General features: G+C 40.2%; 2 protein-coding genes across 2 annotated transcripts in view; both read right to left on the bottom strand.

Annotated features, from left to right (window-relative positions):
• LOC150079378 (lysozyme 2-like) overlaps nucleotides 1-180 on the bottom strand; it is a 15,494-nt gene extending 15,314 nt beyond the window's left edge. The window contains exon 1 of the mRNA XM_090383616.1: nucleotides 93-180. Within this exon, the coding sequence (XP_090239742.1) occupies nucleotides 93-144 (52 nt within the window). The 5' untranslated portion in view covers nucleotides 145-180. The remainder of the gene's footprint in view (nucleotides 1-92) is intronic.
• Nucleotides 181-15,574: 15,394 nt separating this feature from the next.
• On the bottom strand, nucleotides 15,575-55,423 carry LOC150079377 (lysozyme-like). The gene is made up of 4 exons (XM_090383489.1): nucleotides 55,316-55,423; nucleotides 27,242-27,312; nucleotides 16,916-17,060; nucleotides 15,575-15,811 (listed from the first exon to the last, which is right to left on the bottom strand). The coding sequence occupies exons 1-4, from the start codon at nucleotides 55,359-55,361 to the stop codon at nucleotides 15,603-15,605; spliced, it is 471 nt and encodes a 156-aa protein (XP_090239615.1). The 5' UTR covers nucleotides 55,362-55,423; the 3' UTR covers nucleotides 15,575-15,602.
• Between the last annotated feature and the right edge of the window lie 231 nt (nucleotides 55,424-55,654).

Below are 55,654 nucleotides of genomic sequence, written 5' to 3'. Positions count from 1 at the left end.
AACTACCCACATCATCTGTCTTCTGTCTCCTCCAATAAATAGATTAAATCATATAAAATCAATGAATAATAAATTTTTAGAACTTCACCTACCTGCCAGCAGGGCAAAACAAACAGCCCATACAATTGACTTGACCACTTGCATATTATTGAATGGCACTATCACAGTAAAGTATGATAAACTTAGTTATGTCAGAAACAGAAACGTTTCCCCAGTTTTAACCTTGAAACTGAGTGTACGTGTAAAAATTGAGGAAATATTAATAGAGGAGGAGAATGGCGCAACCCTAAAGGCCTTTTGTACATTTCGTAGAAGAGTGCGTGTGATCATCATCATGAACTTAATCCGGCTTACATCTTTTAAGACCTGCTCCGTTGTAGCTCTTGGAGGTGGTCTTGATCTCACCTTCGTTGTAATGGTCGGCCCACACCTCTCTAGCCTGTAGGTTTGTAGTTAAATTCTAAATTTGAGATTACATTTGGGTTCGTTCTTTCTATGTACATCTACTATATTGTCTACTATGTTGACTGATCTATTTTTTCTGATACCGTTTTATGTCATCTACTATATTGTCTACAAAATTTACTTTCTCACGAATATCTGAATTTCTTTGTCTTGCAAAGCTTAATAATGGTCTTAAAAAGCTCACTTGTGCAGCTTCTAGTTTTTGTGCATCTTTCTTATTTACCCAAGTCACACAACTATAAAAGAGGGCTGATTTTGAAGTAACGTTGTACAGTCGTAATTTTGCTTCAGTTGTCATTTTGGCGTTTAATTGTTCCGTTCAATTTGTTATATTTTTGTAGTTTAGTGTGGATGTCTTTCTCTTCATTTGATGTTAAATTTAAGAGCGCTTGTACTGTAAATATTTTAGCCCCAAACGGCTAAGGCCACTAGGAATAAATCCTAATGGCCTTAACTGCGTGTATTTTATGGTCGGTTTGAGGAATTAAAGCCTAAGTTTCCGGAAGTAAAAACTATTCAACCCTCACGTGAAGGGATTGCCTTACGCATAGGACACTTTCCCGAGATCCCGGGTTGACAGAGGGAGATGGGGAGTGTCATTGGCAAGGGAGGGGACAGACGTATATCTGGTGGGGTCAGGTTTTTTTTTTTTTTAATTTATATCAATTAGAAGTATACACTTCTTCCTGGCCCATGTAGGTAGCACAGTTGATAATAATCATCATCCTTCCGACACCGGTGAAAAAGCCCTGAATTCGAATCCAGTCTGTGAGGCCAGGAATTTTTACGGGTCTTTTTCACAACGTGACTGAGGCAATGGGCCTCAGGCACGGTTATTTTATTTATTTATTTATTTTTAATCCCAGAACCCGAATTCGTCTAGCAAATGGCAAATCGACCACGGACCACACACGCAATTTACGTACATAATATATACAGCACAATATGGTATAAGTTGCTGATGCACCTAAAACCCTAACATCAATGACAGCTTCTTGCTGGGACGGTAGGATGTGTTAGGGAGTGAGCACATCAGACACATAAGTACATTGAGGGGGCTGGTCCTCTATAACAGTAAGAGATATTTTACAACACTGATAAAAACGTTTATTAGTAATAATGATTGCAGTAGTACTCAATTATGATCACTTAATGAACATAATGAAAAACAAAGTTATTTAAAAATATATGTACAAGTTGTTGTTGTTGTAGGATTTTATGGGCATCCTACCTTGGGTTAATTTTTTTCGATTTTCTGTTTGCTGATCGAATAACCAGAGGTTCCGGGAGAAAAAAACATGCTGCCCTCGCCTGAGACCGATTAACTCAGCCACATTGTGAAAAAGACCCCTTAAAAATTCTTCCCGTCATCGACGGGACTAGAGATCAGGTCTTTTCAACCTGGTGTGGGGAAGGACTGCAATGCTACCAACTGTGCTACCCACTAGGGCATATGTACGAGTACATCGGCAATACCCTACGAAGCAGGTCCTTAATCATCACTCGTACAGAACTGGATCACAACACTTGTGCGTAGTCCTTGATCTAAGATGGGTAGTTGAATTCATATTATGCTGCTTGAACATGAGGAGGTGGACTTGATGAAGAATTGTCTGGTGGACTTTCTCCACACATATCTGTTCACAATCGACTCGAGACTGGTTAAAGGAGTCAAGTATGTTGTATGAGAATAGCTTCTGGAAGGACTTCAGGCTTAATCCAGCTAGAAAAGATAGAGCTTAATTTTAGATTAGCTTCTCACCGAAAGCATCTTACAACGTGAAGAGAATTGCAAGCAAACCCTTTGCTATTTCATGTGCCATTAACTTCTGTTTGCAATCAGGTTTTTACGTTTGCAAGATAACAAGATATTTCCGCTCATCTTTGAGTGCCATTCTCAAAGAACCTTCTTGAAGTGCCGTTATCGAAAAACCTTGAAGTGGTAATATCAAAAAATTTTCTCATTCGCAACCCATTGCAGAGAGGATAGACTACACAAATGGCTTCCACCGCGGTGCCTTCCTACGCGCAAAGGCATAACAAGAATAACCTTTCCTTTGACAAGCAACTTCCATGGTCTTGCGTCTCTTGAAAAGATGTTTGCCATCCAACGCTTTGAGATATTTAATATTTTAGAAATTTACGCTGAACTGCTATGTACCAATATATTTGTTCGAGATACTCGGTATCAAAAAAGTCAGATAAAGAAAGGGAACCCTGTTCCAGACTTTCCTTGCATTGTAAATCTGGCTAGTCAGCATTTCTTGTCTTTCTTAACTCAAAAGGGTAAATATACAACTGTTGGCAGTATGAATGCCAACAAAGCCGCGTGATCTATGGCAGTTCTAGTCTTTCCAGACCAACCGCCACAGTGGACAATTTAATAGCTTTAGTGAAAGAATAATGCCCATGTGTTACTGCATTAACCTGGCATTTAGGCGAAACCCTGGAGACCGCAATTAAAACAAACATTGCATTTACCTGTGAATTTGCGTGAACTGTTATGTGAACAATTTCCAAATTGGAAGATGCATTTGAATTTACTTTAAGTAGAACCTTATTTTGGTAAATGTCATTCTACAGTATATTGTGTAATTTATCTATAAATTATTATATACTGTATATTCTTGTCACATGACAGAATACACCCCCTTGATGAATGGTTGGGCCTGGGGTGGTTAGGGAATAAATTTTTTTAGACAATCGCAAAATAAACGAAGAACTGATACATGTGACAAAAACATAAATTTATTTACCTCCACGTTCATATTTATAAAAGTATACTACAACGTGAAAAGATTTTATATAAAATTTAATAGGTACATATTTTTTTGTAAAAAGGAAAACAATGAAGTCCGCTTATCATTCGCAGGAAAGCTTTGCTTTCCTGCAAATGATATTACTTAAAACTCGAAGCATCATCTTGTCGGCGAGAGCTGTTGCCCCATCATCATCATCAGCCATTTTCAATCCACTGCAGGATGAAGGCCTCTCCAGCAACTTTCCAGTTCCTTCTGTTTTGAGCACTGGCCATCCATTTACTACTCAAAAACTCATGAATTTCATCTATCCATCTCCGCCTTTGTCTTCCAGGTTTTCTTCTAGCTCCTCTTGGGTACCATTCTGTTATTTTCTTAGTCCATCTGTCATCATGTCTTCGAGCTATGTGTCCTGCCCAAGACCATTTTAGTTCTTTAGTTTTGATAAGAATGTCCTTAACTTGAGTTTTCTGCTTAATCCATGTGTTTCTCTTCTTATCTAACAGTCTGATTCCCAATATGATTCGTTCCATTCTTCGCTGTGTAGTTCTTAGCTTCTCTTCCATTTTTTTGGTGAGTGCCCAAGTTTCACTTCCATAAGTCATGGTGGGGAGTATACATTGATTAATTATTTTACGTTTCAGACAAACTGGGATATTGCTCTTCAGTATGTGACTATATTTCCTGAATGCTATCCATCCAAAATTTATTCTTCTCTTGACTTCGAGCCATTTATCATTATTACAGCTAATAACTTGTCCCAGATAACTTTATGACTCCACCTTTTCAATTACTGCTCCTTCAATCATTATTTCCCTTTCCGTGGCATACTTGTTCATCATTACTTTTGTTTTAGCCATATTCATCTTTAGTCCAAAATCCTTACTAACTGTGCATAACTGATTAAGATTTTCCTCTAATTCTTTGGGATCGTGGCTTATGACCACAATGTCATCTGCAAATCGTAAATGGTTTAGGTACTCTCCGTTCACATTGACTCCTTTCTGCGACCAGTCTAATCTTCTGAAAGCTTCCTCAAGGGCAGCAGTAAACAGCTTCGGAGATATTGTGTCTCCTTGTCGAACTCCTTTCTCGATTTTAAATTTGCTACTGTCTTTGTCTAGTCTAATAAAGGATGTAGCACTCTCATATATTTTCTTCAAAATCATAATATATGGAGTATCTATGCCTTGTCTTTCCAGTGCCCGAAACATGCCTTATGCTGTATGGAGTCAAATGCCTTTTCATAATCCACAAATGCCAGGCATAATGGTGTTTTATATTCATTTGTTTTCACCATTAGCTGTGATATTACATGAAGGTGATCCATAGTTGAGAATCCTGTCCTAAAGCCAGCTTGCTCTTTCGGTTGATTCTCATCAAGTATTCTTTCTAATCTGTTAGTAATGGCCCTTGTGAACAACTTGTAGATGTGGGATAACAAGCTAATTGGTCTATAATTTCCAATTTCTGATTTATCTCCTTTCTTATGCAGCAAAACTATGATTGCATTATTCCACTGCTTAGGCATCGCACCTTTTCTAATGCACTTTGTGAAGAGCCTTGCCAGTTTTTGTGTTATGTCTCTTCCTCCCAATTTTAACAACTCTACAGTAACTTCATCTTCCCCCGGGGCTTTCCGATTCTTCATTTTCTTCAATGCATGTTCTACCTCATCAGGAAGAATATCGGGTATGTCGTATGTGTTGCTACTTTGCAATCCATCTTCCCCACTGCTGGTATCATTCCCTCGCTCCTTGTATAATTCTCTATAGTAGTCTTCTGCTATTTGAATTATGCCTTCTCTGCTGTTTATAAGTACACCATCGCTATTCTTCAGTTTCAGTATCATTTGTATTTCTGTATTACTGCTCATGGCTGCTGATTTAAATCCATTGTTTTCCCTTAATGCTTGTTCTACTTTTCTTGTGTTAAATCTTCTTATGTCCTCTCTGAGTCTCTTTCTAATGGCTTTGCATAACTCAGTATACTCAATTTTCTCCCTGTCAGTGTTTTTCTTGCTCTTCATTTGTCGTCTTTGGTTCATCGTGACAAGTGTTTCGTGACTAATTTTTTCTTCTTTGGATTTCTGTTTCCCTATAGGTTTCTTGGGCCTTATCACTTTCAGAAAGTTGTAATATTCCTCGTCGATATCTTGGTCCTGAGGAGTCTGCAGAAGCTCATACTTGTTCTTAAGTTCCAGTACATACTGCTTTTTCTCCTCTTCTGTTATCTCAAAGACCTTTGTATTATTTACTCGAGTCAGTTTTTTCCTTTCCTTTCCTACATCTATATCAAGTGTACATCTTACCATTCTGTGATCACTTCCAACATTTACCTTATTCAGGACGGTAACATCAGTCACAATATATCTTCTGTTAGTGAGGATGAAGTCGATTTCATTAGTTGTTAATCCATTTGGACTCTTCCATGTCCACTTTTTGTTCACCCTTGTCTTGAAAAAAGTGTTCATTACTGACATTCCTTGAGATTCTGCAAATTCCACAAGTCTTTCACCTCTTTTATTTCTTTCACCAATTCCAAAATTTCCTATAGTTCCTCTTTCTGTGCTGTTTTGCCTTTTTCCAACCTTAGCATTGAAGTCCCCCATAATAATAGTGTAGTGGGTTTTCTGCTCATCTAGAAGACTCTCAATTTCAGTGTACATTTCTTCAACCTCTTCATCATCATGGCTCGATATGTTGGTGCATAAATCATTATAATCTTTAGCTTGTACCTCTTAGAAATCTTGAGTATTAGTCTTGACACCCTTGGTGATGTACTTTTGTTGCCCCATGTAGTCGAATAGAAAAAAGACTCATTAAAGTTGACACCTAAGCGCCATGAGCTGAAGTTTATGTTCAATAGAAAGAATAATTCTTTTCCGTGGTGAAAGCAGATCAGTACAAATTAAAATAAACTTGGAAAAGAATGTTAAAATTAACAGTACAGTACAGTAGTAAAACTGAAGGATTATTGAAATATAACTGATCTTGTAGGCAGAAAAGAAATTCAAGGAACTTGTCTACAGGAACATCGCAGAATGTAAACAAACAATACCTGTAACGAATTCTACTTGTTTTTTTTTTTTTTTTTTGTTATTTGACTTAGATCTTTCGCTACCGTAAAGATCCCAGTCAGCCCTCAACCAGATTTTTCAGCCCACCGGATAATCGAGATTATATTGTACTTCGGTCTTGATTTAATAATAATAATAATAATAATAATAATAACTAGGGGCTTCGCCCCCTGCTCGCTAGCCTCGCTTCTTTTTATAAAGTAAAATAAAATACTTACATATGCTTTCGATACTGTGTGTCTGTGTGTGTCACCTTAAGTGTAGTACCACACAGTTGGTACGTTTCTCTGGGGTTATATCTACCCATATGCAGTACTTTGCATTTGTCAAGGTTAAACTTCAGTTGCCACTTCTTAGCCCATCTGCCCAAATTATCTAGATCCTGTTGCAGTAGCAGACTGCCATTACTGTCATTAACAACCCTGCCAACCTTTGTATCATCTGCAAACTTCGACATTAAGCCTGATATACCTTCATCAATATCATTGATAAATATACAAAACAACAGTGGACCTAACACCGAACCCTGTGGGACTCCACTAATAACATTAGTCCAAGAAGAGCAGCACCCATTGATTACCACCCTCTGTCTTCTCTCACTTAACCATCCTTTTATCCATTGTAGCAACTTACCCTTAATACCATTCTGCTCCAATTTGTACAATAGTCTTCCATGCGCAACAGTGTCAAAAGCTTTCCTGAAATCCAAATATATGATATCAAAATTGTTTTTTGCATCCAGTTCCTTTGTAACCACATCATAATATCCTATCAAATTTGTCAGACAAGACTTTCCCTTAACAAACCCATGCTGTGTCTGAATTATTGCTGCAGTCTTGTCTAGATGATCCTGCAATGCATCTTTAACCAGCGACTCCATTATTTTACCCGGAACAGAAGTTAAACTAACTGGTCTGTAATTACTCGTGTCACCCTTCGATCCCCCTTTGTGAATTGGGGATACATTTGCACATCTCCAGTCCGTGGGAACCTCCCCTGAGTCCAAGGATGCTCTCATAATTATGGCTAAGGGTTTGCTTAGTTGCCTTGCCGCCTCCTTTAATATAACTGGATAGATCCCATCCACCCCAGGTGCTTTTCTTACGTTTAACTTCAACAATTTCTCTTCCACTTTGCTCTCAGTTATTACAAGATCATTAAGCACCCTGCTACAATTTGATAACCTTCTGCCATTTTCAAACCTTAATAATTCCTCACGTGTGAATGTAGATGCAAAATACTCATTCAGTTTGTTTGCTATCTGAGCAGGATCATCAACAGTCGAACCATCGATGTCAAGTGGACCAATCAGATTCATCCCCTTCCTTTTAGAGTTTATATAAGTAAAGAAATCCTTGCTGTTTTTCTTAGCATCTTTTGCCAAGGATTTCTCGTAATCTGCCTTCGCCTGCCGAACATCCTTTGTGACCTGATTACAGATTAACTTATATCTGCCATAGGCTTCTGAGTCGCTTGATAATTTATATGCATCCCATGCATTTTTCTTCTCTGTTACGAGTCTCATTAGTTCATTTGACAACCATTTAGGCCTAAACCTTGAACAATATTTCTTAATAGGTATGAAAATTTTAGTAGCCTCCACGATTAATTCCTTGAATGCTTCCCACTTAGAATTTACTGTTGGTAACATCGTCAGTTGATCCCACTGTACAGAATTTAAAAACTGTCGGAGACCACTGTACTCGCCTTTACGGAAGCAAAAACCCTTTCCTTTACCCTTGATGGTAATTAAATCTTTAAGTAAATCCCACGTCAGTACACTGTGATCACTGCCACCTAGTGGTTCTTTTATCTGCAAATTCCTAATACATGAATGATCACTGCTGATAACCAGATCAAGAGTATTACTCCCTCTGGTTGCCTCTCGAACATGCTGCTGCAGAAAACAATCATCCAATAAATCCACAAAAGTCTGACTAGTGTGTGAGTGCCCAACCCACAAGTTCCAGTCAATATCTGGGAAGTTAAAATCCCCCATTATAAGACATTCCGATTTACTAGCCCACTCTATTTCTCTGTACAATTGTTCATTGTACTCATTCGAGTTATTAGGCCTATAACACACCCCTACTCTAATTTTTGCTTTCGCAGTGCTTATGTCACACCAAACTGACTCAACAGTGCACTGTTCATCTATATCAACTGGATGCACTTCTTTTGATTTTATATTTTTCTTTATTAACAGCATAACACCTCCTCCCTTCCTATCCTGCCTATCCTTTCTGTACACATTGTACTCCCCAAATTCCAGTTCGGTATTCCTTATATCTGGGTGACACCACGTCTCTGATATCCCAACAATATCCGCCTTTGATGTCTTGACCAACACTTCAAATTCATCAAATTTATTTACTATACTTCTAGCATTGGTATACATGCAAGTATACATGCACCTATTCCTATTCCCAGCCACTCTAACACATCCCATATACCCACCTGTTTCACGATGACTGACATCCGTCCCTGAAACCCCCAACACCCCTCGCTCCAGGTCGCTACTTATTCTAATAGAAGTTGTGCAAGAATCACCTTCACCTCTGCCTACGGCTACTGTTAAACTATTAGTCCTTGTATCCCCCCAAGCTATCAGTTTTCCGACCCACCTAACACTGCCTCGATAGCATCAGCAAATATTCTTGCACCCTTTCTATTTAAGTGTATATGTGTAGTGTTGTGTATCGTTGTTCATCTGGCCGTTTAGCCGCTGGACTCCTACTGAGGCCCAACATTGTCCACACTTGGCCTCGTGGAGGCAGACCAGGTACACAGGATGAAGTTTTACTCCGGCAGGCCCTGCCACCTAGTTTCCTGAGATTTCAATGACTAGGGCCGAAAAAAAAAAAAAAAAAAAAAGACTCGGTAGGGGTGAGCGCTGGAATTAGAAAAGCCAATTGAGGTGTATGCGGTTTAATTTGGACGAAGTTAAGTTTTTGCAGTTTGTGTGGGGTTATACGCTGGCGTATTAGGCAGAGTAGGGGGAGGGCAGACTGAAGGCTGGGGGAAAAAGACAGAAGTATGGGGACGATAGAGAAGGCGACCCCAGGATTTTCAGTGAGGCAGGCCCAAGATCCACAAGGAGAAGAATCAGGATTGGCAGGGGTGGAGAGGAGACAAGACTGTCTCCTCCTCCCCACCAGAGGAAAGGGAGTAAAGGTACCAGGCAAGGGAGCCCGGTACAGATCGCCATCAGGCATTGACAGTTGTGAGCACGTGGGGGTCCAAGCGATCTGAACCGGATCTTCTTTGGTGTTCTTTTTCAATGTAGGAGTCAGATTCCAGTTTCAGGTTGTCTGTGTCAGGTTGTCTCTGGTGTCAGGTTGTCTCTGGTTCAGACGTAGGTCTTCCTGGTTGTCAGTTCCCTCGTGAACAAGGCTAAATGATGGTCATGTTCGTGGTTGTGGGTTATTTGGTACAGTTTTCTTGTGTATTCCGGTTTTCTCTAGTCCTGGTTTTAGGATTCATCATCAGCTTCTGGGTGCTGTGCATGGTGGTTTGCTATAAGTGCTCGCCTTCTAGCAAAGAATTTCTGTGCAAAAATGGTAAGAGCTTTGTATGCTTGTTCCGAGTCGAGAAGATGCTGCTCCATGTTCTGCGGGAAGTAGGTGATGGCAGTGGTGAGCCTGCATCGCAGGTCCTCATACTGGTCGCAGTCATACATGAGATGTTGCCATGTTTCCTCGTGGCCACAGAGGCAACGGGGATCCTCAGTGATTCGGAAGCTAGATAGTTTTGCATTAAAGGCCCGTGCCCTGTGAGCAGAAAGGTGGCGTGGAGCCCTGGTTGGGACCAACTCGGGAGTTTTGGAAAGACTCTGTTTACGCTAGGGAGGAACTTCTTGGTGATTTCCCCTTTAGTGGATTCTGTCCACCGATCCTGCCATTCCTGTCGGAGGTGGTCGAGCAGTCTGGTTTTTTCAAGCTTCCTGTTGGCGAGATCCAACGTGAAGTTCAGGATAGTGCACGGTATTTCTTTTGCCATATTATATGTCAAGGCGCATCTAATGATTTCCAAGTCCAGCGGGAGGACTCCGGCCAGAACCTGGAGTGCGTGCGTGCTGACTGTGGAGACAACTCGTGTGATTGTCAGAATTATTGACCGCTGGATACTGTCCAAGGTTCTTCTATTTACCACTGTGGTTACCTTTTTGTACCAAACTGGTGAAGCATATGTGATGACCGGGATGAAGGTAGATTTGTAGTAGAGGGACAGGGTCCGCTTGCTTAGCCCCCAGTCCCTCCTGGTCACTCTTGCGACCAATGCAGAATATTTCCGTATCTTTTGTTTAATGTACTTTAGATGGGGCTGAAAAGATAGATTTTTGTCAATGATGATTCCGAGATATTTGACTTCTGTAGTAAGTTTTATTGTGGTGCCTTGGATTTTCACTTGCGGTGGTCTGGCAAGGAGTCTGCCCTTCAGGAGTACCGAGCAGGTTTTACTTGGAGAAATCCGCAGGCAATGGATTGTAGCCCAGTTTTGCAAAATTCGTATCGCGTGGTTGGCTTTTTCTTCGATTTGCGCTCGTGAGTCAGCAGCAACAGTTATTATCAAGAGAGAGAGAGAGAGAGAGAGAGAGAGAGGGATGGGAGCTAGCACATAGAGCAGTGGTTCCCAACGGGTGTGCCGCGACCCTTTCCAAGTGTGCTGAGTGATTACGAAAAATTCCATTGAGTTCGATTCGAAATTTCAGTGTGCCGTTAATATTCGTCTTTTAACTTAAAGTGTGACTTGAATGACAAAATATTGGAAACCACTGATCATAGATATTGTAAAGCTAAGTTCTCATTGGTTTGCTGCTAGATTCCGGTGGAATAATGACTCGTTTAATTTATTGCAAATGGCCTCACACAAGACAGCTTCCCCCTTCTAGCTCTCCTGCTACAGTGGAGAGGGGGGTCCACCATAAAATATACACTGAGTTGGCTTCGCATTAGGAACACCCCTTGTGTATGAATGAACGGGTCTGTGATGCTGGTGAAGGTTCAAAGTCGTGAACGGCTGATATAAGATTGTAGTTTTCGCACACGTGGTGAACAGTTTTTGAGAATCTGCGAGGAAGAATGGGTCAGCGTCGAGATCTTTCCGACTTAAAACGCGAAATGATTATGGGGCAAGGCGTGCCGATACCAGTATCTTGACAATAGCCAACGACAATAGTGCTGGGCATTGTCTGCGGGAGTAGCACAGTGGTATCGTCACCGTCCTTCCACACACCGCGAGGAAAAGGCCCGGGTTCGAATTGCGTCGATGACGCGAGGAACTTTAAGGCGCTTTTATCACTCCGTGGCTGAGTTTGCCGGGCTCTGGCGTAAATAGCAAGGTTTTTTCCCAAGAAACTGTGGTTTTTCGTCCAGCAAACAGACAAATCGACTATAGAACCACGAAATTAACAGACATAAGACAGCACGGCAGATCAATTTAATTATTCGGGTGGCCTAAATATAATATATATATATATATATATTTTTTTTTTTTTTTTTTAGTGCCGGGCGTTCTGTGCTGTTAGGAGTCTATCGTGACGAGCTCCACAGCGGTCGAACAACCAGCCAAAGGTCACACGTGACTGTCCCACGTGTGGGTTCTGCCTTGAAAAGCAGCACAGTATTCCAGCTAACTACCCAAATTCAACGTCGGAGCAGCACAAAAAAAAAAAAAAAAAAACCTGCAAGCTAAACTATTATATTAGAATCACCTGGAAAGTAATTTTCAACTACCCATGTGTACTGTGTCTGTACTCTAGTCGATTTGCCTGTTTTGCTGGACAAAAAAACCCCAGTTTTCCCTCGAGAAACACTTTGTTATCTAGGCCTCAGGCCGACTAACTCAGCCACTAAGCGAAAAAAATACCCTTAAAAGTTCTTCGCGTTATCGACGGGACTCGAACCCGGACCTTTTCTAGCTGGTGGGGGAGAACGGTGCTACCCGCCCAGACAGACGTAGGAAAAGCAAGACCAATATACACATGGATATTTGTGTATTCTGTCAAGCGGTATCACACCACAATTTACAATACGCGGAGATGGGGGAGGCCCCCTGGTGCCGTGTGATACATAACGCACAGTGTTCTGTATCACACCAAAATGTCAAAAGTGTAAGGTTTAAAAGTGTATAGATATTGTGGTGTGTACTGTTTTGTGCCGTTGGTTATCTGGCCTTTTAGCCGTTGGGCCCCTAATGGGACCCACTGTTGCCCACACTATGCCCCGTGGAGGCAGACCAGGTACACCAGTATTTTAGATATTTACTTGGCTGATCTTGCCACCTAATTTCCTGAGATATCAGTGGCTAGGACCTATAAAGGGGGGGGAGGGGGTAGAAACGGTAGAAATTGGGTCAGGCCGAAAGAGATATAAGTTATGCGGGGTAGAGTTAAAAATTGAGTGTGGGGCTTGTGTAGTTTTGACAAGGGTCAAACGCTAGTTGTGGGATAGCTAGAGAGAGAAGGGAGACTGAAGACTGGGGTGCGAGAGACAAAAGTATGGTGGACAATAGGGAAGACGGCCCCAGATTATAGTTGTGGGATAGCTAGAGAGAGAAGGGAGACTGAAGACTGGGGTGCGAGAGACAAAAGTATAGTGGACAATAGGGAAGACGGCCCCAGATTATCAGCGAGGTAGGCCCATGCCTCACCAGGCGAAGTGTGGGTGGCCCGGAGGGGAGCGGACATCACACCCTCCTCCCCCCGCCCAGGAATGGGAAAGATAGGGGCACCTCACAAGAGAGTGAGGTACAGATCGCCAATGGCGCCAGTATAGCTGGAAGTTTTCATAGTCAGTGTTAGTCCATATCAGTTGTCGATGGTCCGCTGTGAGTCATTCATGGGGAAAGCCCCGTCCGTTTTGGTTGTCTTGATGTTGGTGGTTTTTTGTCCAATTTTGCGTGGCTCGCCGGGTTATACTTGTGACCAACCATGGAGTGGAGTGTTCCATTTGCGAATTTCCTTTGTGTGTTGTCTCTTCTTCTAGTTCGAGTTATTTGGTACCATGAATAGCAATCAACACGCTTCGCCCATGACCTATTCTCCAATAGAAGAACGTTGATTGCTATTCACGCGTCTTTAGTCGTCCTCCGTTTCCAGTAAGTGCGACTCTTGATTCAGTAACTAGTCTATTGTCCTCGTTATTAGGAGGCATCCAGGTACTCATAGTATTCACATCGGTGCATCAGATGGTCCCATGTCTCTGCCTGCCCGCAAATGCATACTGTGCTATCAACGACGCCAAAGGCTACAATTTCGCTTTGTATGAGCTATGTCCTGTGATTAGAAAGGTCATATTCAATCCTGGATGAAACAAGGGAGAGGACGGAGGTACACTCTGACAAATGCGCTAGACATTAGCTCGTATAGGCTATGGTAATTGACAGCCGTTACAGGTACCCATGCTTGCTGAGAGAAACAAGAAATTGCACTTTGCATGGGCACGTCAGCTCCAACATGTGGAAAAATATCGCCTGGTCTGATAAATCCCGTTTCGATTTTATCATGCTCGTAGATGTATCCACATTTGGAGAAAGCAACAGGAGGCCATGATACCTGGATGCACTATTGGTGTTCTGCATGCTGGCAGTGTTATAATTTTGGGCACTGTTTTCGTGGCATGCCCTTGGTCCTCGGATCACCGTTGATGAACTGCTCGATGAGAACGCCTACCTTTCTATCTTCGCTGACTAGTCACAACCCTTCATGATGACAGTGTATCCAGACATCTCCTGCGTCCATCAGCAAGACAGCGCGCCATGCCACATGGCCCAGCAGGTTACTAACTGGTTTCAGAAACCTGACAATGAGTTTTCTGCCCTCACACGGCTGTCCGGTTCAACCGATCTCAATCCAATCGAGTATATCTGGGACCTACTGAAAAGGACATTCGATTATACGACCGTCCAGCTGACAATGTGTGAGCATTACTGGACACACTGCGCAAAGCATGAGCAGCACTACATGACACCCTGCAACAACTTGTGGATTCCATGCCAAGACGTGTACGGGCTATATTAACAAAAGGTGACTCTGCGAGATTTAGGTAGATGTTGCTAATGCACAGCCAAATCACTGTGAGCCATTAGGCCAAAAGAATTGAATAAGTGAGGTAGTCGAGTGGTCAGGATCGAGAGTGCAGTAGCACGCACTCTTTGAGTGGACTGTGGTTCAAGCGTGTGACTGCTAAATATGATAACGTTTGTATTTATGATTTATTCTAAAGTCTACTGACCAGGTGGTCGTGCCGGAGTATAAACAAGACAAAAAAAAATCGTCAGTATGAGCCAATAGAACAGATGTAAGATAAGGATTTAAAATAAGGATTTAGAATAAAAGTATTTATAATAAAACTATTCTAGGTGAGCCACGAGACCAAAAGAACTGAGAAAGGTTCTTTTATCTAAAGGTTCTCTAAGATAGCCTCAGTTAGTTTATGTGTTGTACCCTATAATTAAATTTGATTAATTATAGGGTATAATTAATCAAATTTATTAATTAATTTATAAATTAATTAAAAAGAGCACGTCCAACGTTTCCTCCGACAGAGAATTTCACATTCAATCACTTTCTTCAGCGCAGGAATGGTTTGTGGATTCTTCTGAAATTCTCTGTTTTTGAGATAAAAATCACGAGTTTATAAAAGTATGTGATTTTTATCAGGTGACATTGGAGGCTACTCCAGTCATTTGCCATACACTTCACTGTAGCGGTTAGAAACCAATCTGTTGTCAAAATTTCATCCAGAAACTCTTTTCAGTATTATCTCTACAGAGTAGTGGTGATGTTGGTACGAATAATTTGAAGTTTGCACAACTGCAAACAGAAATTTTATGATCAATAAAAAAATTCCCCAGTACTTGTCATGAACCACAATGGTTAAAACTATCGCTTTGATAAAGTCCGAAACTGGAAATCAGAAACCTGTACAAGTAAACAGTTATTACAAAGGAGTCTTTGAAGTAAATTTTTTAATCATAAATAACATTTTAAAAAATTAAAATTGTTGTTAAAAAGTAATCTATAAAATGTGTTTTATGTGAAAAAATTTCATTTCCAGGTCAGTGATTTTAAAAATATGGCAACTCTGGAAAGGTAAAAGTTGGTTCCCATAATAGAATAATAATAATCAATGCATTTTCACATGCAGAACGCAGTTCATTTAATAAAATCATTGGATTATTCTAATTAGTTTTCTGAAAATGAAATGAAATGAAAAGCGCATATACAACATACAGTTTCACAAAATAGGTTTGTTATATCACCTGGAAATGAAAATAAAGGAAAAATATATAACATATTAATTTGTGTAGCAGTCCACAAATTTTTTCCAGTAGACGCCACTCATGAAATAGGTTTGGTTGCATTCCAGGTGTCCTGCTTTATGGATCCTTGCGTAGTCATAGCAGTCAATAATACCATCATTATTACAATCCCAACCAAACTTAGCCATGTAAAGTTTAATAGTCTCTTCGGAACATTTGTTATCTGTTAAGCATTCTTCAAAATCTGTAACAGAAAAAAAAAAACAAAAAATCAAAAGCATAATTAGTATTTATGATATAGAATAAAATGTTCAAAAAGTCATAACCTTTTATTAGTCAACTACAGCACTAAGTCATGTTGTTAGTGTAGAAAGATTTCTTTCTACTACACTGGAAATTAATATTTTTATTATTTGTATGTGTTGAGTTATGATTAGTAGGAGCTATTTACGACATACACAGTACAGGTGCTTGGAAGCTCCTGTGCTGTGTGTGTGTGTGTGTGTTTCGAGAATTTTACTGACACCGGGTTATCGCGAATATCCTAACGGACACACTGGTATGACTTAACCTTTCGTCCCCATAAACAGTTTTTAACATTTCATACATTTCTGTTGCGGATTTTCCCAGTTTAATGCCAAATTTTATATTAGTTGATATTCATTGCAAAATCGTGACACGGAACGTTATCGCTACTACCGAAACTGGTTGTTACTTGCAACCTGCCAGCCTCCTGGAAAATATATATGTACTGACAATCTCAGTAGGAAGTTTGAATTACAACACTCCCGTTCATTTCAGACTTATCGAACATTACCGCAACAGCACTGTTCTGGGAACTTTATTATAATATCTCGTACACACACGATTTCCGTTAGATAAATAAATACATAGTCAGTGAATCAGTTTCTGTGACTTATCATTCATGCAAATTAGCGTCACGAAAAAGGTGGCTTCAAGATTCATTTCGTACGAGGCGCCATTTGTCACGGGATCGGCCTTGATGGTGATACCCAGCGAATCATCAGTCTGAAAAAACATGATTGATAACGATTAAAAAAAAAAAAAAAAAAAAAAAAAAACACAAGGAAAAAATTTTAACGTCTCAGATTGTAAATGTTTCTTCCATTTCGAAAAAAAATTACACGCCTTCTATATTTAGAAAGATTCGCAAATCTTGCTAATGGTCAGAATTACATCTTTCAGTAGCAAAAGGATCATTAAATCCTATTTTATATGTGGCAGGTTTAATGATACCAGTCATGCACATTCATCATATTTATTTATTGATTTTAAGTTATTGTCTGGCATTGCCATACCAGTGTCTAAATGAAGAACATGTACTGACCATTAGGGTCGTCGGGATCAGCTCCTGGGCTTCCTGCCTGTTTCCAGTACTGGGGAGATATCTGGTAAGGTCCACAAAAATAATTATAAGTTCCTTGCCCGTAATTCATACATTCCCTGTATAAATTACAATTAGGAGAACTACCCTGAAAAACAAAACATAAAAACATAATGAGTTGTTTCAGTAGGCTCAATGATTTAATGTCTATCAATTATACATGTTGAACGAGTTGGTTTTTTGTGCATGGGTATTGCACTTCCATCATTTCTGCTACCCAGGTTGTGTGAATGTATCGTTTATTTGTTCATACTAGCTGGGTAGCAGAAATGATAGAAGTGCAGTACCCTTGCATAAACCAACTCTTTCATACTAGACGAGCGCTTTACTAGTCGGCTATACTACACCGACGCCGCGCTTCAAGCGCTCGTCTAGTATAGCCCTTGTTAGACATTCAGTCAAGAACTATTTTTAAATTATACATGTTTGTTAAAAACTTAATTTGAACACTTTAATTCTGATTTAATTCATTGTATCAGGATTACAAGTAGCTATACCAAATTTGGAACCAAATCTGCGAAAACTGTGCATTACATGTGAGCCCATTCAAGTAATTAGAGTAATTTTTTAGGCGCTTAGCATATATGCGTAAGCGTCTACTGGCTTTACCATATCCGTCCGTACGCATGTGATATAACGTGTAACATGTAATAACTGGAATCCAGTGGATAGATTTTCACAAAATTTTATTTTTGGCATCTTTTTGAAAGGTGAAGATGTATTTGAGCCATCCCAAATTTCATTAAAATCGGACCACAATAAATCTGGCAGGTTATTATTTCTTTGTCTATCCATTCAAATGTAATAACGTGTAACATGTAATAATAACAATAATAATAACATGTGATATAACGTGTAACATGTAATAACTGGAATCCAGTGGATAGATTTTCGCAAAATTTTATTTTTGGCATCTTTTTGAAAGGTGAAGATGTATTTGAGCCATCCCAAATTTCATTAAAATCGGACCACAATAAATCTGGTAGTTATTATTTCTTTGTCTATCCATTCAAATGTAATAACTCGACTCTCTCAGTAGATGGATTTTCATGAAATTTTATATTTGTCCCTGTTAGAACGATATGTCGGCTTCCTCAAATTTCATTAAAATTGGACTGATAAAAATCGGAAATTATTATTTTCCCCCCATAGATATCATAGTCCATTTTCTGATGTGTGCATATATGTATGTTATAGCGCAAGCATTGAATATTATGTTTGTTGCTATGCTCCTGATTTGAGGAATGAATGAATGAGCAGACACGAAATGTTCTTGGTTAGAGTATAAACTTCGTTGCCATTTTCTCCTTTTTTTTTTTTTTTGTTATAAATCTTGAATTGTTAGGCTTGTTTGCATGTATGTATGTATATATATGAATATGTGCCTGTTGTCTTCCCCATGTCCGTCTGTCCAACGTCATGTAACCTAGGGAGTCCCATTGGGCGGATTTTCATGAAATTTTATATTTGATTCTTCAAATCGTCCTGTAGGGTTGAGAAAGTTCTGCCTCATAATAACTGCAATGCAACACGTCAACCGTGTATCATTGAAACTTTATTAAAATTTATATATATTTTAAAGAGAGAGAAAAGAGTATACGGGAGTAGAGCAATAAATATTATACAGTTGAAATTAAACTAAATAGCTATGTTTAGAGAACGTAAATCTGTAAAGTTTTATTAAGTGTTCTATAAAGTTATAATCTTAGTGATTAGGAGATAACTATAAATTTATAAGGAGATAACTATATTTTCCACCAAAACAAATAACTTGAGACAGATTCCGGGCACCCCTCTCCAGTAGCATCAACCAAGCTTAATTGAACTGAAATTCACTTCCTTCATCCAAGTTCAATCGGGCTGATATCTGCAACTGAATCTGCAGGCAAGATCAATCGGGACCTGATCCAACGCAAGACTCCAAACCCTGTGGAGACACCAGCAGTTTCTTTGCCACAAGCCACATTGGCAGTCAAACCAAGCACTCTAGCTTGGTTTTCGTTTACTCTCCTCCCCATTCCGCCCCCTTCTTCCACCTGTTGAGGCATGGGCCTGCCTCACTGACTTTCTGGGGTCGCCTTCTCTATCGTCCTCATACCTCTGTTTTTCCCTCCAGCCTTCAGAGAGCAATACTTGCAGTGCTCTCAATTAATGTATTGTCAATTAATAACGTACAAATTTAAACCGTGATTATACATAAACCTCTCTCGGCTTTTTATATTCTAGTGTTAATTCCCTCTCTCTTTTTTTTTTTTTTTTTTTGGTTCACATAGGCCCTTACCACTGAAATATTTGGAAACCAGGTGGCGGGGCTTGCCAGAGTACAAAAAATCTACTTGATACTTAACCAGCCTCACCGGGGCCAAGTGCGGTAACGGTGGCTCCCAACAGAGGCCCGGCTAAATAGTCAGAAGAACAACGGTACACAATGCTACACATCCGTTCACTCCCCACACACTTTCTAAATCTGGTCTTTACAGAGTTCTGTGCTACACAAACAGAGTACGCAGCGCGGAGATGGGGGAAACCCCTGGTGCCGTCACACAACTAACACACTTTGCACTAGTAAATATATTGGTCAAAACAATTAATGGATCACATTAATTGTTTTGCATATGCGCCCTCGTAGGTAGCATAGTTGGTATAATCACCGTACTTCCCACACCTGGTAAAAAGACCTAGGTTTAAATCCTGTCAAAGACAAGAGGAACGTATGGGTCTTTTTCACAACGTAGCTAAGTTAAGTCTGTCTGTCTCAGGCGAGAGTGATATGGGTTTTTTTTTGCGCCTAAGACCTTAAACAACAACAGCATATGCAAGTGATGTTTGTGTAAATATGATGATATGGCTGCCTCGTGATGCGGTTGAAGCTAAATTCCGATCAGTTTATCCCGAAAACATTTAAAGCAACTACAGAGGGAACAATAATTACAGCTTTCTTGTAACATGACATATCAGAAGCAAAGTACTGTAACTTATAGAAACAGTTTCTGTCACCGTTGTGGATGGAATGTGCACGGATAACAACTTCTCTTTTGCTAGTGTATACAAGCTGCAATATGTCATAGTGCGTCCAAAACGCGATTGAATGGTGTTCAAGTTGGGAGAGGAAGTAGGCCAATCCATATTTTTATTTATTTATTTATTGTATTAGGTAGTCCCTGCTAAAGTTTGGCAACACCGTTGTCTAATATACATAATGTACTCCTTTCGCTGTTTTTACCCAATTGCAGGGTGGGAAGACAGTCTAAAACGCTATATCTCGAAAGAGAAATAAACAGATAATAATAATAATAATAATAATAATAATAAAATATTAAAGCAACACAAAAATCGATACATATAGAAGACAATTCGAAGAACAGGTTAACCAGACCACTCATATGGACGATACTCTCATCTTCCAACATATTGTTGGGCAGCTCTGTCCTATGGGATTGAACACTTTCGCCATCGGAAGGAACTCTTCGCCTAAAACACCAGCACAGTAAAGGACCATGGGTCGCAGATGTCATCTCAATACCTGCGTGTAGTCAGCCCGTTCTTGATGAACTGGAGGTGTGTACGGAAGATAGCGATCCTGCCTTGTCGTTGCTGATAATATACGATCCTGACCTGGGCACCTATGAAGGCCTGGGTTACTTGGACTCAATATCACAGCCTGCTGGTGACATTTCCTGATACATCAAGCTATGCCACAATTTGGTGTTGTGACTGTCCACCTCCAGTCACCAGATGAGGGGCTCCCGTGGGTAGCACAGATGGTAGAATCGCCACCCTCTCACTCCGGGTGGCAAAGACCTTAGTTCGAGTCTCCTCGATGACATGAAGAATTTTTATGGGCCTTTTTCACAATATGGCTGCGTTAGTCGGTCTCAGGCGGGGTAGCACGATTTTTCTCCCCGAAACTCGAGTTTTTCGTCCAGAAAACAGAAAATCGACCACAGAACACAATTTACAGACAGTATATACGGAGCAATATGGTCTTATTTTCTGATGCTCCTAAAACCCTAAAACAACAACAACCTGGTGATTCTCCAAGAGATAGATGACATTTTCAGATGTTTCATTTTGATAATTGACAACCACAGTATATTATCGTTTTCAACTTTAATTCGCGAATGAGATGCGTCTGCAACATGGTCGACTATTTAACGAAACTATCGCACGCCTGAATATGCATGTTCTCCGCCTTTATTTGTAACAACCAGAAATTCGTGTTCTAGTTATGTAACTTAGTAATCTTCACCTATACGTCAGCCCGAAAACGAGGCTGGCGTTGTGGCCCCAATGAATATTAATACGGTAAATTGTCCAATAGTTTGGGCAGTGATCTGCTAATTGTTTTGATCAATATTAAAATGTCTTTAAATAATAAAAATAATCTTTTGCGAATTGTTCAAATTGTTCGACAGTTTTATCAATTGATCAACAACTATTTTAATCGGCGTGCATTAAGATGTGCGCTAAATAATAATTACTGTTATTTGTTGCTTTCCACATTTTATGTCCTAGATGTGGATTGATGAAAAGGTGCGCGTGACGAAACCGATGCCGCTCCGCTCATAGTGAGAGCAGGAAAATCATAGAAAGTGTTCTGTTTGAACCTGACTCGCATAATTTGTTAGGCACATTCCCGAAATCAATCGAATTGCAGAGAAGATAGAATAAGATGTACTCTGACCACTCATAGGCACAGTTAACTTGGAGCATAAAATAAACAGCCCGATGTTGCTCTGCTGTTGTCTGGTTTTTTAAGAGCATCGGCAACTAAAGCCATCTTTCGCTGTGTATAGTGCCTTTAAATTGCGTGTTCTGAGGTCGATTTTTTGTGTGCTGAATGAAAAACCTGAGTTTCCAGGGGGTAAAACAATGCTACACGCACCCTGAGACCGTCTAAAAGTTGTAAAAAAACCCACAAAAAATCCCTCCTTTCATCGACGGGATTCGAACTCAGGTCTTTTACACCAGGAGTGGGCAGGTCGGCGATCCTACCAACTGAGCTGCCTACGATGCCATGTTGCTCTGCTACCCCACCGCCTACACCTAATGAATACTGTGGATTCAGTGGGTGTTGGCCACCCTCGCCAGTTCTGTCGAGGTGGGACACTTCTTTGCTTGAAGTTGCTTCATTTCATGATCAATTCTTTGATTATAGCAAGGAAATAGTTTCACTTCGATGCACGTGATGTTTATTTGCGAATGCTTAGAACGCAATATCACATTCAAATATGCGTGAATACTAGCTGAATATTATTTGCTGTTATTCTTTCTTGTTTAGCTAATAGAAAAAAAAAAAATGTCTGTCTTTGTGCAGTATGGAAATAGCGTTCTTCATCCTCTCTTGCTATTTAGTTACTATTTGCCATGTGCTTTATTATATTCCAATTATATTAAAATCCAGAAAGAAAGAAATAAAATACGCCCCGACTTACGCAACGGTTGGGTTGTGCGGAACGTTACGTAAGTCGGAGAATTTTCCCCATGCTTATCCAGCACTCGCAACTTTGCTCGCTGAATTGATTGAATCAAAAAAGAAATGTTTGACGAATATGTAAATAGAATTATTTATTGTATTTATTCAATTTTTTTTATCTCATGCGCAGGAAAAATTACAAAAGCATGCAATTTAAAAATATTTCATAATTATAAAATTAGAGAGGAGACAGGCATAACAGCCATTTTACCTCTCGAACATCGTTGCCAGAATCGATGTCTTCAGCTGATAAGTACGCCGCTGCGGAGTTTGCTGGCTGTGGAGATTTAGAAGGGGCTGGCCGCTCAACCTTACGAAAGAACATATTAATGGATGATTGCACGGTTGCTTTTTTCTTTTCATCGTAGATTTCTTTGTAGCTAGCAAGCAAGCATATCATTCACCCCTCTGTTAACTTTTAGGAATCGTTCGCTGTCAGGATCCATCTTCTCAAACCTCGCCATTGCCGATGCAATTTTACAAAATGTCATTGCCACCTCTCTGGTGATGAAGCATCTCGGCTCCTCATTTGGTTCATCGTGAACTTCGTCAGCATTTTCTTCTTTCACTATCGCTGCCTGCAAGTCAATAAGTTCTTCGTTAGATAATTCCTTCTCTTCTTCCTCTATTAACTCCTTCACATCTTTGGCATCAACCTCCAACTGAAGTAGCTCTGCAACCTTTACAATCTTATCTGTAACCGCTTCATATGATTCGTCTTTTTCAAATCCTTCGAAGCCTTTTACGTGCCGTGGGCATATTTTCTTCCATGCGCCATTTAAACAACTTTTAATGTTTAAGATGGCGTGGTAAATATTGTAAGATTTCCAGTCTCTTAACGTAAAATTTTTCTCATCGTCTACTGCAGACAATGCCTGAGCAAATTTTGTGCGTAAATAGCATGATTTTAAATTCGAAATAAGACCCTGATCCATAGGTTGGATGAGTGAAGTCATGTTTGGCGGTAGAAATATGACTCTCACGTTTGAATTGAAATCATCTAGATGCGTAGGATGTCCAGAAGAATTATCTAATAGAAGCAAAATCTTGAAAGGAACGTTGTTCTCTTTACAATATTTTTCAACCTCGAGAATGAAGCAGCATTTAAAACAATCCTCAAAGAGAGATGTTGTTATGCATGCTCTCTGGTTCGATCGGAAATGCACGGGTAGGGTGGCTTTATTGATGCCCTTAAATGCACGAGGATTTCCAGAATGGTACACAAGCAGTGGTTTTAATCTGTAATCTCCCGCTGCATGAACCCCAAGCAAGAGCGTGGCCCTGTCTTTTAACGCCTTGAAACCTGGCATTGTCTTTTCCTCTTTGGCAATGTATGTTCGATCCGGAATTTTTTTCCAATACAGAGCAGTTTCGTCAACGTTAAAAATTTGCTGCGTTGAATAGCCGCCTTCATCAATAATTATTTCCAACAAGTCACAAAATTTCTGTGCAGCTACAGAATCGGCGCTGGCGGCTTCACCGCATATTTTAACGTTGTGGAAACCAGCGCGATGCTTGGACCTATTAAACCACCTGTTGCTTGCCACGAACTTGGGTTGGGGTTCGCCGTACTTATCCTTAATATCTTCATAAATACTTGTTGCTTTTGCTTGAATGGTCATTAAACTTAGGGGCACTCGCTTCTGAATCTGATTTTCCATCCATATTATTAACAGCTGTTGCATCTTCGATATAGCACCTGAACGCTGTTTTGTGATCACTGTTGATCTTAAATGCATTGATCCTTTAACGTGTTCTTTTATACACGCACTGGCCTTTGAAATAGTATTCACCGTTGAAGCAGCGAGAAGTAATTCCCTTGCAATCGATGACAAACTCTGTCCTGCTTCATACTTCTTAATCATTTTCATCTTCATTTCTAAATCAATTTCATTTCGTATCCTGGCACTTGCACTTTCCGTTGGTCCCTTTCTCGTAATCATTGTAATAATTAAATAGGAATGAAGAGAAGATTCTGAAATTTTGTTTTTTATATGACTGAAGAGTTCAGTGAAGTGGAACACATTTCACCATAATACCGTATCGTAAAAACCCACTGTATGGTTTGGTTGTTGACGGTGTTTTTTTTTTTTCTTATCACCTTATTTTAATTTTCTGTTTGTAAACTGTAAGAGTGCCTATAGTTTGATTAAATTTCTACTCTATCTTCGCATCCTTACCCCCACATTCCGCAATCTGGCTCATGTACCACACACACACACAAGAATCAGGTTCGTACGTGTTTTATTTAGTTCTTCTTGTTAGATTTCTAGGGAATTTTGCATTATGCAAATTTCGCCCCTCGGGCTAGGCTTGTGAGTAGATTGACTAATTACAACTCGATTACAGACTAAATACAATTCTTATTACATATATACATGATATAAAAGTTAAAGAAGATTATTTTGCACATTATATGGTTAAGATAAACACAACATACATAATGCTTAAACGAAATGCTCAGTTATATTTTTTTTTGTTATTACATGTATACCAATACCCCATTCTAGTCGGAACAAGGATACTTAAAACCACGTTCCATGCATTTCAATTATTATATTTTTCTAAATGTTATAACAGTTTCAGAATTACTCTTAATTCTTTAATCGACCTTCTAATACATTGCTTATATCTGCAGTAATTATAAACATTATCTATTTAGTCACAATAATATATTCAGAATATCTTAATCGCTAGTACTTACACCTAATTATCTCTTTAATTTAACACATCTATTCTTGCTACAAACCATCTGTTCATTTCTTATTTAACTTAACTACTCTCCTTTTATTTCTCTATCCATTACTTTATTCTAAAATAATGCTCAATTCATCTATATATATATATCTCAGGATAGATTTATCATTTGATCTTTCTCATTGAAATTCCTATTATCACTCTGCAGTCCTTCCTATAACCTATCGTGTGCTTAATACTTACTTCTGTACTCTGGTGAGCTGTCTTCATAAGGGACTTCCAATTACTTACGGCATTCTAGGGCTACTATTTTCTGCTTCCCAGGGCTACTTCATTTTGCATTCTAGGGCTGCTGACATTCTTTAATCTGTGCCGTCCAGGTCTGGCTTTCTCATCCTACTTTCCGCAATTTAAAGTTGGAATTAACTGCTTAGTTAATACCGTTAATAGTTCGAGCCTCATCAGGACTGTCCTTCTTGATGATATAGTTGGAATTAACTGTTTGGTTAATACTGTTAATGGGTCAGGCCTCATTGGATTTGTCCTTTTTTAAGATATTGCCACTTTCCTCGGCGGACTTAGTCATCTTTATTTCCTTTCTTCCTTACTTTTTTTTGAACTCCCTTTAACTAACTCTCCTCCACGTTCATCCACTTTCCCTCACACCCTTACATTTTCGAAACTCTCTTCGACTCCTTCCTTCGCGTCTCTCCCCTCCCCTCCCCTCTTTTTCGCACCCTATATAATATTGTTCTCGCTCACTTACTAACTTTTCACTTCTTTTCCACCAATCCTAAACAAGTTTCAAAAGTCTTTCTCCCCTCATTCGCCAATCCTTCATTTTACAGTCCAGATAGTAGATATCCCACATCCTAGATTCGTCCCCTTTCCCACGGAAGGTTTAAATTTCTGTTTTTGGGCCGTCTGGGGTCCTTAGTGTCGACTCTCGTTCATTTTCTCCTTTCGTTTAAGCTATCTTCAAATATGCCCCTAGAAATTCTCTATTTTAATTAGTGACGTTCCTAACTTCCTGTCGCAACCATTAACAAAACTCGAAATTTATGCCCAAACTGGCCCCTTTACTTCTGTCCAGCGTGTCATTCTTCCCCGTTATTTATCTCTATGCGGTATCCGCTGCCCTCCATCGCATGGGTTTTTGTTTCTACAGGTGGCTATGTCAAGACCCCCTTCTCACGCCACCCCACCTACGTATACCCTTACCACGAACCTGACTAGTTTTGCCACATGTTACAATAAGATTTACCTTAAGATTGATTTCTTACACCACACAATTCCAGTTATCGGGATTATCGCAAATGCAATAAGATCGAGTTTCCTACCTATTTATAATTAGATGCATTAACAGACAAGTCCAATAAACCAGAAAGTTAAAATTGTTTTTAGTTTATGGTCGTGACCTCCAGAATTCTACGTGCTTTAGAAAAATATCACCAAGGCGTTCAAAATTGATACTTATAATGGAACATATGATAACGATGAAAGGGTAGTGCAATTTCCATTATAAACAAGACCTTTTAGAGAGATAAATAGCTGAATAACATATGGATATTTTCAACTTCCAAAGACTTGGAACGAATTACAAAAAAAAAAAAAAAACAATGTGTTATTGGGTTCACATTACGATATTTTCACGATACCTCCATTTATTCCTACGGGATGCAAAATACGTTTCCACGATATTTTTTTAAGTTCGCACCGGCCGGCAAACACTTACGTAAAGTCAAATTTCCGTAAGTCAGGTATTACTAAGTCGGAGTTCCTGTACACTACGTTGTCTGATTTATTAAATCACAGAGCTTGAAATATTGCGTTTAATTTCACATTCTTGATTAGAAAATATTACAAAACATGGTGGGAATATTACGTTGGCAGTACAGTGAAGTGCAAAAAATTACTTTTATATATTATTAGTTAATCAAGTAGTAATTAATTGGTAACAAGTAAAATTAGTTATTTACATTTCGCTTTTATCATTGAGAAAGAAAAAATCAATTAATTTAAGAAATAAAAATGTAATGGGCATAAAATATAACTCACTGCGTACATTAATTAACATGTTATATTTTAATTTATACCTGACATATACAGTTCAAACATCTTTCATCAACTTCTCTCACAATAGACGGCACAGCTTGAAACCTTTGACCTACAAAAATGAAAAATTCGTGTTATTCGGTTCAATTTCTCAACTGATGATAATAATAATCTAGACTCGGACACTTTGTGTTTTCAAATTTTTTTTAATCCAAAAGCGTGTTTAGCCGATTTCTAGAAGAGCTTCTGGAGCCGCACACAGTTAAGATTTAGTATTAGTAATGGCCGCATGGTGCAAGGAAGCCTATGGCTTATGCTGCACCAGCCAAAAAAAAAAAGAAAAAGAAAAACGAATAAAACAATGATACAAAAAACTAATAATTAATAAAAAAAAAAGGAAATTAAACCTATCCTATGCGTTTCCCTCACCCGAAGGTACTATCCAGATGACCTTTGAATTTCCCCAAACTGTCAGCCTCTACCACCCAAGTAGGCACCTTATTCCAGTAATTTATAACTCACTGGCTAAAATAAAACTTTCTCCAGTCCAATCTAAACATCCCCCCCCGTAACTTGAATTTATGTCCCCTAGTTCTAGCATTATTTATAATCTTGAAAATTTCGTCCTCATTCATTTTACTGATGCCTCTCAGAGCCTTAAACACCTCAATCAAATCTCCTCTAAGGTGTCTAGTTTCCGAACACTGCAACCCACATATTCGAAGTCTTTCTTCATAAGGACGCCCTTTTGCCGAGCTCACCAGGCAAGTTACCCGTCTTTGCACCCTTTTAAGAAACTCGATGTCTTTCTTTAGGTGCGGTCTCCATACTTGAACACAGTATTCCACGTGTGGTCTGACAAAAGCCTTATATAATGGGATTATCACGTCCCTATCTCTACTTGCAAAAGTTCGATAGATCATCGATGGGACACCATGGGCCTTCCTTGCAACCTGTTTACAATGCTTTGAGAATTTGATGTCTGACTGTATCGTAACACCCAAGTCCTTTTCCTCCAGGGTTCAACTAAATCCTTCCTGGGTTTAGTTGAACTCCACCAAGTGAATAAGTTATTTTTGGATTACTGTTTCCGAGGTGTAATACCTTACACTTTGTTAGATTACAGCATAGCTGCCATTTTTCTGACCATTCCTGAAGTCTATCTAGGTCTCTCTGAAGAAGCTCAGCTTGACAGTGATCATTAACTACTCTACCAATTTTACTTCATCTGCAAATTTAGACATCACGCCCTCTATCCCTTCATCAATGTCGTTTATGAAAATTAAAAACAACAGTGGTCCTAATACTGATCCTTGGGGAACCCCACTTCTCACATCAATCCAATCTGAGGAATAGCCATTTATCACAAACCTCTGCCTCCTGTCCTGATATCCATCTAAGGATTTTCCCAGTGATTCCAACCTGTTCCAGCTTACCGCTCATGTGGGACTGAGTCAAAAGCTTTGTGAAATCTAAATAAACAATGTCGAAATTATTCCCTAAATCCAGCTCATGAGTGACTGTTTACAAATAGCGAACCAGATTTGTTAAACATGATTTTCCCTTTACAAAACCATGCTGAGTATCCTTGAGAATTTTAATTCTATCCAAATGATCCTGAATTCCACCCTTGATCATTGCCTCCATGATTTTCCCTACCACTTAAGTCAGACTGACAGGTCGATAATTTCCCACTTCACTCTTAGAACCACCCTAATGTACGCGAGATACACTGGCACTTTTCCAATCCAATTCAACGGAATCTCTCTAGAGTCTAGTGATGTTCGCATAATTAACCTCAATGGTTCAATGCCCTCACTTGCCGCCTCCCTTAAGATTATAGGGTATATTCCATCAACTCCAGGAGTCTTACTGACCTGTAGGCCCCAAAGTATTTTCATTAAATAATCATGCGAAATTTCAATATCATTAATTACATATTTTTCAACTTCGCTCCCACAATTTTCCATTGCCACAAAAGGTTTTTCTTCTGTAAATATCAATTCAAAATAACTGTTGAGTTCACCTGCAACGGAAGCTGGTGTGTTTAATACTAGCCCCTTTCCCATAAGTAAAGGTCCGATCTGGTTTGTCCTGCTTTTCTTAGCATTTATATATGTGAAGTATTCCTTATCCCATCCTCTTTGCTCTGTTTGCTAGCGATTTCTCATAAACTGCCTTTGCCTGTAGAACCTTTTCTGTGGCTCTATTACAGATCATCTTGTAGCTGTTGTAGTCTTCAGTCATCATTGTGCAGGAGATGATCTGGTGGTGCTTTGTTTTTAGGTTTGCCCAAGTTAACAGTCGAAATTCGACAGCGAAAAGACAGTGTGAGAAGGTGCAAGAGATCATCAGATTTCTGCTCCTGATGAAATATACTGGTGTTCAAAGACAGTGCATCGCCTAGGAATTTCACATTTCTAACCCTTTTTCGCGGTGGTATGTTACATTAATAACTAGAATCACAAATAGAAATACTAAAAAAACCATATTTATTAATAGTTATAGCTAAGTAATATTTGACAGGTGCTCTCAAAATATTCCAAAATGACCATTTGCAACCGTTATATAGAACAGTTTTGGTAAACACAACAATTATGGCTGAAATGTTATCAGAAGCCCTCAATTTGCATCAGTTTATCATTTTAAATGGAAAACAAAATGAAAGTTCTTCAGGCGCAAACTAATATTTAGTTGAACCGCCTCTGGCCCTGATGACAGCAGCACACGGTCGAAGCATTGACAAGATCAATTTCTGAAGATAATCAACTGATAGTTCGTGGTTCCAAACACGAATTATGGCTTTCTGAAGTTCAAGAAGGGTCTTTTGTTTCTTTCTGGCAATTGCAGATTCCACACGATTCTAACAGTTCTCTATAGGATTCAGGTCCAGGTTGTTTCCTGGCCAGCTAAGAGTTGTAATGGACCGTTCTTCCAACCATTTTTTACCTGTAACAAATGTAAACCACTACTGTAAAGTGTAAAGTGTATTAGTTGTCTGACGACACCAGGGGTTTCCCCCATCTCCCCGTTGTATTCTTTGTGAGTGACACAGAACTCTGTGGAGGCCAGAGATTTAAAAAGTGTGTGGGGAGTGGTCTGTTGTGTGGCATTCTGTTGTTTCTCTGACCATTTAGTCGTTGGGCCCCTATTGGTACCCACCGTTACTCACACTTTGCCACGAGGTGGTAGGTCAGACAAGGTGGTGGCACGAAGTGGCAAGGCCTAAAAATAAAAAAAGAGGGGGGAGGGGGGTGTACACTAGAATTTGGCCAAAAGAGATTTATAAGCAAACGGTAGAATTTAGACGGTGATTAGAATTTGGTGGCATTGTTAAGGGGTGTACTCGGTCGGTTTAGCATTAGCATTAGTAGAGGCATACGATGCAAGAAAGCAAGCTAATGCGGCATCAGCCAAAAAAAAAAAAAAAAAAAAAAAAAAAACACGCTCCCATTTCACCCCTCGTTCGGTCCAAGTATCTGTCCAGCTCAGACTTAAATTTATTTAGGCTATCAACTTCCACAATAAAGGATGGAAGTCTGTTCCACCAACCAACCACCCGCTGGCTAAATGCAAACTTCCGCACATCTATCCTACATCTGTCTTTCCTCAATATGAATTTATGCCCTCTCAAATGATTATTCTGAGCAAGACGAAGAATTCCATCATCATTGAGCATGCTCAAACCAGTCAAGACTTTATACACCTCCATCAGATCACCTCGCATTTGCCTAGTCTCCAGACACTGTAATTTGCAAAATTTAGGCCTTTCTTCGTAAGAGCAACCCTTTGTTCCATTCACTAATCTTGTTGCTCTTATCTGTACTCGTTCCAATAGCTCTACATCCTTCTTAAAATGAGGCCTCCAGACCTGTATACAGTACTCAATGTGTGGCCTGACCATTGCCTTATATAAGGGGATGTATGTATTTGTATTTATTTGTCTTGGGCGGCACCTGGAACGTTAGTTCATCTCCGCCTCGTTAACTTATACAAATATACAAAGATTAAATACTGTACAAAAGAAAACCTCAACAGATTGAGGTAAACACAGATAATTTCAAAGTAAACAATGAAAGTAATCTCATGCATATTAACATAAAAAAAAAAAAAAACAAGTTCAAAGAAAATAATTAAGGATAACAGTACCCATTCAACCGACAAAACTTTGCACAAGCCCAGAAGTCTTAAACAAACCTTAAAAACAGTTGAGGTTAAATCCAGTAAGTCCTGCAGTCATTAGTAGCAAAGTCACAGTTAATCACCAATAACAAAGTCACAGTCAGTTAACAGCCATCCGAACAAAGGAGCACAGGAATTTTCATCGCCAAATTGAGTTTCAGTTGTAGGACACTTGTAGAGTTTCAAAAAAAAAAAACACAACACACACACAGAGCACAAGTCCAGAGCGGTAGATCTTGTTGAGAAAATGGACGTCATTGCAGTGAAGGTGAAGAGTTGAGCTGAATTTGAAACATTCGCATGTGTAGTCATTGCAGAAAGAATTGCGAGCCTTTTATTGAAGGTTGCCTTAGCAAAATCCTGAAGAGCGCGGTAACTCGTGGCATTTGATACAAAATTAGGTTCCAATCCTGATGAAAAGTTGGGAATTGCATTCTGCAGAGTTACTCGAAATTCATTGTATGAGGGACAAGAGTACAACACGTGCTGCCAATCTTCCACACCGCCACAATGGCAGAGTTCCGTAGGAGACAAGCGAAATTTAAACAATTTCTTATTTAATGATCCGTGTCCTGATATCAAATAGGAGGTAAACAAGTCAAGGCTAAACCAGACTGTAGATTTTTTATCCGTAAGAGAGTCAACTTCAGGAAAAAACTTACGCGTTACACTGCCCAGTGTTGTGTCATCCCACCTACCCTGCCACAAGTTGATCAACTCTTGCCAAATTCTTTGTCGTTCGGCTTTAACATCGACTTGAGTGTTAATAGAAATACCAAGGATCTCAGTGGGAATCTGACGTTTCAGGCGATAACATAAGCCTCTGAAAATTACGTAGAGATCGAGTGGTAACGTCCCGGCTAAAACCTGTAAAGCAGGTGTTGAAACTGTTCGACAAATCTTCAAAATACAAAGTAACATTGTACGCTGGATTGTCATCAATTTTGATTGAAATTGTACAGTCCGCACCCTATGGAACCAAGCGCCAGCAGCATAGGTAACCATAGGGAGAAACACAGAGTTATAGTAGATTCTTAAACATCTTCTAGAAAGACCCCACTCAGTTCTAGAAACTCTGACAAGAGCGCCGGTGAAATTTCTGATCTTAATTCGCAGATTGGATAAATGAGGGAGAAAGTTTAACTTGCTGTCAATAGTTATTCCCAAAAGTTTAATTTCCGTTATTAGAGGTATTTGTCTGTTGTTTATTTTAACTCTTGGTGGTCGACGAACATCCAATTTAGAGCCAAGGATCATAATTTTTGTCTTGGTAGAACTAATTTTTAACTTATTTTCAACTGTCCATTGTTGAAGATCAGATAGAACTTTCTCAGCGGATATTTCAATAGAAGACCTTGAATTTCCACCAACAAGGACTGTCAAATCATCCGCATATGCCATGATCTTCACGTTGTCAAAAGTTCGGGTAATCCAACCTTGCAGGACAAAGTTCCAGAAAAGTGGTCCCAAAATGGAGCCTTGAGGACACCCTCGATAGACCTGACGCAAAATTTGTCTGTACTTAGATCTGGCGGTGATAAATCTGTTAGAGAAATAGTTCTTAATTAGAAGATAAAGTTGCTGGGAACATTCGGCATGACGTAAACGTTCGAGGGCACTTTCCCACCAAAGGGAATCAAAAGCACCCTCGAAGTCAATAAAGATAACAAGAGTATACTTGAAACTGGAGTGTTCAACAGAAGAAATGAAGTCTACAAGGGCGTCCTCGCAGGACCGTCCAGGAGTGAATCCGTATTGATCAGGCGCAATTAATCCCCGTTCCAATAACAAGTTGTTTAATCGCAGGGCAATTAAACGTTCTAATAGCTTACCAAGGTTGGCCAATAAAGCTATAGGCCGATAAGACCTCGGTTCCTGGGGGGGGGGGGGGCTTGTCAGGTTTCCTAATCAGCTTGATAAGGGCTGTCTTCCACAGATCTGGGAAAGTCCCAGCATCTAAACATTTGTTGAAAAGTTGTAGAAGTATACTGGGCTTAATCTTGGCGAGCCGTACTATAAAGGTACTCTCCAGCATGTCCATCCCTGGGCATTTCTTAACTTTCACTTGTTTGACAGCTGTGTCCAACTCGATGGCACTAAAAGCCTCAGTCTTAATTGAAGAAACGTACAGAGAGTTGGCAGAACGAGTATTAGTGTGAAAATCAGAGTCGGAGCTCACATTGTCCTGTAGAAAAAGATTATCTAGAATAATATTTACAGAATCCGTCCAGTTAGTGGTCTCCAGACCATTGTATATGATCGATCCATACACTTCTTGTGTAAATAATTTATTCCTTAAAATTTTATAAAGTAGCCCCCACGGGTCTGCATTACCAGAGTTGTGCACAAATTCTGTCCAAGTTTGCTTCTTCCTGGTAGCAATTGCCTTCACATAACGTTTCTTGAGATCAACGTAATTATTATAAAAGATGCGAACATCAGCCTGAGATAAATGACGATTGCGCTGATAGGTGCGTCGAGCGTGGTGGACCTGTTTCCGAAGCAAAGATAATTCTGACGACTACCAGGAACAAGTTCTGGAATTGACACGTTTTTTCCTTGATGATTTATATGATGCATTAATCAAAATTTTTTGAATCTGTGTCGCAGCTTCAGACACAGACATGGCGTCAAAATGAGAGTTAGTCAGTTTGGAGAAATCAGCATTTACAGAATGTTCAAATATGTCCCAATTAATGTTATTAATTGAGAAGCGAACGTACTCAGGCACACAGATACTCGAATCTGAGGGAGGAGAAGGTATGGAGACCGAGAAAGAAATTGCTCGATGGTCACTTGTTGTCCAGTTAGGTTGTACAGTCCAATCGTTGATAGCTAGATTACAGAAGGAATTTGAGAAGGTGATATCAATATTTGATTCTCCGGAGAAGCTGGAGAACGTAGTGAACTGTTGAGGTCTGTTAAAAATCTTCATATTATTATTAATAATAAATTCTTCCAGTAATTGCCCTCGAGCATCAGAGCGTGCACTAAACCAAAACTTAGACTTGGCGTTTACATCCGCTGAAATAAGGACATTATGAGGACCCAGAAAATTCATTGTGGATTCTAAATAATTTAATGAGTTATTTAAGTCTTCAGATGGAGGGCAGTATATTGAGATGATATAAAAGGTCATGGTAGAATATGTGACAAGGATACAAGTTGCAGTTTGGTGACAGAGACCGTTAATGACAGTTACATCAATTTTGTCGTTTAATACAACAATACAAGTCTTCGGTTGCTGGTGAGCAGGTTGGATTACTCGGGTGGAAAGAGAATAACCTGTGATCTTTGAACAATCTCCCATTCGCCCTTTAGCAAAATATGGCTCTTGAATAGTGATGATGTCGATTGAGTTTTGTTCTGCTGTTAATCTAATCTCGTCCGAAACAACTCTAGAATGATGCCCGTTGATCTGCATAAATTTCAGATTAATAGACTGAACACTAGGCAAGTTCGTACTATTAACATCACCAGCAGGGGAATTATTTACACTATATACACTGGAATTGGGTGTGTTACTCATCGGCAATCCTCAGTCGTGCTGGTTCCAAGGCCTTTTTGTAGACTGGACAGTTGCTATCTCTCACCGAATGGTGAAAGTCACGTTTTCCTCTCTTACAATTGATACACGATGGCTCTTCGTTTTTATTAGGACACTCGTTAAACACATGACCACCCTGCGCACAGTGACTGCAAGACGGGGACTCGCGCGTGCAGTACTGAGCGGTGTGACCGTATCCCAAGCAGTGAAAGCATTTCGTCACAACAGTATAAGGTCTGTGTCTATGGGAACTCCAGGCAAGAAATATGCGCTCCAGAGTAATTATATGTTTGTAAATCTTGGGAGAAAAACTAACAGCCCAGTTTACAAATAAATTTGACCTTGCTTTAGTTGAGAAACGAAAGAAAGTTCCGTTCTTAACCTCCTCAAATGTAAAATCCGAATCGCCAAGATTTTTGTTATATAAATGTTCAAGTATCTCGTCACGTGTCAATTCCTTTGGGACATCATAAATCAGTACAGTGGGGTTTCCCTTTCGAGGAACACCTGAGCTGATACCTGCAGATGTGAAAGACTCCGAGGAGGACAAACACTCCAGATCTGCTTTAGAGGCCGTTTCCAGCAAGACTCCTTTGTTCCTCACTAGCCTAAGAGACTTGATCTTAACATTTTTTAAATCTGATTTAAGAGTTTTAGCCACCAATGTCTTAACGTCAGCACTTGACTTACAATCACTGTTTTCAGAAGCTCTAAGAATTAAGACATTGTCAGGTTTCACTTTAGGAACATTTGCAGCGGAACTGACAGCATCAGCAAAGGTCCTGACAATAGAAGTGTCAGTAGCAGTGTCTTCCTGCAAAGTTGAATCATCCGTGACAATCGGGGAAGGGGACGCATCATGTCTTAATGTAGGTTTGTCTGTAGAGGAACTGTCACTAACAGATTGTTTGGCCAAACAAGCCTTATTTGTTGTTGTTATACCGGAAAATGTATTTATAACTCTTTCCAAAAGATTGGTACGTGTATTTATTTCTATGTTTAGGGCCTTTAGCTTTTCATTCTCTACAAGGAGATAAGTCGCAACAGTCTCCAAATTGAGCCATTTATCCATTATAGTGTTACCTGATTGCTTAGTAATCTTGTTGCCTTCATAAGAAAGGAAGCTGGAGAGATCCCGTCTCATTTTTGCAATTCTGTCGTATAAAATAAGAACATTCTGTCCCGGGTCGCTTGCCCGAGCATTTGTGAAATTATTTTTCTCCTCTGCACCTGCAGTTCCAAATTTATTACTCGAAGGGAGCTCCGTCTGACGTTCTTTGTCAATAGTTGATTGTGAAAGAGAATCAGTAGCAACTTTTGAAGATGAGCTTTCCTGAGAGGCAATAGTCGGTTCCAGTGATTGAGTCAATGGCACTTGAGGGGTCAGAGGTGTTGAGATCTCACCAAGAGATGGCAACGGAGAAAAGATATCAGCTGCAGTAGGTTGTTTATCATTCATGTTAATTGAAATCAGAAATATATGCGAAGAGCAAATTTAATATCTGAAAGTGATGACACTAAGACAAAAGAAGAGTTTAACTTGAAACCTCTTCAGTCTTCGCGGGGTCCAGGAGAACAGACTCTTCAGGTCAAATTTTTGCAGTCTGGTAGCTGATCTTGGCATAAAATGGGTGTGCTGTACAGATCTTTATGCAGATGGTGAAAATTTGCGACGCATGCGTGCTATTGAGACAAGCACTGCTGGCACTGGGTAAGTGTAAGAAGGAAGTAAACACCGGAGGCACAAAACGGTGTAACTGGTAGCTTCAATGCGACGCCCGTCCAAGGTCACGGAAGGGGGTAAACAGCCCCCAGTCAAATTAGCAAGATAGAGCTGTGGTGGTCGGGCAAAGGAGTGGCCACCTCCCAAAAGCTTCGGCTATGGCGCCTAAGCTGAGTGACCAAAGAACAATAGCAGCGAGAAGAAAATGGAAGAAACTCGAAAGCGAGCTCTAATAACACAAAACTATGCTTACCAACAGAATTCTCAAGTTGTAATTATCTATTTGGTAAAAAACTGCACTTTTAACACGAAATAAATCCATAGTTCTAACATGATAATACAGGAGCTAAAAATAACGTGACCGTCTGACGACGTAACAAACGAGTACCCCCTTATATAAGGGGATAATCACCTCCTTATCCTGCCGACCTGGCTAGCCGGGTGGGTAAAGTACCTGCGTTGGCAACCCAAAGGTCGCGGGTTCGAATCCCGCCTCGGACTTGGATCAAAGTACTGCAAAAACCTTAGGAGGTGCATTATGGCCATAGAAGCCGATGCGCCAACAACCACCAAAAAAAAAAACCTCCTTATCCCTGCTAGAAAAATTCCTATATATCATTAACAAAACACTATGAGCTACTCTTGCAGACCGTCTGCACTGCTCAGAAAACTTCATAACTGCCTGCACAATTACCCCCAGGTCCTTTTCGTTCTCAACCACTGTCAGTGTAGTACCACAGAGTTGATACGTCAATCTGCGGTTGCTGCTTCCCATTTGTAGTACTTTACATTTGTCAATGTTAAACTTCATTTGCCACCTCTCAGCCCATCTGCTCAACTTTTCTAGATCCTGTTGCAGCAGCATGTTGTCATTAGTGTCCTTAACAACCCTGCCAACCTTCGTATAACTTGGACATTAAGTTTGATATACCATCATCACTATCATTTATAAATACAGAAAACAACACTGGACGCAATACTGAACCCTGAGGGACTCCACTAATAACATTAGTCCACGAGGAGCAGTGTTCATTGATTACTACTCTGTCTTCTCCCACTCAACCATCCCTTTATCCATAGCAGCAATTTGCCTCCAATGCCACACTGCTCCAATTTGTGCAGCACTCTTCCATGTGCAGCAGTTTCAAAAGCCTTTCTAAGATCAAAATATAGGATATCAAAGTTATTCTCTGCATCCAGTTCCTTTGTGACCACATCATAATGTCCAGTGAAATTGGTCAGGCAAGACTTTCCCTTAATAAAACCAAGCTGTGTCCGAGCTATAACTGAAGTCTCGTCTAGATGATCCTGCAGTGCTTCTTGAACCAGTGCCTCCATTAATTATCCTGGAACAGAAGTTAAACTAACAGGTCTATAATTACTTGTGTTGCCCTTTGATCCTACTTTGTGAATTGGGGTCACATTTGCACATCTCCAGTCTATGGGTACCTCCCCTGAGTCCAAAGAAGCTCTCATAATTATGACTAAGGGTTTGCTTACTTCCTTTGCTGCCTCCTTTAATATAACTAGATAGATACCGTCCATCCCGGGTGTGCCTCTTTTATGTTTATCTACAACAATTTCTCCTCCACTTTCCTATCAGTTATTATAAAATCATCCAGCTCACTGCCAGAGTTTAACTCACCTCTGGCATTCCCCCTCCCTGAATAACTCCTCATGGGTGAATGTAGATGCAAAATACTCATTTAGTTTGTTAGCCACCTGAGCAGGATCATCAACAGTTGAACCATCAATATCCAGTCGACCAATCTGATTCATCCCTTTCCTTCTAGAGTTTACGTAGGTAAAGAACTCTTTGTTGTTTTTCTTTGCATCCTTTGCCATAGATTTCTCATAATCTGCCTTTGCCTGCCTAATCTCCTTTGTGACTTGTTTACAGATCAGCTGATATCTATCATAGCCTTCCATGTCACCCATTAATTTATATGTATCCCATGCATTTTTATTCTCTGCCATGTATCTCATTAGTTCATCTGACATCCATTTAGACCTAAACCTTGAACAATATTTCTTAGTTGGTATGTAACGCCTTGTAGCTTCCAGGATAAATTCTTTGAATGCTTCCCATTTTGAATTTGCTGTTGGTAACATCATCAGTTGGTCCCACTGTATAGAATTTAAATACTGTCTCAGCCCACCGTAGTCACCTTGACGAAAGCAGCTGAAGACTGGGGGAAAAACAGAAGAATAGGCATCCTGAAAGAGCTCAGTGGAGACGAGCCCACCAGGCGAAGTATGGGGGGGCATAGGCACGGAAGAGAGGAGACAGAGACCTGCTCCTCCCTCCCCTACTCGGGGATGGGGTTTTAAAGAGAACCGGGTTAGAATACCCAGTTCAGATCGCCAATGGCGTGTCGGCAGCAAACTGCAGAATGTCTTCTCGGTGTTAAGTCCAAGTAGTGTAAAAGCCGGTAGGAAGGTCAAGCTGCCCATTCAGCTCCGGGGTCGAATATGTTAGTTGGCAGTGGGGAACCCACCAGGCAAAGGGGTGGGAGAGATACGCATTTACTTCATTCATAATCTGCATTCTCACTCTATTTGAATTCTATTGTTATACTTTTTTTAATACTTTTTTCTTAAATTTTATATATATATTGTTTTTTCTTTCAAGTTTCATATATATATATTTTTCTCTTTTTTCACTCACTCTCATTCATCTTTGTCTCACACACCAGTGGGGGGGATGCAATGATGTGTAATGTAAATTTAAATACTAATTAAAACTAGGGTTAGTGTGTACTTAACTGTAGCATTTATGGTTTGTGTTCTTTTTCTCACACACACACTTTCATTCATTCTTATGGCTTTCATTTCATTTATTCGACTCTTACTTATTGCGTTGCCCTTCTGGGCACCTCAACTTACTGTTACTCTTCAGTTGTGGTGCAGATCTAGACGCAAGTTTTTTGCAGGTCAGGGGAGAATGCAGTGATACTGTTTGTGTTGTTAGTATATATAAAGTAATGTAAATTATTTTTAACTTTATATTCTTTCGGCCAATTAAATTTGCTGTTCCACTCATTTCCATTCACTCTCTCTCTTTCCCTCTTGCAAGGCCACTTTTTCTTTCACAAAAACTGCCATTTATTCCCTTTTACCATAATTCCTTGTTCACTCAGTACCCAGCCTATTCATTCTGTCTTTCATTCTCATTCATTCGTTCTTCTTTCATTTTTTAAGTCATCGTCTGGGCGTGGTGGGAAACTTGGGCAATTTTAACTATTGATTATTGTTGAACTATCCATTCTTTGGATAGTTCTGCGCATTTCGAATACTTTCTGTGTGAAAGATGTAAAGGCTTTATAATTTTCCTCTTCTATGATGGACAGATGTTCTTCTCCCCTGGGAAGGGGCCAATCTGTGCTATTAGCTCTGTTCTGGGGATGTCATATATTATGCATTCATATAGAATGTATGCCTAGTCTTCCCATAAACGTTGCAAAAAGTCCAGGGGCATACCAGTTAGGTGGCTTTGGGCCAACAATTGCCACCCATGGTAGAAACGTGGTGTAAACACACTACTGACATGGACATGTGGACATGTGTATATGTAATGGGCGGCATCTAGAACGTCTGTTTAACTCCGCTTCGTATCTCTGTGAAGAACAGTATCACTACAAATTGGCCAGATTTGTGTGACGTAGGTTATTTGTGTATTATGTGTGTTCTGTTGTTGTGTCTGGCCGCTTGGCTACCTAGAAGCATCAGTCACCTGGACAGATGATTCTGGGTACATGTCCATACCACGGGAAAGTGGGCCAGTAAAACATGTACTGTTTCAAAAGAGACGCTGATCCACCTAGTGTTTCCAGAAGGTGGGCCAGGATCCTCTGGGGACCCATTCCAAAGGGGACAAAGGAATAAAAAAAAAAAAAGAAAAAGTCACCCGTGGTGCAGGTTATGAAGAAAAAAAATACTAATAAATAAAATTATAAAATACTAATAAAATACTTTTATAAAATACTAATAAATTTTATTTATTAGTATTTTATAAAAGGGGAAAAAAGAAATAGTAAAAGAAATAAAAAACCAGTGATACTGATTTAAAAAAAAAAAAGAGTAATTAATAAAAATAAGTAGACTATACATGTATAAGTATAGTGCGAAAGCATCAATAATACATAGCCAAATCTGAATGAACAGAATATTAGCAAAGCGGCATCGTTTTAAGTTATATCTCATATTGTGAATACCTTCACAACGAGTTGCCATGATATTCCACTCTTTCGAATAAATAACGCTTCATCTGAGAAGAAGACTAATGTTACTTATTCTCAGATGGATACCACCACCCAGACGGCACCGTTTTGAAATATGGTATGAGATAAAGTTCTCGGTTATCCTTATACTATCCCTATTAGACTTAGAAAAGAGATAAAGTTGTAGGAAGGTGATAGTAGGAGAGGTAGAGGAAGGAAATGCCGTAGAAGGAAGAAAGGGACAGTTGCTCCTTCACTCACACTCAAAAGCTCATATATTCCTCGAATAGGCAACGCTTCCCCAGTAGAAAAGATTGTTGTTACCTATTCTAGGAAACTCAGTGGCCATCAGGCCCCCCAGACGGCACCATTTTGAAAATAGTATTGGATAAAGATTTCAGCTATTCTCAATATCCCTATTAGACTGAGCAAAGCGAAAAACAGGATAGAAAAGTCACAGTAAAAGAGGAAGAGAGAAAGATGCTGTAGAAGAATGAAAGGGATATTTAGTTTTAATACTCAGGCAAACTCAAAGCTCCATACCCCGACTGGGTAATGCGTCCCCACTACCGAGGACTGTTATTACCCAATCGGAGTCCCACAAAGTTGATTAATTCTTCCCGCCGGTGCCGTTTCTGGCTCTTTAGCCTTCATCAGTAGGGAGGTAGGCATTCTGGTTAAACCAGACGTGACTTCCAGTTGTCCAGGTATTTCTGTAAGCTTGAACCCATCAAGGATATGGGTCCTGTTGTGGAACCACATAGTGGTCTATATGGTTTAAAAAAAAAAAAAAAAAAAAAAAAAACAACCACCCTACCCCCTGTGATAAACGGAAAGAGACAATCGCCCTTATCCACTCATGTCTATATACCTCAACCCAATTGGGCTTCTCACTCTCCCACTGACACACTCCGAGGAAGGCCCAGTCCATGTGACCACCAGGTTGGCAGCCGCCTGGAGTTGGCTTGCCCTACATAGGTTCTGGGGTCGTCCCCCTCTTTCACGCTCCTTTTATTACATGCAGCTTACAAAGCTCAGCCGTTGTACATGCGAGAGAGAGAGAGACCAAATGCCTGCAGCTGACTTGGTCCCTTTCCCTCTAATAGTTAAGCTGATCAAGTTAGTACGTACACTTCCCTCAACCTAGACTGACCATTACCATCTAAGCTGCACATATACGTTATCACCTATTAGCCGACATAAAGGTGTGGGAAAACACCATAATCGTAAAAATCTTTGCTTTCCAAGTTGTAGTAACTCTAGTACCAAATATCTTTTGATTGCAACATGCATCATTCGAAGGGCACACTTTGACACCTCCGTTGCAGAGCCTTCTTTTCTTTTCCTAATTTTCTAGGCATGATATTTGTCTTCGTTTAAGAGGTATATCAGGATGCGCGTCGCTCTGGAAATCGGGGCCAGAAACTGTAAGGATAGTACTTGTTCCCTGGTCAAGCGCGGTGTTCCCAATGTTTTGTGCACACTGAGCCAGATACACTGGATAACCGGACAGGAGAAGAATGCATGTTCCACTGTTTCATGCGCCTTGCAGTATAAACATTCAACATTCACGTGCCCTCTAAATTTGGCTTTATTCGTCTCCACTGGAAAATGCCCGTGTATTATTCTCCATGCCAGGTCTTTCCGCGACTCATACCCTATATGATGATGTAGGTTACTCAATATTTGAGTCGTGTCCAGTCTCAGCCAGCTTCGCAGCATCGGTACATTCATATCGAATAACTTCCAATATATCTCTGAAACTTTAAGCTTGTTTCCCATGTACAGGTCCCCTTCAGATAAATCTTGTAAATTTTTGATTACCAGTTTATAAAAGGGTGTTATATTATTTCTGCTGTTGGACCAGTATGTTCCATTCCTAACAATTCAATAAACCTCCCCATATTATATTTCACTAAGGCAGCCGCTGCATGGGTCCCCCATAGAGCCGTTCGGATGTTCTTTAACACATATGCTCACCTTAACCAGTTCAGCTGTGGTACTGCATAGCCCCCCCCCCCTCACATCTCTTGCAGTATAGCCTCTGCTGCGTCACTACTTGCTGTCTACTGTTCCAGAAAAATTTAAATAATTTTCGAATTACCTTTTTCTGCGTGCAATAATTGAATGACGTAATTGATACAATGTTTATCAAAATCGGTCCCTAAATCGTCCACATAATACAAACCCTTCCATAGAAAGATAACATCCCCAGATTCCACTCTGACAGAGCATCCTCCCAAGAATCTAGCAATTGCCGGGATGATACTGCCGGTCATTTCGCGAAGGGTACCCACAGGATAGTTACAGGGGCTGTCGTGACCGTGAGGCCTACTGGCAATTGTACTGGAATCTCAATTCCCCACTGTTGACATCTGGTCTTGCTTTTGTTTAGACATAGACCTCTAGATAAGCTGAAATAGCTGAAAATATCCAGCGCTCTTTGTAGAGAACTGCTGTCCGCTAAAGTTAAGATTACGTCATCCGCATGTGCTATTTATTTACAATCAGAGTGCGGGCCAGGAAGATGAACCCCACTGATGTTTTTGGAAATAACTAATTGCCTTAATATGGGCTCTAATGCCAATGAGAATAGCGCAGGGCTCAGTGGGCACCCCTGTCTGACCCCCCCGTTCTTGTTTTATTTTCTCTGAGCTGTAACCATTAATCAAAAGAGTAGTTTGTGCCCCTTTGTACAGACTTATAATAGCTGTTCTTAATAGAGAACCAAATTGGACTGTATGTAGCAAACTTCAAACTTCTTAGGTATTCATGGGAAAGCTTGTCGAAAGCCTTTGATAAATCAAGTACAGCCACCACTATGCTGTATTGTTTCTGTTTACAATATCCTTGCAAATCTTTTAGATTTGCAAGGATTTCCCAACTCACTGGTGAAGCTGTTCCACTGAATGCTGTCTACATTTGCTTATAAACACGTGTAAAACACTTAACAATGTCGCCAGTATACTGATGTTGGCGTGGGCCTTCCTGTATCTGATGGATAAGACTGCTGCCTCTGTGTGATCTGTTGAATTGCTTAAAAAAGAAAGAAGATGACTCATCTGCTTTTCTATAACATATACGCATCTGGACTGCATCGTTTTCTGCCTGCCTCTCTAATAGCGACAGAATTTCTTTTTGTACTTCTCTTTCTCCCACTCCGTCCTGGCAACACTTTAGGAGTCTCCGAAATTCATAGAGATTCCTTATTTCTCTCCTGCTTTTCATACTCTTTTCCCTTGTTAGTTTTTGAAAAGATGTTTTTATTGCATTCTTGTAGTTGGCCCAGCTTCCTTCAGTCCAGTCACTAGAATTTCTCAAATGATGCGTTAATCTTTTAATGTCATGCGGGTCACCTTGCAAGAGCACCGGTTTTAACTTCCAGGTGCCCTTTCCCTATTCTACAGTTAAACCTAACGGAAAATCCATTATGACTAATTTGTGATCCGTTATAGAACGGGTCCGGAAATATTAATATGTCTTACCCGAGTTACCTTCTCTGCTATCTTACTTGGGACATAGAATCGGTCAATGCGGCTCCCTACTGTACCCCTAGACCAGGTTGCTCCATGATTTATGGGATATTTCATTCTCCATACATCTATCAGGTCCTGCTTTAAGCACAAACTGTTGAGCTCCAAAGAGCCCCCTGTGCCTCTTGTGGGATCCCCCGTACCTCTTGTGGGATCCCCCGTACCTGTCTTGTCTTTAACTGGGTCTAAAACACAATTCCAGTCTCCTCCTAGAATAATCAATCTGAATGAACAGAATATTACTTCTTCGGTGGGTGGGTGGGTAGGTACCCGAGTGATGCAATGATGGCAAAACAGAAGGGCCAAATAGCCTTGAAACGGTGCCGTCTGGGTGGTGGTATCCATCTGAGAATAAGTAACATTAGTCTTCTCCTCAGGTGAAGCGTTACTTATTCGAAGTAGTGCAATATCATGGAAATTCGTTGTGAAGGTATTCGCAATATGAGATATAACTTAAAACGATGCCGCTTTGCTAATATTCTGTTCATTCAGATTTGTCTATGTATTATTAATGCTTTCGCACTATACTTATACATAGTCTAGACTTTTCCATAGCTTGAGGCTTACGCCCTAAACGCTTTATAGTAGACAATACATTTCAATAAGGCCATATCTAAGTGGCAAATTAAGCAGAAAAAAAATTAATAATAATAAAAAATATTTCGTGCTTTTGAAAAAAAAAAAAACACCCAGCTGCACCGGATGAACTAACTCCAGGCAGAACGCGATGAAAAAAATAGATGGAATTTTCTTCTTGATCCTGAAGTTCAGACCTCGATATATGACGTACAAATCCAGTGGTAATGTTCTGGCGATCACTTGAATGGCAGCTGTGGACACTGTCCGACAAATTCTATGAGTAGACAAAAGCATGCTTCGCTGGATGGAGTTACGTTTGTCTCTCATTTTGACTAGTTTCACTCTACGAAACCACGCTCCAACCGCATGTGTCACAATAGACAAAAAGACCGCTCTGTAATATAAGGACAATTTTATTTGACAGTCCCCAGTCACATCTGGAAAATCTAATGATGGCCGCTGAGAATCTTTTAGCCTTGGTCCCTAAGTGCATAAGATGTTGGTGGAAGCTCAGCTTGTGATCAATAATCACAACTAGAACTTTCGTCTGTGTTACGATCGGGAGTTGCTTTCCAGAGATCTTAATTTGTGGTGGGCATCTGAGATCTAGCTTGGATTTGAAGAGCATCAGTTTTGCTTTGTCAGGATTGATTCGTAGCTTTTTTGAGCACCGTCTAGGAGTTGAGATCGGATAGGATACGATTTGCTTTACACTGTAGGTCAAAGCGGGAATTTCCAGGAACAACGATAGTGAGATCATCTGCGAAAGCCATTGTTTTACATTCATCCAAGGGTTTTGTGAGCCAGCTGTTGAAGACCATATTCCAGACAACAAGGGGCCTTAGGACAGAACCTTGGGGGCATCCTCGAGAGGTCGGTCTTGTTTTTTTTTTTTTTTTTATGTGAACCGCAAACACGAGAGGTATTAGAACCTATAGTACTTAGTACCGTGCTTGGGTCGGAGGTTGAGAAAACGAAAGAAGATATTTGTTAACATTGGACTTGAACTTCTGTAGATTGTAATTTTCAGGAAATACGTATGAAGGAAGGTTGTTCCAGAAAACGGCAGTTGAATGAATAAATGAGGAAGATGAAAATTTGGTTCTGTGGGTTTGAAGTTGGACACTAAATGGATGTTGGCTAGTGGCGGCACGTGTTCGGACTGTTTTGAAAGAGAGAGCGGATTATAGAAGCCAATTCAGAAGAACAGTGCCCATGGAAGTATCTGTAGAAGAGGCATGCAGCAGAAACAGTACGTCTATGAGAAAGCGAGTGGAGAGACTCTGTTAGAGATGAATCATTAATTAACCTAACTGCCCTCTTCTGAATGAAATCAAAAACCTGAGGGAGGTTTTGGGGGCACCACCCCAGATATGGGAACAATATTCCATGGCAGGGCGGATTTGCGATTTATACAGAGTGAGCAGCTGTTTGGAAGAAAAGTAACGCCGAGAGCGAAAGAGAAAACCAAGTTTTTTAGATGCAGAGGAAGCAGTATTTGTAATGTGCTTGTGCCAAGAGAAATTAGAAGTCAGGGTAATCTCCAAAAGAGATATATCATTTTGCCTAGAAATCGGAGTGTCACTAAAGATAAGCACAGAAGCAGAAGAATCCTTTTTGCGAGATGTAAGACAAGACTGAGTTTTAGAGGGGTTGAAATCAACTAAGTTGTCTTTGCCCCACTGGAGAATTACTTGAAGATCGGCATTTAAGGAATTGGTAGCAGATTTTCGAGAAGTTGAAGCTGATTGAGCAGGACAAGATTTCTCAAAATGGAAAGTGGAATGCAATGTGCTATCATTGGCAAAACTATGGATAGGATTTCCAGTCAATGGAAGAAGGTCATTAATATACAAGAGGAAAAGAGTGGGGAAGAGAACTGAACCTTGGGGGGGACACCGGCATTAGTGGAGAAGTTAGAAGACAGAGAGCCATCTACCATCACCCTCAACGAGCGATCAGAGAGAAAACTGGGTAACCAATTACAAAAAACAGTTGGCAAACCATAAGATGGAAGCTTGTTTAAAAGTCCTTTATACCAAACACGATCAAAAGCCTTTGAGATGTCAAGAGCAACTACTTGTGTTTCACCGAACCTTTCCATTGAATTAGTCCATAAATGGGTAACATAAGCCAGACTCTGTATAAATCGCAAATCGGCCCTGCCATGGAATATTGTTCCCATATCTGGTGTGGTGCCCCCCAAAACCTCTCTCAGGCTTCTTGATTCCATTGAGAAGAGGGCAGTTAGGTTAATTAATGATTCATCTCTAAGTCTCTCCACTCGCTTTCTCATAGACGTACTGTTTCTGCTGCATGCCTCTTCTACAGATACTTCCATGGGCACTGTTCTTCTGAATTGGCTTCTATAATTCCCGCTCTCTCTTTCAAAACAGTCCGAACATGTGCCGCCACCAGCCAACATCCATTTACTGTCCAACTTCAAACCCACAGAACCAATTTTTCATCTTCCTCATTTATTCATTCACCTGCATTGTTACCTGCAGGTAGTTGGATTTAACTGCTATTTCACGCTCTGTTAAATAATTTCGAAAGAGCTGATATAGCTGGAGGGAGCACTGAGCCTGGCGGAGGCGGGCCAATGCACTGTCCTACCAGACAGTGTCAAAGGCGCCCTCAAAATCAAAAAGATAGCCAGTTCATATTTGGATGTAGAATTTTGCCCAGGTCAAACAGTGCCTCCTCAGAAGAGCACCCTGGCATAAAGCCATACTGTGCTGGGGAGAAGAGGTTTTGTTTACAGAGCAATGCATGATTCTTTGTGCCATGAGTCTTTCCATTATTTTCCCGAGATTTTCCAGGAGGGCATTAGGGAGGGAGCGGGGGAGGGCGTCAGGAGGTTTACCAGGTTTCCTGGTGAGCCGAAGGAGAGCTACTTTCCAAATTTTGGGAAATACTCCATTTTGCAGGCATCTATTGTACAGTAATTGTAGATAGACGGGCTAATCTTGGAAGAAGCTCAGAATAAAAACATATTCTATTAGGTCCATCCCAGGGCATTTTTTGGGATTTATCCTTAATCACTGCCGACAGTTCATCAATGGTAAAGGGGTTGGTAGTTGCCTTATTGTCATAGGTTTTATTGGCCATTCGTATAGCTGAATGCTCTGGTAGATTCCCTGAGGAATCATCCTCCCGAAAAAATTTGTCTAGTATTTGATTTATTGTGTCAGTCCAGTTCGAGGTCTCTACAGTTTCGGTTGTGACTCTGCCAAAGATATCAGGCATGTATGTTTTTTCCCTTGCTATCTTATAAAGAAGGCCTCATGGATTGGAATTCCTCGAGTCATTAACAAATGTGGTCCAGGTTGCTCTCTTCTTGGCGGCAATGGCCTTTGTGTATTCATTCTTTTTGGCAATGTAGCTACTGTATAATCTTGCCACTTCAGAGGGGGACCAGTTGCGATGGCGCTGATAAATCCGTCGCGCTCTATGAGCCTCCTTACGCATTGTTGCTAGCTCATTACACCACCACCATGAGCAAACAGTGAGACGGATGGACTTTTTCCTTGCCGACTTATACGAGACCTTTATTAGTGCTTGCTTAAGTATATCGACCAATTCATTAGCTGCAGATGAGTTAAGGTGGTTAGGATTGCATGTGGGAAAATCCTGGTAATCGAGTCGCCAAACGTCTGCCAATCGGCATCCTTGATTGAGAACCTCACAGGGTCAAGCTGTCTAGGGGCCCTGAGGGGAGGGGCGGCTGTGTGTGTTGCCATGTAGAAGCTAATCACTCTACGGTCACTGAACGTCCAGTCTGGGATTGTCTTCCAGTCAGAAATTTGGGTGCTGAGGTCATTGGTCGTTACTGAGACATCGATATTGGACTCTCCTATAAAGCTACTATATGTGAAATATTGCTGTGGTAGATTATGAACTATAAGGTTGTGGGAGACAATGAAGTCCTCCAACAAGTGGCCTCAAGCATCAGAGATGGGGCTGTGCCAGAATGATGACTTGGCATTTACATCGGAGACAATAAGAACAGATTTCCTGTGCAGAAAATTGAGAGCAAACTCCAGATAGTTCAGTGAATCATTGAAATCGGCTGAGGGTGGGCAATAGAGTGAAATCAAATAAAATGATAATGTAGAAGCTGTGACTTGGATGCAAGTTGCAAACTTGTTGAAGAGCCAGTGTACTACCAGTAAATCAAGTTCCCGATTAAGTACAACAATGCAGGATTTGGGATCTTCGGAGACTGGTTGTATTACAGTAACAGCATACCCCATTATTTAATCGAAGAACCAACTTGCACCTTTGCATAATAGGGCTCCTGGATGGCAACAATATCGATGGAGTGTTCTTCTCCTGAAAGACGGATCTCATCATTAACAGCTCGTGACCTATGTCCATTAATTTGCATTATGCAAAGTTTTGTTCCAGGAGTGATTAGATTGGTAGAGTTGTGATTAAGATTGGGATTGACTACTGCAGTGTTGCGACTGGGAAGACGTCGATTCGTAACTGTTTTTGGATTATTCATCAGCAGTTCTTAGCCGTACCAGTTCAAGTGCTCGTTGATACTCTGGGCAGGATACATCAGTAGGAGTGGGAGTGGGCCGGCTTCCTTCTCTTACAGTTGATGCAGCTGGGCTGTTTGACACCGTGAGGGTATTCTGCATGGACGTGTCCATTACGGGCACAATGGCTGCAGGTGGAAGAGCTATGGGAGCAGTGTTCAGATGTATGCCCATATCCCAGGCACAAAAAGCATTTTGTAACCACTGTGAAGGGACGGAATCTATGGGCCCCGCAACCTTTATCATTAGGATTCACAAGTATTATTATAGATGGCTGTGAAAAACCAATGTGTTTGTTTTGTACGAAAGTTTTGGCTGCAGATAATATGAGACCAGGCAAATTAAAACGGCACTTTTAAATTATTTTAAAGAAAATTAGATGAGTTTAATAAACAAAAGCAAACGTTAAAAAAAATAGTTTCTGTTCCATCAAATGCATTGCTAGCGTCGTACCAAGTTTCTTACAGAATCGCGAAATGTAAAAAACCACACACAATAGGAGAAACTCTAGTTTTGCCGGAGAACTAGAAATTGCATAATTATGGATGTTTTACTTCAAGGTAGGCGCCGGGAAAATTTTACAGTTCAAGGAAGGTGTCGGCTCAGAAAGTTTGAGAAACGCTGCTCTAAAGTAAATAAGCTAATATCAACAGACTCAAGGTGTGTTACATGAGAGTCCCTGATACCTTCTTGCTCTGTTGTCCCCCCCCCCTTTTTTCCTCATGAAGAAACAACTCCGATGTTATTGCCTGCACTGTTGTAATCCAATCAGTTGTTTCCACACCATTGACGATTACCGTATTCATTATCTCTCCAGGTCTTACTTTATTCATACTTAGTTTATAAATTAATCCCCAAGGATCTGTATTGCCCACACTAGTAACTAGACTTCTCCAAGCCTTTCATTTACTCTCATAAATAGCCCTATAATAATTTTTTTTTTTATTCCTATAACATGCATGATAAAATTGAGCCTCATTCAGCCCCCACCGCCTATACCTCTGATATGCCTTCCTACATACAAATTCCTACACCTCAACCAAGGACAACAGGATCAACTGTACTAAAGTAGTGCAGTTGATCCAACCTGTTGTCCTTGGTTGAGGTATTAGCTTCAGGTAGCTAAATCTCCCTTGCGGATTTCTCCGACCGGGAGCTGTTACTCGCGGATGACGTTTGCACAAAAGGTGAAGCAGTATGTGTGACGTCCCGGTTATATAGCTTCACCTTTTGTGCAACGTTATCCGCGAATAACACACTACTATCGAACCTCTAATGCAGAATAACACACTACTATCGAATCTCTTTTCGCCCGATGACAAGGAGCAGAGTCGCCCTGAAGGATGCAGTTACTTGGCAGGTTGAAATGGTCTCTAATGGTTGGCAGCAATTTGCCTTCCAATATAGCCAAGTATCCATTGGTAGCCAGACGGAACCTTTTAAAAACCGCAGGTGACCTATTCCGCGATAAGAAATGCACCTCTATATCATTTGGCTGGTGGGGAATTTCACTGTAGACACCATACAGTGTGGATGGTATTCTTCACCACGTCTACGGCGAATCGCTTGTCTCCCATCAGAGCCATGCAGGTTGAATTTCTTCTCATCCAAGAAAATAACCGACTTCCACTGCTGGTGGTGGTGGTGGGGGGGGGAATCCATTTGACATGCTTCTTACACTAAATTAATCAGGCCTTTTTTATTTTTTGCGTGAGGAGGGGCTTCTTCTTAGGACGACGGGCTACAAGTCCATTTTTGAAGAGGCGTCTTCTGACTGTTACTGCACTTGCTACCACTCCTGTATGTTCTTCCCATTCTCTTTTCAGCTCAGACGAAGAAGCTTTTATGGTTTTTAAGGCATAAGCGCTTCAAAACGCGGTCGTGTTTTGGTGTAGAGACTCCTTTGTGTCCGATTCCTTTTTTCCTATCTACAAAACCAGAATTCTTGAGTTTGGAAAGAAATCTACTCACTCTCGACTGATTACAAGACACTCTATAAGCAATATGACGGGAAGAACATCCTTCACGTAAAGCAACAATAGAACCCTTTCGTCATGGCGTCAACTGCACATAACTCGCCATCCCGACACAAACAAGAAATGACTGCAACTTTTGGAGAGTGTGCTTATATAGCTGAAAGTAACAGCCGATGCAATGTTACGTTATCACCTACGCTTGTCAGTCTTATCTGATGCAATCTATAAGAAATATTGCCATATACTTACGTTATTCGGACGAACAATTACAATTTGAAGGAGTGATGCACTTTCTTTGAACACCAGTGTATATGTTAACTACTGTTGGTGTTGGTGTTGGTGTTCGGTCCACTGTTATTTTGTATATTTATCAATGTTATTGATGAAGGTATATATCAGGCTTAATGTCGAAGTTTGCAGATGATACAAAGGTTGGTAAGGTTGTTAATGACAGTAATAGCAGTGTGCTACTGCAACAGGGTCTATAAAATTTGGTAAGATAGGCTGAGAAGTGACAACTGAAGTTTAACATAAGAGTAGAAGTAACCGCAGAGGAACGTACCAACTGTGTTGTGCTACACTTGTACTTGGTGGTAGAAAAATGAAAAAAAAACCTGGGGGTAATTGTGCAGTCAGATATGTTTGCTGAACAATGCAGATAGGATAGGCTGCAAGAACAGGTCATGGGGTTTTGTCAATGATATACAGGAATTTTGCTAGCAGGGAAAAGGAGGTGATTGTCCTTCTGTATAAGGCAGTGGTCAGGCCACGCCTTGATTACTGCGTACAGGTCTGGAGGCCTCATTTTAGGAAGGATGTAGATTTGCATGAGCGTGTACAGAGAAGGGCAGCAAGATTGGTGAGGGGAATGAAGGGATCCTCTTACCAAGAGAGGCTTAAGTTCTGCAAATTGCAGCGGCTGGATACTAGGCACCTGCGAGGTGATCTGATTGAGGTGTATAAGGCTTTCAATGGTTTGAGCACGCTGAATTCTGATTGGATTTTTCCACTTGTTCGGATTACGAACCTAAGTGGGCATAAATTCAAATCGAGGAAAGACAGATGTAGAATAGATTTTCAGAAATTTTCCTTTAGCCAGCGGGTGATTAATTGTGGGAACTAACTTCCATCTGTCGTTGTGGAAGTTGATGGGTTAAATAAATTTAAGGAGGAACTGGACAAACATATAGAGGGATTGGTCGTGTTAATTGGTTTTTTTTTTTTTTTTTTTGGCTGATGCTGCATACGCTCATACGCTTGCGCTTTCTTGCATCGCATGTCACTATTACTACTACTACTACTACTCTGTGAAAAGTAAGCAGGACCAGTCCCAAAATTTGTGGGACCCTGTTCCAGAATTACCTGTGCAAAACTTATACGGGGTCTTTTTGTAACAGTGATTTTTTTAATTTTTTATTTTTTCAAATTTTACTGTAACTAAGAAATAATTAAATAATTTTATATTACACTGAACAAAAATTTTAAATACGTATAATATTTAATACATTAATTAACAATGTTGTTTAGCAATTGCAGTCATAAATAACAATGTGAACCAATAATCACACACATCTATATTATAAAAGCAATTATTGCACATAAATACATAATTCATGTGCAATAATTACAAAATATTTCTAGCTCCTCTGGCTGCAAAGTCATTAATGATATCGTCGTAACCAATTTTTTCTTGCTACCTCATTTTCTATGTAAATAATTGATAGTGAAGTTAGTCTTTCCTAGAAAACTTTGATCAGGTTTCAGGACGCCTGGCGCAAACGCTTTTGGAGTGGCGATAATGTGGGTTACTAGACATTAAGACGGCGGTAGGCTCGTTGATATAGAAATGCGGGAAAATACGTGGATGGTAGTAGTAGTAGTAGTAGTAGTGGGATGTGATGCAAGAAACCAAGTGTATGAGCTTATGCAGCATCAGCCAAAAAAAAAAAAAAAAAATCACACAATTCCCTCAAAATGCCTGTCCAGTTCCTCCTTAAATTTATTTAACCTATCAACTTCCACAACAGATGGAAGTTTGTTCCAGCAATTAGCCACCCGCTGGGTAAAGGCAAATTTCCGCACATCTATTCTACATCTAACTTTTCTTAATTTGAATTTATGCCCCCTTAGGTTCGTAATCTGAACAAGTGGAAGGATCCCATCAGAATTCAGCGTGTTCAACCCATTCAAGGCCTTATACACCTCAATCAGATCACCGCGCAGGTGCCTAGTCTCCAGCCACTGCAATTTGAACAACTTAAGCCTCTCTTGGTAAGAGGATCCCCTCATTCCCCTCACCAATCTTGTTGCCCTTCTCTGTACACACTCAAGCAAATCTACATCCTTCCTAAAATGAGGCCTCTAGACCTGTACGCAGTACTCAAGGCGTGGCCTGACCATTGCCTTATACAGAGGGACAATCACCTCCTTTTCCCTGCTAGGAAAATTCCTATATATAATTGACAAAACCCCATGACCTGCCCTGGCAGCCTGTCTGCATTGCTCAGAAAACTTTATATTTGACTGCACAATTACTCCCAGGTCTTTTTCATTTTCCACCACTTTAAGTGTAGTACCACACAGTTGGTACGTTTCTCTGGGATTACTTCTACCTATATGCAGTACTTTGCATTTGTTAAGGTTAAACTTCAGTTGCCACTTCTTAGCCCATCTGCCCAAATTAACTAGATCCTGTTGCAGTAGCACACTGCCATTACTGTCATTAACAACCCTGCAAACTTTTGTATCATCTGCAAACTTCGACACTAAGCTTGATATACCTTCATCAATATCATTGATAAATATACAAAACATGAGAGGACCCAACACCGAACCCTGTGGGACTCCACTAATAACATTATTTCACAAAGAGCAGCACCCATTAATTACCACCCGCTGTCTTCTCCCATTCAACCATCCTAATGTAAATAATAATACCATCCTGGTATTATTATTTACCCTATTTGAGCGCGGGGCCCTGTTCGACAGTATCGGTTGAGCTTGTGGTCGGCCCTGTAAGAAAAGTGCACAAAATATACTTAGTTGCCAATTAAATATAACTGACGTACCATACACAGGTGAAGAATGAACTATTTGCGTGTAATAAAAGACTAAATGGTCCAGTGATAGCAAGAACGTCTTAACGTAACGGTGTACTCAGCAGTATTGGATTGCCGGCGCCACGCGAACATCGAAAGTAAAGTCGGTATTAATTATTAATAAAAACAAAATAACTAAAAATTATTTTCTACCGTAGCAAACATGGAAAAATGCCAGGATTTCCAGAGCTTATGTTGGTTGGTTGGTGGATCTGTCTGTCACCTGCTGGAAAAGACCAGAGTTCGAATCTCGTGAATAACGCGAGGAATTTTTGTGTGTTTTTTCACAACATTGCTGAGGTAGCTGGTCTCAGGTGAGGGTTGCATGTTTTTACGGAAACTCGAGGTTTTTGCCCAGCAAACAGAAAACCAATCGAAGAACACACACACACACACACACACACACACACACACACACACACACACACACACACACACACACACACACACACACACCTTATAGCATTAGTTACTTTGGTGTTTCACACACACACCTAATCCCTCTCTCTCTCCGGCATGATTAACGATAGACTTCACCTCTTTAGACAAACATTTCATTAAAAAAATGCGTCTCCTAAAAGTTGCGTCGAAAGCTGCCTTCTTATATGGTTTCGGCCTTGTTGTCGAGGTGACGTTAAAATTTCCCGGATTTAGTATTAAATTCATCGTTTTCCTTTCTTTAATTAATTAATATTTGTAACTGCACCTACCTGTCAGTAAGACAAGACCGAAAACTAGCGCGACCAACATGAACATCTTGCAAGTTATTGAGTAACGCTAGTGAAAAGGACGCCTGTGTGATAAAAAAGTGTTGTTGCATTCTTCAAACAGGCTTAGTATAAGGATGGTAGACTAATGCAACGAAAACAACACACGGAAATAGTTACAGCTCAAACACGTGGCTGTCATTACGGCAATAATCCCACTCATTGTCAAAATTATTATTTGTAAACTCCGTTCATTTATGTGGTCGTGGAGAAGTATAAAGAAAATCTTTATTAAGGTCCGAAGTAGCCGAGTTGTCAAAGGCTTGCCCTGGAAACAAACCT

This window comes from Mastigoproctus giganteus, chromosome 10 (assembly GCF_048544385.1).
Source record: "Mastigoproctus giganteus isolate SK-2022 chromosome 10, ASM4854438v1, whole genome shotgun sequence".
NCBI classification, from domain to species: domain Eukaryota; kingdom Metazoa; phylum Arthropoda; class Arachnida; order Uropygi; family Thelyphonidae; genus Mastigoproctus; species Mastigoproctus giganteus.
Note: the sequence above shows the minus strand (reverse complement) of the source record. Positions and strands in the feature narration are given on the sequence as shown.

What these genes read in the sequence shown, in the direction of transcription:
- LOC150079377 (XM_090383489.1), bottom strand. Translation starts at nt 55,361, where the DNA reads ATGTTCATGTTGGTCGCGCTAGTTTTCGGTCTTGTCTTACTGACAG. An exon ending in CGGTCTTGTCTTACTGACAG is followed by an intron (nt 27,313 to 55,315) that starts GTAGGTGCAGTT and finishes TCATTTTTGTAG; the next exon opens with GTCAAAGGTTTCAAGCTGTG. An exon ending in GTTTGAACTGTATATGTCAG is followed by an intron (nt 17,061 to 27,241) that starts GTATAAATTAAA and finishes TTTGTTTTTCAG; the next exon opens with GGTAGTTCTCCTAATTGTAA.